This window comes from Meles meles, chromosome 4, assembly GCF_922984935.1.
Source record: "Meles meles chromosome 4, mMelMel3.1 paternal haplotype, whole genome shotgun sequence".
NCBI lineage: Eukaryota > Metazoa > Chordata > Mammalia > Carnivora > Mustelidae > Meles > Meles meles.
The window spans coordinates 112,166,362-112,238,450 of NC_060069.1; positions in this window are offsets into that span (position 1 = coordinate 112,166,362).

A 72,089-nucleotide genomic window follows, 5' to 3' on the forward strand; every position below is an offset into this window, starting at 1 on the left:
TATTAAATATATTTTATATATAATATTTAATTATAAATCAAATATATATTAAATATATGTGTATATTAAATATATATTAATATGAATAGCCATATCTTGGCTATTAGAAACAGTGCTGGAATAAATATATGCGTGTGTATATCTTTTCGAATTAATGCTTTCTTTTTCTTCAAATAAACACCTAGATATGGAATTCCTGGATTAAATGGTAGTTTAATTTTTAATTTCTTCAGGAACCTCCATAATGTTTTCCATAGTGACTGCACCATTTCATATTCCCATGAGTATTGCATGAGATGTCCCTTTACTTCATATCCTCACCAACACTTATTTCTTACCTAGCCATTCTGACAGGTGTGAGGTCATAGGTTATTGTGGTTTTGATTTGCATTTTCCTGATCATTAGTGATACGGAACATCTTTTCATGTGCGTTTGGTCATATTAATGTCTTCTTTGGAAAAATATTTATTCAGTCCTTCTATTTTTAAATTGGATTTTTTTTTTTTTTTGGTCTGTTGAGTTGTATGAATTCTTTTTTTTTTTTTTTATTTATGACAGAGAGAGATCACAGGCAGAGAGGCAGGCAGAGAGAGTGAGAGGGAAGCAGGCTCCCTGCCAAGCAGAGAGCCCGACGCGGGACTCGATCCCAGGACCCTGAGATCACGACCCGAGCCGAAGTGGAGTTGTATGAATTCTTTACATATTTTTTATATTAACCTCTTACAGGATATATCATTTGCCAATATCTTCTCCCATTTGGTAGGGTTCATTTTCATTTTGTTGATTTCCTTCACTGTGTAATGGCTTTTTTAGTTTAATATAGTCGCATGTGTTTAATTTTTTGCTTTTGTTGCCCTGCCCGAGGAGACAGACCAATGATTTAAAAAAAAAAAAGAAAGAAAAAAGTTATCACAACATCAAAGAGTTAATTACTTTTGTTTTCTTTTAGAATTTTTATGTTTTCAGGTATTACATTTAAGTCTTTAATCTATTTTGAGTTTATTTTTGTATAAGGTGTAAGAATGAGATCTAGTTTCATTCTTTTGGATATGATTGTCCAATTTTCCCAAAACCAATTATTGAAGTGACTATTCTTTCCCCATTTATATTTGTGCCTCCTTCTTCATACATTAATTGAACATATAAGTGTGAGTTTATTTCTTGGTACTTCATTTTGTTTCATTGATCTATGTGTCTCTTTTTATGCTAATACTGCACAGTTTTGATTACTATAGTTTTGTAATATGGTTTAAAATCAGGGAGTATGGTATATCCAGCATTGTTCTTCTTTCTTAAGGTTGCTTTGGCTATCCAAGTCTGTCATAGTTCCATACAAATTTTAAGATTATTTTTTATTTATTAGGAAAATTTGGTATTTTTTTTAAAGACTTTATTTGTTTGATAGAGATCACAAGTAGGCAGAGAGGCAGGCAGAGAGAGAGAGGAAGGGAAGCAGGCTCACCGCTGAGTGGAGAGCCCGATGCGGGGCTCGATCCCAGGACTCGGAGATCATGACCTGAGCCGCAGGCAGAGGCTTTAACCCACTGAGCCACCCAGACACCCCGGAAAATTTGGTATTTTTATAGGGAGTATACTGAATCTGTAAATTGCTTTGGATAGTATGGGCATTTTTAACATTATTAATTCTTCTAATCCATGAGCATGATATGCATTTCCATTTATTTGTGTCTTCTTTAATTTCTTTCATCAAAATTTTATAGTTTTTAGAGTCTAGAGCTTTCATCTCTTGGTTGAATTCATTCCTTTGTATTTTTTTTTTCTTTTTGATGCATTGTAAATAGGGTTGTCTTAATTTCTCTTTCTGATAATTATTAATGTATAGAAACACAACAGATTTCTTTTTATTTTGTATCCGTAAATTTACTGAATTCATTTATTAGTTCTAATAGGTTTTTGATGGACTCTTTGCAGTTTTCCATATATAGTATCATATCATCTACAAATAATAATTTTTACTTCCTTCTTACCAATTTGGATTTTTTATTTCTTTTTCTTTTCTGATTGTTCTGGCTAGTACTTCCAATACTCTGTTTTGAGAGTGGGCATCTTCATCTCATCCCTAATCTTAGAGGAACGGATTTCAGTTTTTCACCATGAAGTATGATATTAGGTCTAAGTTTGTCACACATAGCCTTATTATGTTGAGCTATATTTCCTCTATACCCAATTGTTGAGAGCTTTTTTGTAAAATCAGGAATGGATGTTGAATTTTTGTCGTGTTTTTTCAGCATCTATTGAGATAATCATATGATTTTTATCCTTCATTTTGTTAATTTATTGTATTCTGTTGATTGATTTGCAGATAATGAACTATCCTTACATCCTTAAATGAAATCCACTTAATCATGGCATATGATTCTTTCAATGTATGAATGATTTCAGTTTTCTAATATTGTATTGAGGATTGATTCATTGATTTTTATCAGGGATATTGGCCTATTTCGTTTTTTTCTTTTCTTTCCTCTTTTTTTTGGGGGGGGTATCTCTGGTTTGTGTATCAAAGTAATTAATACTGGCTTTGTTGAATGAATTTGGAAGCTTTCCTATCTCTTCTAATTTTTTTTAAATATTTTATTTATTTATTTGACAGAGAGAGAGGTCACAAATAGGCAGAGAGGCAGGCAGAGAGAGAGAGGGAGAAACAGGCTCCTCACTGAGCAGAGAGCCTGATGCAGGGCTCGATCCCAGGACCCTGAGATCATGACTGAGCCGAAGGCAGAGGCTTAAACCACTGAGCCACCCAGGCGCCCCTCTCTTCTAATTTTTATAATAGATTGAGAATAGATATTAACTCTTCTTTAAATGACTGGAGTTAATTCTTTCAAACTCCAGTCATTTAAAGAAGAGTTAATATCTATCTGTCAGATAGCTGTGAAGCTATCTGATCCTGAACTTCTGTTTGTTTGGGAGTTTGTGTGTTTATTTGTTCTTTTAATTATTGATTTAATTTTGTTACTAGTAATTAGTCTGTTCATATCTTCCCGATTCAGTCTTAGAAGACTGTATATTTCTAGGAATTATCCATTCCTTCTAGGTGGTCCAAATTGTTATCTTTTAACTATTGTAGTCTTTTAGAATCCTTTGCATTTCTGTGATGTTAGTTCTAATTTCTCTTCTTTCAATTCAGATTTTATTTGCCCCCCGCCTCTTTTTTTCTTGATGAATTTGGCTAAAGGTTTATCAATTTTGTTAATTTTTTCAAAGAAACAGCTGTTAGTGTAATTGATATTTCATTTCTTTTTTTGTCTCCATTTTATTTCCACTCTCATCTTTATTATTTCCTTCCTTCTGCTAACTTTGGGTTTTGTTTTTTCCCTTTTTCTAGTCTAATTTCAGATGGAAGTTTAGGTTATTTGAGATTTTCTTGTTTCTTTTGTGGTTGGTCTGCATTGCTATATATTTCTCTCTCAGAACTGGTTTTGCAGCATTCCGTAAGTTTTGGAACAATCTCTTTCCATATTCACTTGTAATGAGTTAAATTTTAATTTTGCTTTAATTTATTTATTGATCCATCACCTGTTTAATAGCATGTTGTTTAGCATCTACATGTTTGTTTTTTCCAGTTTTTCTTGCAATTGATTTCTAGTTTCATGCCATTGTGGTCAGAAGTGATGTTTCATATTTCAATCTTCTTAAATTATTAAGATTTGGGGGGGGGGGCGCGTATATTCTAGCCTAGAAAAAAATTTTGATGTGCACTTGAAAAAAAGAGTGTTTCTGCTTTTTTTAGGATGGAATTTTTTATATATATCTATTAAGTCCATCTTTTCTAATGTGTCAGTTAAGGCCATTGTTTCTTATTGATTTTTATATCTAGGTAATCTATCCACTGATACCATTCAGGTTCAAAACTTACCTACTTTTATTGTATTATTGTCGTTTCTCCCTTTATTACATTAATATTTGTTTTAAATATTTAGGTCCTTCTGTGTTGGTGCATGTATATTTATAACTTTATAGTAATTTATACTTTACCAGGTAGCATTTTATTATTATTTTGTTATATACTTTTTCTTTCTTAGCACTTTTTAAAAATGTTTTATTTATTTATTTGTCTGAGAAAAAGAGAGAGAGAGAGCACAAGCAGGGGAAGCAGCAGGCAGAGAAGCAGGCTCCCCATTGAGCCTAGAACTGTGATCATGACCTGAGCCAAAGGCAGACGCTTAACCAACTGAGCCACCTAGGTGTCCCAAGCACTTTTAATATATCATCCCATTCTCTTTTGGCCTGCAAAGTTTCTATTGAAAAATTAACTAATAGCTTTACAGGGTTTCCCTTGTACATAAATAGTTGTTTTTCTCTTGTTTCTTTTAAAATTGTCTCTCTTGGGGCGCCTGGGTGGCTCAGTGTGTTAAAGCCTCTGCCTTCAGCTCAGGTCATGATCCCAGGGTCCTGGGATCGAGCCCCGCATTGGGCTCTTGACTCAGCGGGGAGCCTGCTTCCTCCTCCTCTCTCTCTGCCTGCCTTTCTGCCTGCTTGTGATCTCTATCTGTCAAATAAACAAAACATTTTCTTTAAGATTTTATTTATTTATTTGACAGAGAGAGAGATCACAAGCAGGCAGAGAGGCAGGCAGAGAGAGAGAGAGAGGAGGAAGCAGGCTCCCTGCTGAGCAGAGAGCCCTATGCGGGGCTTGATCCCAGGACCCTGGGATCATGACCTGAGCCGAAGGTAGAGACTTTAACCTACTGAGCCACCCAGCTGCCCCTAAATAAATAAAATCTTTTAAAAAATTATCTGTCTTTATTTTTTTTTCATTTTATTTATTTTTTCAGTGTAACAGTATTCATTCTTTTTGCACAACACCCAGTGCTCCATGCAAAACGTGCCCTCCCCATTACCCACCACCTGTTCCCCCAACCTCCCACCCCTGACCCTTCAAAACCCTCAGGTTGCCCCAACCTCCCACCCCTGACCCTTCAAAACCCTCAGGTTGTTTTTCAGAGTACATAGTCTCTTATGGTTCGCCTCCCCTCCCCAATGTCCATAGCCCGCTCCCCTCTCCCAATCCCACCTCCCCCCAGCAACCCCCAGTTTGTTTTGTGAGATTAAGAGTCATTTATGGTTTGTCTCCCTCCCAATCCCATCTTGTTTCATTTACTCTTCTCCTATCCCCCTACCCCCCCATGTTGCTTCTCCATGTCCTCATATCAGGGAGATCATATGATAGTAGTCTTTCTCCGATTGACTTATTTCACTATCATGCTTAGTGAAATATGTCTTTATTTTTTGATATTTTAATTAAAATGTATCTTGGTGTAGACATCTGTGGGTTCATCTTGTCTGGGAATTTCTATTTTCCTGAGCATGGATGTTTGTTTCTTTACCCAGGTCAGAGATGTATTCAGCTTCAAATCAGTTTTATGCCCCCTCCTCTCTCTCCTTTTGGGATCCCTAAAACAAGAACGTCCGTACACTTGATGTATCAGAGGTCCTTTAAGCTATTTCCATTCGTGAAGTTCTTTTTTTCATTTTGCTGTTCAGTTCGATTTCTACTACACTGTTTTCCAGATCATTATTCCATTTTTTGCATCATTTCATTTCATTAGTATATTTTTTACTTTAGTTATTGTATTCTTCAACTCCTGTTTGAAATTCTCAGTGTTCATGCATTCTGGTCCCAAATTTAGTGAGATCTTTATAACCATTCTTTATGGAGTAGATTGTTTTTCAGCATTTCATTTAGCTTTTTCTTCTGAGGTTTTGTCTTTTCTTTTGGAACATATTTTTTGGTCTCCTGACTCTCTGCGTTTGTTTTTATGTATTAAGTAGATTAGTTATGTCTCTTGGTCATGAAGGAATGGCCTTATGTAGAAGATGTTCTGAGAGGTCCAGAGGTATAATAAAAATCCTCTTATCACCAGAACAATGTGCTCCAAGGGGTGACCCCTTTGTGGGCTGTGTGCACTTTCCTATTTTGGCTGGGTTACAAGTGCTGTGGGTACACTGGTGGGTGGAGACTGACTCTGATGCAACTTGTTGTGAGGCATAACCAGACTGCTGCTGGTGGGCAGAGATATCACTTCTTCATGGGGGGATCATTTTGGGGGTTGTTGAGGCTGCTTACTCAGTGTGGTAGGATGAGAACAGCTCTGGAGGGACACTTGATGGGGTGAGTATGTTGGGGAGAATGGGCCTGCAGGGGAGACTGAGCCAAGATAAGAGTGCTAACATGATAGATGGAGAATATGAAAGATGATAGTTGTGTAGAAGGAAGGTTTAAAAAAAAAATGGGACTCACCGTTGCTTCCTTTCCAAGAGGAAATTCCTACAGATTCCTGCTGCTTCAGCACATGCCCTAAAATTAGTCAATAAATGTCATGATTTTCAAACTACTGCCTCTGTGCAGGATCTCAAAGTGAATGACTTTGTGTTTGAATCCTTTAAAAATAGATTCTCAGTTTTCTATAGTCCTCTGCTTCTTCCAGATTTAATCCCTGCTATTTTTTAAAACTAGACATTATATGGGCTTGTTTTTCCAATGCAGGTGCCAGAGGCTGGAGTTTTCAATATAGGGCTTTAATTTGTCTCCTCAGGGAGGACTTCCACAGTTCTTATATCTCTCCCACTTTTGGGTTTCTGCACTGCACTGGGGTTGTGTGTCCCAACTAGACCCCATCTCTGCCTCTCCTGTCCAAACCAATGTGTTTTTTCTTTATTTCTTTAGTTGTGGAAGAACTAATCTGCTAATACATAAGTCATTCTCAGAATTATAGTATATGTAGTTGTAGTTTTGGTTTTTTAGTGGGAAGTGAGCTCAGTTTTTCAGGATCTACTCTGCCATCTTGAACCCCTTCTTTCAGCTGTTACTGCTTTAAACATATTGTCTGTCACTTCCTCTTTCTCTCCTTCTGAAATTTCTATAATGTGAATATTGTCTTTTTATTGTGTCCCATAATACCCATAGGTTTTCTTCATTATTTATTTACCTCCTCTGGCTAAGCAATTTCTAATATCCTGTTCTCCAGGCTGCTGGTTCTTTCTTCTCCATGGTTAATTCTACTTTTGAAACTCTTTATTGAATTACTTAGATCTGTTATTATATTCTCAACTCTAGGATTTTGGTTTCTGATAGTTGTTATTTACTTGTTGAATTTCTCATTTTGTTATTGTTTTCCCAATTTTAATTGTCTGTGTTTTCTTGTAGTTCATAAACTTCCTTCAGTGGATTATTCTGAATTTTTTTCCTGATGGCCATAGATCTCCATTTTTTTAGGGTCAGTTATTGGGGTTTATTAGTGTCATTGGTACTATCAAATGTGCATGATCTTTTCATGATCTTTGATTCCTTATATTGATATCTATTCATTTGAGCAGTTGAGTCCCTCTTCCAGTCTTCACAGGTTTGCTTTGGCAATGACAGTTTCTCACAAATCAGCTCAGTTTAGGTTTCTGGGTGTGTCTGCTGGTAATGTCCTTGGGTAGGTTGAATCTTTTTTTGACAAGGCAATAGTTTGAGTTCTAAAGACTAGGGATGGTGTTGTGAACAGTTGGACAGAACTGTTGCCTTGGTTCCCTACCTATCTGAGGCCATATGATGGACTCTGTGGTTGTATGTATTCTCTAGTTAGGTTTACTAGATGGTTGGGACTGGGTACTATATTCAGTAGGAGATGGGCCTACGAATTTGCTTCCCTGCCCTGTCAGAGCATCAAGACAGGACCCTGGGTCTGTATATAGCTCATTGTTTGGAGAACTGAATCAGGTCTAAGTGCACACTGAATTCTTTGGCTAGGTGAGGTCACTGGTTTTGCTTTGCAGATGATGGAAGCCACTGTATGGAGCAGTGTTGAATGGGCTATGAAGCTTCCCATGTGCTCTGGTTAGGTTCTCTATTCAGACAGGGAATATGGCAGATCTGTATCCCACTGAGTTCCCTGGATAGAATACACCCTGAGATGGTTCTGCAGATAAGCAAAAGCCCCAGTTGGGATTACTGCTTCGGTACTGCAAGTACTTGGCCTGCCAAGATTTATGTGCTGATCATTGAAAGCCTCTCCCCTTTCAGATACAGCCAAATTCCCAGCGATTGAGCCTTGCAGATTCTCCTGCAATCCCTGTGATAATGAGATCAAAGTAGGGTCTCCTACAAAGCAACCTACAATGCTGGGGGGCTCTTTGCCCTGGAACCTCTCTACATAGTGCTGGGCTGGCATGGTAGGGGGACAATGTGGTCAAATATAACTGCTTTTCTTACCCTTCTAATACATTGTCTTGGTCTCTCTTGTGTAGGGCTGGGGTGGGATGGGTGCTTCAACCTCACCTCATGTTCTAGGATTTTCTCAGCAGTGTATTATTCTTGAATAGCTGTTAGTTGTTTCTATTGTGCTGGGGAGCAAAGTCAAGATTAATCATGTCACCGTTTTAGTGGCATTTCTCCCTTCAGGAAAGCTATTTACAAGTCTGTGAATATAAGGGAACAGTAAAGCAAAATGATTCTTATTTATATATGTGCAAATCATATCCTATCCTGTAAAAGTTTATTGACTTCCCTCCATCTCCCCCAATCTCTCTCTGCTACCCTGGGGGGGGGGGAATAAGTTGGGCTTTATGCCCACTTATTTTAATATTCTTAATGTATAAATGTGTATGTTTTGGAGATTCTTTTTTGGATTATATAGCAATGAAGACCCCAAATGAGAAAAAAAATTGAGATTATTTATTTAAAGTTTGCTATATTATGGTAGGCAGCCTCCATGACTTGCTTTTGGTAGATTAAAAGGCAGGGAGGGGATTTAGGAAGCTTTGTATTGAAAAAAAGGATCGACTTCAGACATGCTTTTTTTTTTTAATGAATGCATTAATGACTCTTAATCTCACAAAACAAACTGGGGGTTGCTGGGGGGAGGTGGGATTGGGAGAGAGGGAGGGGGCTATGGACATTGGGGAGGGTAAGTGCTATCGTGAGTGCTGTGAAGTGTGTAAACCTGGCGATTCACAGACTTGTACCCCTGGGGATAAAAATACATTATATGTTTATTAAAAAAAAAAATGGAAGGGGAGGCATTTTCTTATATGTAAATTAACCTCAAATGTTTATTTTTTAAAATTTTATTTATTTGTTTAACAGAGAGAGATCACAAGTAGGCAGAGAAGCAGGTAGAGAGAGAGGGGGAAGTAGGTTCCCTGCTGATCAGGGAGCCTGGTGCGGGGCTCGATCCCAGGACCCTGAGATCATGACCTGAGCCAAAAGCAGAGGCTTTAACCCATTGAGCCACCCAGGTGCCCCTCAAAATGTTTATTTTAAAAAATTATTTAAAAATTATTAAAAAAATTTAATCACTATTTCAGTGATTAAAACGATTTTAATTATTTAAATAGAGGGTTTCTTTCCCATTTTATTTTATTTCTTTTCAGTGTTCCAAAATTCATTGTTTATGTACCACACCCAGTGCTCCATGCAATATGTGCCCTCCATATTACCCACCACCAGTCTCACCTAATCCCCTACACTTCTCTCCTCCAAAACCCTAAGATAGTTTCTCAGAGTCCACAGTCTCTCATGATTTGTCTCCCTCTCTGAATTCCCCCAACTCATTTCTCCTCTCCATCTCCCACTGTCTCCATGTTATTTCTTGTGCTCCACAGTAAGGGAAACCATGTGATACTTGACTCCCTGCTTGACTTATTTCATTCAGCATAATCTCTTCCAGACCTGTCCATGTTGATACATGGGTATTCTTCCTTTCTGATGGAGGCATAATACTCCATTGTATATATGGACCATATCTTCTTTATCCATTTGTCCATTGAAGGGCATCTTGGTTCTTTCCACAGTTTGGCAACTATGGCCATTGCTGCTATCAACATTGGGGTACAGGTGGCCCTTCTTTTTGTTACATCTGTAAATACCTGGTAGTGCAATTGCAGGGTCATAGGGAAGCTCTATTTTTAATATTTTAAGTAATCTCCACACTGTTTTCCAAAGTGGCTGCACTAACTTGCATTCCCACCAACAGTGTAAGAGTGTTCCCCTTTCTCCACAACCTCTCTAACACTTGTTGTTTACTGTCTTGTTAATTTTGGCCATTCTGACTGGTGTAAAGTGGTATCTCAATGAGGTTTTGATTTGAATCTCCCTGATGGCTAATGATGATGAACATTTTTTCCTCTGTCTTTTAGCCATTTGTATGTTTTCTTTGAAGAAGTGTCTGTTCATGTCTTCTGCCCATTTTTTGACATGATTATCTGTTTTGTGTGTGTTGAGTTTGAGGTGTTCTTTATAGATCTTGGATATCAGCCCTTTGTCTGTAGTATCACTGTGAATATCTTCTCCCATTCCATGGGTTGCCTCTTTGTTTTGTTGATTGTTTCCTTTGCTGTGCAGAAGCTTTTGATCTTCAGATGAAGTCCCAGAAGTTCATATTCGCCTTTGTTTTCTTTGCCTTTGGAGACATATCTTGAAAGAACTTGCTGTGGCTGATGTTGAAGAGGTTACTGCCTATGTTCTTCTCTAGGATTTTGATAGATTCCTGCCTCACGTTGAGGTCTTTTATCCATTTAGAATTTATCTTTGTGTATGGTGTAAGAGAATGGTCGAATTTCATTCTTCTACATGTAGCTGTCCAATTTTCCCAGCACCATTTATTGAAGGGACTGTCTTTTCCCCACCATATATTTTTTCCTGCTTTGTCGAAGACTACTTGACCATAGAGTTGAGGGTCCATGTCTGGGCTCTCTACTCTGTTCCACTGGTCTATGTGTCTGTTTTTATGACAGTACCATGCTGTCTTGGTGATCACAGCTTTGTAGTAAAGCTTGAAATCAGGAAATATGATGCCCCCAGTTTTGCTTTTCTTTTTCAACATTTCCTTAGCAATATGGGGTCTCTTCTGGTTCCATACAAATTTTAGGATTGTTTGTTGTAGCTCTTTCAAAAATGCCGGTGGAATTTTGTTCAGGATGGCATTGAAAGCATAGATTGCTCTAGGCATTATAGACATTTTAACAATGTTTATTCTTCAGATCCATGAGCAAGGAATGGCATTCCATCTTTTTGTGTCTTCTTCAATTTCTTTCATGAGTGTTCTATAGTTTCTTGAGTATAGATCCTTTATCTCTTTGGTTAGGTTTATTCCCAGGTGTCCTATGGTTCCTGGTGTTATAGTAAATGGAATCAATTCTCTAACTTCCTTTTCTATATTTTCATTGTTAGTGTGTAAGAAAGCAACTGATTTCTCTACATTGATTTTGTATCCTGCCACATTACTGAATTGCTGTATGAGTTCTAGTAGTTTGGGGGAGGAGTCTTTTGGGTTTTCCATATAAAGTATGATGTCATTTGCAAAGAGAGTTTGACTTCTTCATTGCCAATTTGGATACATTTTATTTCTTTTTGTTGTCTGATTGTTGTTGCTAGGACTTCTAGTACTCTGTTGAATAAGAGTGGCAATACTGGGCATCCTTATCATGTTCCTAATCTCAAAGTGAAGGCTGTCATCTTTCTCCATTGAGGATGATATTCATTGTGGGATTTTTTATAGATAGATTTTATGAAGTTGAGGAATGTTCCCTCTACCTCTATACTTTGAAGCGTTTTAATCAGGAACAGATGCTGTATCTTGTCAAATGCTTTTTCTGCATCAATTGAGAGGACCATGTGGTTCTTCTTTCTTCTCTTACTGATTTGTTCTATCACATTGATTGATTTGCAAATGTTGAACCATCCTTGAAACACAGGGATGAATCCCACCTGGTCATGGTGAATAATCTTTTTAATGTGCTTTTGGATCCTATCTGCTAGGATCTTATTGAGAATCTTAGCATCCATATTCATCAGGGATATTGGTCTGAAATTCTCCTTTTTGGTGGGGTCTTTACCTGGTTTGGGGATCAGGGTAATGCTGGCTTCATAGAAAGAATCTGAAACTTTTCCTTCTATTTCTATTTTTTGAAAAGCTTCAGGAAAATAAGTATTATTTCTTCTTTGAGTATTTAGTAGAATTCTCCAGGGAGTCCATCAGATCCTGGACTCTTGTTTTTTGGGAAGTTTTTGATCACTGCTTCAATCTTGTTACTAAATATTGGTCTATTCATGTTGTCAGTTTTTCCCTGATTCAGTTTTGGAAGTTTATAGGTTTCCAGGAATGCATTCCTTTCATCTAGGTTGCTTAATTTATTGGCATATAACTGTTGATAATAATTTCTGATGATTTTTTCTATTTCCTTGGTGTTAGTTGTGATCTCTCCTTTTTCATTCATAATTTTATTAATTTGGGTCCTCTCTCTTTTCTTTTGGATTAGTTTGGCCAATGGCTTATTGATCTTATTGATTCTTTCAAAAAACCATCTTCTAGTTTCACTAATGTGTTCTGCTATATCTCTAGTTTGTATCTCATTGATCTTTGCTCTAATCTTGATTATTTCCCTTCTTGTGTGTGGAGTAGGCTTAATTTGTTGTTGATTCTCCAGCTCTTTAAGGTGTAAAGAGAGCTGGTGTATTCTGGATTTTTCAGTTTTTTTGAGGGAGGCTTGCATGGCTATGTATTAACGCCTCTGTTGTACCCCATAGGTTTTGGACTGAAATGTCTTCATTCTCATTGGTTTCCATGAATTGTTTAAGTTCTTCTTTAATTTCCTGGTTGATCCAAACATTATTAAGCAAGGTGATCTTTAGCTTCCAAGTGTTTGAATTCCTTCCAAACTTTTTCTTGTGGTTGAATTCCAGTTTTAAATCATCGTAGTCTGAGAATATGCAGAGAATAATCTCAATCTTTTGGTATTGGTTGAGCCCTGATTTGTGACCCAGTATATGGTCGATTCTGGAGAATGTTCCATGTGCACTTGAGAAGAATGAGTATTCTGTTGTTTTAGAGTGGAATGTTCTGTATATTTCTATGAGGACCATCTGGTCCAGTGTGTCATTCAATGCTCTTGGTTTTTTATTGATTTTCTGCTTGGATGATCTGTATATTACTGAGAGTGGTGTGTTCAGATCCTCTACTCATATCAATATGACTCTTCATCTTGATTAACAGTTGTCTGTAGTTATGTCTGTAGTTGACATAAATAGTTACAATTGTTAGATCTTCTTGGTAGATAGACCCTTTTAAGAATGATGTAGTGTCCTTCTTTATCTCTGAATACAGTCTTTAGTTTAAAATTTAATTTATCTGATATGAGAATTGCTACCCTAGCTTTCTTGTGAGGCCCATTAGCATGAAATATGCTTCTCCATCCCTTTACTTTCAGTCTGGACATATCTTTAGGTTCAAAATGGGTCCCTTGTAGACAACATATAGACGGGTCCTGTCATTTTATCCAATCTGCAACCTGTGCCATTTTATGGGAGCATTTAGGACATTCACATTGAGAATGATTATTGAAAGATATGTTTTTATTGACATCATGTTGGCTGTGAAGTCCTTGTTTCTATAGATTGTACATTTCTGTTCTATGACACTCTTCGATTCTTTCTTCATGTATAGAATCCCCCTTTATATTTCTTCTAGTGCTGGCTTGGTGGTCACATACTCTTTTAAACCTTGCCAGTCTTGGAAGCTCTTTATCTCTCCATCCATTTTGAATGTCAGCCTTGTTGGAAAAAGTATTCCTGGCTGTATGTTCTTCTCATTCAGTGCCCTGAATATGTCTTGCCAGTCCTTTCTGGCTTTCCAGGTTTCCGTGGACAGGTCTGATCTTATTCTAATGGACCTCCCTCTCTACATAAGGAATTCCTTCCCCTTAGCTCCCCTCAAGGGCTTCTGTCTTAAATTATGATTCAACAGTGCCACAATCAGGTGTCTCAAGGTATTTCTAGATTCTATGATCTTGGGGGGTGATCTTTCTGCCTCTAGGACCTGAGCACTCGTTCCGTTCCCCAGGCTGAGGAAATTCTCATGGAGAATTTGTTCAACTACATCTTCTACTCTTCTTTCTTTCTCCTCCCCCTCAGGGATCCTGATAATTCTGATGTTGGAATGTTTCATGGTTTCATTTACTTCCCTAATTCTGTTTTCATGGCTTCTAAGCTGTTTGTTCCAGGCTTCCTCCTGAGCCTTTTTCTCTAACAGTTTATCCTCTAGATCACTAATTATATCTTCTGCCTCGGTTACCCTAGCTGTTAGACAGTTTAGATTAGATTGAATCTCACTGATAGCATTTTAAACTTCTTCCTGGGCGGCTTTCACTTCTGCCCTCATTGATTCTATGTTGTAATTAATGGTTTTCTCCAACCTAGCCATTGCTTGGATAATTGTTACCCTGAATTCTCTTTCTGACACACTGTTTACGTCCATATCCAATAGCATATATATGCTATTCAATAGCATATCCAATAGCACAGTCTCTGGATTTTTCCTCTGTTGGGCATTCCTCTTCCTAGTCATTTTGGTGAGAGGTGGTTGAGGGGATATGTAGCTGAATATATCAGCCATGATCTGGGAAAGGTGTACCCTGGAACACTTCTGAGCAATCGGAAGTCCCAGAAAAAGAAAGAAAAATGAAAGAGAGAGAGAGAAAGAGAGAGACAGAAAACAAGAGAGAGAGAGAAGACCCAGCCATAATGGGTCCCAAAGGTAAGATTTATAAGGTATACAAAGAAAAAAAAAAAAGACAAACAAAAACACTGACAAAAGTAAATGACAAGAAAAAGAAAGAACCCAGGCAAAATGAACCCCCAAGTGTAAGACTTATATACCAGGACAAAAACAGATACAAAGAAACACTGACAGAAGAAAAAGATGGGAGGGTGGCTATGTATGCTCAGTGTGGGCGAGGAGGGTTATTTTAATTCTTCCTGGGTGTATCTTGATATCTTTGTTAAAGGACTCAAATTTTCAGAGATAAAGGGAGGTTAAAACTGGTTTATATACAGGGGTAGTATTGATTAGGGGAAAAGGATTATCTTGAAGCTTATATCTATATGTATATTAAAAAAATAGAAACGAAAAAGAAAAACAGGTTTATGTATGGAAAAAAGTTTAAGTTAAAGGTTATTATGGACTATATTGTATAAAACCTCTATTTGTAATGGTAAGTAGGTTAAAAATGATTAAACAGAATAAGAATAGTGAGAATTAATTAAAAATAAAAGTTGTATATATGAAATATACAGGTTTAGGGCAATATGGGGAGCTTAATATATTATTTTCCCCTGATATTAGTGTTTTAAAAGTTTATGGGGACCCTGTGGTGGGTGTCCTCTTGTTCTTTGGCTGTGTTTCTGGGGGAGGGGCTGCTGCATTTTTTTTCAGTCAGTCTTGCTTGGGTTGAGTCCTTCTTCTCCCTATCAAGGGGCTGGGCTCTGTGGAAACTGGTTTTCCAGGCTTTTGTTTTCTGAAGGGTTTTTTTTTTCCTTTTTTTTTTCTTTTGCAGCTTTTTGTGGCTTTTTTGGGGATTAGAGGAAAGTAAAATGCACCCAGACCTCTGTCTCAGAGAGAAGCCTCAGTCTGCTCCCCTCTGTATGGTCCAGATTACACAGACCCCCATCTGCAAGTTCTGCTGAGCTGTGCAACTTACCACAGGCAGAACACATCTCCAGCCACCATCTCAGGGGTCCCCTTAATTGTCCTCTTGTCTCTGCATACACATACACACACACACACACACACACACACACACACACACACCGCCGTGCCAAAACTGTGAGCAATTTTGGTCCAGGGAGCCCGCTTCTGGTGATTGTCTTTGCCTGGACTACAGACCTCAGGTTGCAAGCTCAGGTCATTGCACTGAGGCTGGGAGAGTCCAGACCCTGGGCTTATCCTAGAGACCTCTGGCTAGCTCCAGGACAGAGCTTTCTCAGGGCCAGCAGGGGAGTGGATCAGTCCCTGGTCACACAGTGCACCAAAGTTCTAGGGAGCTTGGCTGGTGCTGTCATCAGACTCCCTCATGCGGGGGCAGGAGTGGTCACAATGCAAGCCACACAACCCTGGGAGCTCAGCCACACCTTCTCTGGCATGGGTGATCACCGGCGGTGGCTGTCCTGTGTCTGTGGGATTAGGCCCATGCCTGTGCCTGCCTGATTCCACCAGTTGCACCTTAAGATCTTTTGCTCATTTTGAATACTTTTAGCCAGACTCCAAGATAATGCTGGTTCCCAATCACAGGACACTCTTGTATTGGGGTATTGCTTTCCAATGGGTCACTTCTGGTGGCTCCCTCCCCCCTTCTGTTTATCCTCCAATATCAGTCTGATCTTTCCCAGTATACTTTACCTCTGGACTGGCATCTTCTGTGCCTGTAGAGATCCAAAAGTGTATAATCCTACAGCTCAGGCTGATTTCATGGGTGTTCAGAGTGTTCTGGTAGATAATTATCTCACTTTAGGGGGCCGGTTAAAATAGGGTCTCCTACTTCTCCGCCATCTTGCCCCTCCTGAAGACTTCAGATATGCCTTTAATGGAGGTTGTTAGCAGGGAGAAACTGGACATGGGCTAACTTAAATGTTGGCTTAAGATTAATTTGGATAGTATATTTGACCTTAGGTTGGCCCTGAATTAGAAGTGGGGGCAAATTTAGGAAAGTTAGGGCCACATGGGTGGCTCATTGTGTTAAGCTTCTGCTTTTGGATCAGGTCATGATCTCAGGGTCCTGGGATTGAGCCCCACATCGGGCTCTCTGCTCAGTGGGGAGCCTGCTTCCCCCCCCCCAGCCCCCACCTGCCTCTCTGCCTACTTGTGATCTCTGTCTGTCAAATAAATAAACAAAATCTTTAGAAAAAGATTTAGAGAAGTTAGCAGTCATTGACCAAGGCTTGACTGGTCTGAGACTTTGTGGTTGGACTTTCCAGGCTGGTCATGAGTGATGCTTCTATTCTCATATATGGTCAGCCATTGTTTGCATATTCAGTTTCTAGTATTGCCTTTTGGCAAAGACTTATTGCTGAAAGGGTAAGGTTGCCTTCCCACCCATCTTCCTAAGTAGCTTTTTTATGATCTTCAACCAGAAAATCTCATAGACTAGAAAAGGCATCAGAGATAATTTGCTCTGGAACCTCATCAGAAGTGACCTTATCAGCGCTAATGATGTTGGTCTGTTGCATTCTATTCATTCTTAAATACTTCACAGCTGCTCTCATTAGATAATCACCATGATTACACAACAACAAAAAGGTCAACCAGAACTTGCAGTACAGGATTGGGAGGGAATTGAATAATTCCCGTGTGGAAAAGATCTGCATACGTAACTTTCCCTGAATTAGTTAACTTCTCTCAAGTGACCCAATGTTATATATGATTTCTCCTAGGTTATCTTCTAGGGATTTCACAGTTTGTAATTTCAATTTATGTCTATGATCTATTTTAAATTTTTTTGTGTGTGAATTATGTAAGGTCTGTACCTAGATTCTCTCTCTCTCTCTTTTTTTTTTTTTTTTTTTTTGCATTGGATATCCAGTTTTTCCAGCTCTATTTATTGAAGAGACTTCCCCCCCCCCCTTATATTGCTTTTGCTTCTTTGTCAAAGATTGGCTGACTATATTCCGGGGCTTTCTATTCTGTTTCATTGATCTATTTGTCTATTCTTTCACCAATACCACACTGACTTGATTACCATAACTTCAGAGTAAGTTTTTACTTTGGGCAGCGTCATTCCTCCACCTTTGTTCTTCTTCAAAATTGTATGGGTAAGTCTTTTTCCTTTCCATATAAACTCTGTGATCAGTTTATTGATATCCATAAAATAAGTTTGAGATTTTGTTGGGATTGCATCAAATCTATATAAATCAAGATGGGAAGAACTGATATCTTATTCTTGAATCTTTCTATCCATGCCCATAGAATATTTCTCATTTACTTAGTTTTTCTTTGATTCCAATCGTCAGAGTTTTATAGTTTTCCTTATATAGATCTTCTTCATGTTTCCTTAGATTGATACCTAATATTTAATTCAGGGGAGGTGCTAATGTAAATTATATTATGTTTTTCATTTCAAATATCACTTGTTCATTACTGGTATATAGGAAGCAACTGACTTTTGTATATTAACTTTGTATCCTGAAACCTTTTTATAATTACTAATATGTTACAAGAGCTTTTTCATCAGTTCTCTTGGATTTTCTACAAAGATGATCATGTCTTCTTGGAACAAATAAAGTGTTATGTATTCCATAACAGCCTGTTTTCCAACCCACTTACTTTTTGTTTCCTTGTCTTACTGTATCAGCAGCAATAGGTTTTGATGGTTCCCATAAAGCTGAGTTAAAACCTAAATGTTTGTCCAGATCACTCATGTGCAAATAATAACACCTAGGAAAGAAGCTGTTGAAGAGTTTTCTTCTGTTGCAGAAGCTGTTTTTGTTGGGCTCTCAACGGATATATTTAGTGAGAACTTAGTCAACTCAAAAAGAGGATTCATAATCTTAGAAAAATTTTCACCCATTGTCTTCACTATCAATAAACATGTTAAATCTAAAAGTATACCTGATTTCATTTCAAGTTTATGGAGTCTTTAGTCTATCAAGAGAGTCTGTTTTTCACTCCTTGGATAAGTTATGCCATCATAATGAATTGTGTTTTAGAAAAATTATAATGTATCTTAGAATATTATCTCTTTCTGCTAATACAAAAACAAGTAAATGGAATCCTTTAACAGACTTACTTTTTCTCTGAACAAATTAGAGATCACTTAGATATTGTATCAAGACCAAATGAGAAGAAAAATTTATTTTTTTAAGTTTTTATTGAAGACTTGGGAAGAATAGGAATGGACTTCAATAAACCCTTGAGTATGATTGTCCAGGTATTCTGTTGTACCTCTCCAAAGGTATTGAGTGTTCTAATTCAGAGCACACTTAAAAGGATAGAAGGGAGAATCACTAAAGTGAAGTGTTTAGTCTATGTCAATGTGGTAAGTCAGAACCATCATATCTGAATCCCACTATGCATTGAGTTCCTCACTATTTACTCTCAGTTCAATACATTTTTATTATTGGTTACTGTTTGTTTGTGATTTGCTCCTATTGTTAATGGAATCAGGCCATTTTTTTAAATTACCAGAATGTATTATTTGTTTCAGGGATACAGGTCTGTGATTCATCAGTGTTACACAATTCATAGCACTAGCCAGAGCACATAGCCTCCCCAATGTCCATTACTCAGCCATCCCATCCCTCCCACCCCCCTCACCTCCAGCAACCCTCTGTTTCCTCTTAATCCTGGAATAAAAGGCTCTTATGGTTTGTCTCCTTCTCTGGTTTCATCTTGTTTCATTTTCCCCCTCCTCTCCCATATGATCCTCTGTCTTGTTTCTCAAATTCCTCATATCAGTGAGATTGTATGATAATTGTATTTTTCTGATTGACTTATTTTGCTCAATGTAATACCCTCTAGTTCCATCCACATTGTGGCAAATGGCAAGATTTCAGGGTTTTTGATGACTTCATAGTATTATATTTTATATATACATATATATACACACATACATATATATACACACACACACATACATATATGTAGATATGTATGTATATAGATCACGTTTTCTTTATCCATTTATCTGTTGATGGGCATCTAGGCTCTTTCCATAATTTGGCTATGGTGGACATTGCTGCTATAAAAATTCAGGTGCACATGACCCTTCAGACCACAATATTTGTATCTTTAGGGTAAATACCCAGTAATGCAAATCCTGGGTCATAGGGTAGCTCTATTTTCAACTTTTTGAGGAATATCCATACTGTTCTCCAGAGCAGCTGTACTAGCTTGCATTTCCACCAACAATTTAAGAGGGTTCCCCTCTCTCTGCATCCTTGCCAACACTTGTTTCTTGACTTGTTAATTTTAGCCATTCTGACTGGTGTGAGGTGTCTCACTCTGGTTTTGATTTGTAGTTCCCTGATGCCAAGTGATATTAAGTACTTTTTCATATGTCTATTGTCCATTTGGATTTCTCCTTTGCAAAAATTTCTATTTATGTCTTTTGCCCATTTCTTGATGGGATTATTTGTTCTTTGGGTGTTGAGTTTGATGAGTTCTTTATAGATTTTGGACACTAGCCTTTTATCCCCTTTATCTGATATGTCATTTGCAAATGTCTTCTCCCATTCTGTACATTTTTTTTTTCTGACTCTTTCCTTGGCTATGCAAAAGCTTTTGATCTTGATGAAGTCCCCATAGTTCATTTCTGCCCTTGCTTCCCTTGCCTTTGGCGATGTTTCTAGGAAGAAGTTGCTGTTGCTGAGCTCAAAGAGATTGCTGCCTGTTTTCCCATCAAGGATTTTGATGGATTCCTGTCTCACATGGGGGTATTTCATCAATTTTGAGTCTATTTTTGTGTGTGGTGTAAGGAAATGGTTCAGTGTCATTCTTCTGCATGTGGTTGTCCAATTTTCCCAAAACCATTTATTGAAGAGGCTGTCTTTTTTCCATTGGACATTCTTTCCTGCTTTGTCAAAGATTAGTTGACCATAGAGTTGAGGGTCTATTTCTGGGTTCACCATTCTGGTCCATTGATCTATGTGTCTGTTTTTGTGCCAGTACCATACTGTCTTGATGATGACAGCTTTGTAATTGAGCTTGAAGTCTGGAATTGTGATGCCACCAACTTTGGCTTTCTTTTTCAACATTACTCTGGCTATTTGAGGTCTTTTCTGGTTCCGTATAAATTTTAGGATTATTTGTTTCATTTCTTTGAAAAAAAGTTGATGGTATTTTGATAGGGATTGCATTAAATGTGTAGATTACTCTAGGTAGCATAGACATTTTCACAATATTTGTTCTTCCAATCCATGAGCATAGAACATTTTCCCATTTCTTTGTGTCTTCCTCAAGTTCTTTCATGAGTACTTCATGGTTTTCTGAGTAGATTCTTTGACTCTTTGGTTATATTTATTTCTAGGTGCCTAATGGTTTGGGTGCAATTGTATATGGTGCATTGATTTTTATATCCTGACACTCTACTGAATTCTTGCATGAGTTCTAGCAGTCTTGGGATGGACTCATTTGGGTTTTCCACATAAAGTATCATATCATCTGCAAAGAGTGAGAGCTTGACTTCTTCTTTGCCATTTGGATGCCTTTTATTTATTTTTGTTGTCTGATTGCTGAAACTAGGACTTCTAGTACTATGTTGAATAGCAGTGGTGATAGTGGACAGCCCTGCTGTGTACCTGACGTTAGGGAAAAGCTCTCAGTTTTTCCTCACTGAGAATGATAGTCACTGTGGGTTTTTCATAGATGGCTTTGATGATATTGAGGTATATATTTTCTATCCCTACACTATGAAGAGTTTTTTTTTTTTTTTATAAACATATAATGTATTTTTATCCCCAGGGGTACAGGTCTGTGAATCGCCAGGTTTACACACTTCACAGCACTCACGATAGCACATACCCTCCCCAATGTCCATAAGCCCCTCCCCCTCTCCCAACCCCACCTCCCCCCAGCAACCCCCAGTTTGTTTTGTGAGATTAAGAGTCATTTATGGTTTGTCTCCCTCCCAATCCCATCTTGTTTCATTTATTCTTCTTGATCGAGAAAGGATGCTGTTCTTTGTCAAATGCTTTTTCAGCATCTATTGAGAGGATCATATGGTTCTTGTTCTTTCTTTTATTAATGTATTGTATCACATTGATTGATTTTCAGATGTTAAACCAACTTTGCAGCTCAGGAATAAATTCCACTTGGTTGTGGTGAATAATCCTTTAAATGTATTGTTGGATCTTATTGGCTAGTATTTTGTTGAGAATTTTTGCATCTGTGTTCATCAAGAATATTGGTCTGTAATTCCCCCCCCTTTTTTTTAAAGATTTTATTTATGTATTTGACAGATAGAGATCACACGTAGGGAGAGAGGCAGGCAGAGAGAGAGAGAGAGAGGAGGAAGCAGGCTCCCTGCCAAGCAGAGAGCCCGATGCGGGGCTTGATTCCAGGACCCTGGGATCGTGACCTGAGCGAAAGGCAGAGGCTTTAATCCACTGAGCCACCCAGGCGCCCCTGTAATTCCCCTTTTTGATGGGGTCTTTGTTTTAGGATCAAAGTAATGCTGGCCTCATAAAATAAGTTTGGAAGTTTTCTTTCCATTTCTATTTTTGTGAACAGTTTCAGGAGAATAGGAATTCATTCTTCTTTAAATGTTTGGTTGAATTCCCCTGGGAAGCTGTCTGGCCCTGGGCTCTTGTTTTTTGGGAGATTTTTGATGATTGCTTCCATCTCCTTAGTAGTTATGGGTCTGTTCAGGTTTTCTTTCTTCGTGGTTCAGTTTTGGTAGTTCATACGTCTAATTTGTTGGCATATTTCTCATAATATGTTCTTATAATTGTATTTCTTTGGTGTTGCTTGTGATCACTCCTCTTTTATTCATGATTTTATTAATTTGGGTCCTTTCTTTTTTCTTTTGATAAGTCTGGCCAGGGGTTTATCAGTCTTATCAGTTCTTTCAACAAATGAGCTCCTAGTTTTGTTGATCTGTTCTATTGTTCTTTTGTTTCTAGTTCATTGATTTCTGCTCTAATCTTTACTACTTCTCTTTTCCTGCTGGGTTTAGGCTTTTGTTGCTGATCTTCCTCCAGCTCCTTTAGGTGTAGGGTTAGGTTGTGTATTTGATAATTTTCTTGTTTCTTTAGAAAGCCTTGCATTGCTATATACATTCCTCTCAGGACCACCTTTGTTGTGTCCCACAGATTTTGAACAGTTGTGTTTTCATTTTCATTTATTTCCATGAATTTTCTAAATTTTAATTCCATGGTTGACCCATTCATTCTTTAGTAGGATGCTCTTTAGCTCTTTAGCTCTTTCCAACTTTCCTCTTGTGGTTGAGTTCCAGTTTCAAGGCATTGTGATCTGAAAATATGCAGGGAATGATCCCAATCTTTTGGTACTGGTTAAGCCCTGAATTGTGACACATGATGTGATCTATTCTGGAGAATATTCTATGTGCACTAGAGAAGAATGTGTATTCTGTTGCTTTGGGATGGAATGTTCTGACTATATCTGTGATGTTCATCTGGGCCAGTGTGTCTGGTGAATAGAACAGAGCCACACACTTGATTTTGTTGTGTATTTTGGTCTGTTAAAAAATATGTACAAAAATAAGTGTAAACACAATGAAAGAATGGAATATGACTGTAACATTGAAAATTTTAAAAATTTTCAAAAAAGGAATTAATAGTTTGGTTGAAAAAAGCAAAAAAAATTGAAAAAAAAAAGAATATGTTCAGACTGGAGACTAGAACAAAGGCATATGCTATATTTAATGTGTATTTTGGTCTGTTAGAATAATCTGTACTCTAAAATTTTAAACAAAGAAATACTTATATGTATACAAAAAATAAATACAATGAAGGGATAGAATATGGCTCTAAAAATGAAAAGAAAGTTTTTAAAGAGGTATTGATAAGATGTTGGTAAAAATAGGAAAGAGGAATAATTAAGAAAATAGAAAAAGAAAAAACAAACAAAAATTAAAAAGAAATTAACTTCAAAAGATTAAAAGATTAAAGAATCATGGGAACAAAGCCATGAATCCTATGGGCTGTATTCCCCTAACCCTGGTGTTTTACGGTTCTCACTGATTGGTATACTTGGTCTTGGCTGAATGTTCTTGCTGATCTTCTGGGATTGCACTGCACATTGCAGTGATTATCAAATATCTTTACCTGAGGCAGAATGGCATTGCCCTTGCCTGGGGCCAGGCTAACTAGTCTCCCTGGGGTTTTTTCTCCATAGCTTTTGTTCCCTGAACATTTTTCTTACAGATTTGGAGGGCAAGAATGAAGATGGTGACTTCCTAATCTCTGGCCCTGGAGGAGCTGAGAGCTTGGGGGCCCCCTATTCAGTAAGCCCTCAGAGAAAAGCAATAACACCAGTCTCTGTGGTCTTTGGCCACACTCCATTCTCACCTGGCCTGTAACTGAGCATTTCTATCTCTGTCACATTGCCCTTTTTGGAGTCTCCAAACCCAGCAGATTCTCAGCACACTCCTGTGCTGCTTCTCCTGGTGCAGGAAGTGGGGAAGTCTCCCCAGATCTGCCACTTATCCTTGCTCAAAGAGTAGTGGCCCAACTTTGCCTCAGATCACCGTTTATGACAACCCCAAGCTGAGAACCCACTCCTCAGCTCCATCTTTGCAGCCAGCATTCCCCCACTCCCATCCCTAGGAACTCTGCCACACCTAGGAAGTCCCAGTATTTCTGTGACCCCAAATGTCCTGAGACCACACTATCCCAGCAAGGGCCCCACATGGTGTTTAGCCACTGGAGCAATGTCCCTCTGTGGAGCAGACTTTTAAAAGTGCTCCACTGCTCTCTCACTTGCCAATAGCCAGCTGTTGGAGGCTCCTTCCCCCTGCGGCCTGTCTTCCTGTATATTGCCTTGGATTCACTTCTCTATACATCCTACCTTCCAGAAAGTGGTCAATTTTCTGTTCATAGAATTGCTGCTATTCTTCTCTTCAGTCTCCTGTTGAGTTTGGAGGTGCTCAGAATGGTTTGATAACTATCTAACTGAATTCCTGGGACCAGAAGAAATTTAGGTCTCCTTCTCCTCTGCCATCTTACTCCTTTCCCAGACCATTCCTTTTATCCACTTTTACTCTCCTTTGTGTTTCTGTTTTCTGTTGTGTTGTCTAAAAGTATTGCCTGTCACAAAAACAAGAATCACAGGGTAGAATAGAGATATAGGTCCTATAAACCTGTTGAGTTTAAGGTTTTCACTGGACTAGCATCTGTTTGGACAAACTATGTTGTGGGTCACCAATAAAACAAAACAAGATTCTCCTTCCAGCTTCATTATTTAGTCCAAAGAGCTTGGTTTTGATAGGGAGAGAGAGAGAGTAATCTCTGGTTTCTCAATCACCAGGAGATACTCTCAGTCAATGCTTTCAGAGGTGACTGACCATCAGTTTGAGTGCCCACAGTGACACTGACCCAACAAGGCAGGAGCAATAGTCACAAGGGGTTTCTGTCAGAACTGTACCTGGTAAAATTCTGGACTCCATGTCAATGGGCAATACAGATCCTATCTTGGTGGAACCTCCAGGAAAACTGTGGGATAAACAAAAGCCAACCAAATTAGAACAGAGACTATTCAGATTTTATTAAGTCAAGGGAGTCAGTCACCATTGCTTACAACTGGCAAAGACTCAAAGGCAGGCATGTGAGTGGGAGAGCATTATAGTGAAAAGAAGGAAAGATTTCAGATATTTAGTATGCAGAAGCTGGAGGTGGGCTTACTAGAAGGGAAGGAGATACCTTAAATGATTAGCGTGGGGATTATATTTGGCTTTCTCCAACTGGTCATCAGTTGGAAGTAGAAGTAAAAAGTAGGGTAGGCATTGACAAATCCTGACCCTTCTGGGCTGACAGAGGTTGCCATTTGGCTTCTTGGACTGGTTGTTGTAGAAGTTTGCAGTCAGACTACAATGATTATGTATGATCTGGCTGTTGTCCATTTGTATAACCAGTCTTTCAACTAATTATAATCTCCAAGTATGTCTCTCATAACTCGAAATCTTCAACATGTTAGTTTTTGTATCTGTATGAGTCATTTTACTTTTTTGGATAATTATTTTTTAATAGTACACTTCTCAAAAAATCATTTCAGTGACTCCCCAGGCTCAGTCAGGATCTTCTACAATAAACACCCTATGTTTCTGCTTCAGGACTTAAAAATCTTTGATAGCTTTCCTGCCTATGGTGTAAAACTGAAACATGTTATCCTATTACACAAAGGTTTTCTGTGATTAGACTATTTCCTTTCTCTCCAGTATCATTTTTTGACACATACTCATAATTACTCACTCTATGACCAATTGCATTATTTGCCAATATTCTTGGAATGCTTGCTACCCCCAAAATATTTTGCATGCTCAAATATTCCTTTTTCCTAGAATGTAGTCCTCCTCCTCCTATACAGTCAATCCATCTTGCTTTAATTTTAAGAATAAAATTTTTCTGACTTCTACTGCCAGCTTGATTAACCATGTTCCAATTTGTATATTTCACATGTAAATACATCTGCAAAGACAATAAACAGTTCAGAGCAGGTGCTCTTTTTCATTTCTGCCTCTAATATCTCCTTAAAGGACCAAAGCCTGAGTCTTAGTAACTTATAGTGTGAGGCACAAGGTAGAAATTAATTGATTGCTGAAGAAACAAATGAAGGGAGAAACTCTTATTCTTAGGACCCCACATCATGGCAAGAATTAAATTAATTGGACAAATGTTTTTCTAAGTACTGGCTAGAAATAATTGCACTAATAAAATAGAGAATTTTGTTGAAAGAAAGGTGCTAGAGAACCAGAGAAAAAAGAATAATAAAGATTGAAAGGCGAGAGCGGAGTTTTGAATAGGAGAATGAAATGTTAAGATAAAAAGATGAAAGTAAAAAACAAAACAAAACAGGTGTCTTATACTTTACCATTTTAATAATATCCTAACCTTTTTATAGAATGAAAAAGAGATCTGGCTGTCTCTCCTATCATACTGGCTTGAGAACATTTCCTGTTCTGTATTCATATATCCTTCAAGATTGTTATCTCTGGGTCAAAATCTTTCAATAGAATTTATTTTATATTCCGTTTATAAGAATACTATCATTCAGTTTCATTTTGTTTCTGGAAGTATCCAGCCAAATGCCTCATATCAAACATTACCTCAATAATTCCCAAATTTCACCTTTTTCTATAACTGGATGAACTATTTGCATGGCTTGTTTGCTTCTAATTTTTTTGAACAGCTCTTCTGTGTTATATTAGGTGAGGTTTTTTGTTTGTTTGTTTAACCAGGAAAGCCATTCAGCAGTTAACAGAGCAGCCTTTTATTATTTACATATAGCCTTTAGTTCTGTGAATGGGTTTCTATCTTGTTAAAGGTACCGTATGAATCAGTATCTATTACTGATTATAAGGTTGCTTAGATGGGCTAGACAATGTTTAGAACTAGAGTTATGGTAAACATCCAATTTTAACATTCAATGAAATACTAATATTTTAACTGAAACTGATAAAGAAGTGGAATAATAGCTGTAAGTATCAGCATATAATTAGCAAAGTGTTTCATGAAGCAATAAATTTTATTATAGTTGTTAGCTTTTATATCAGTCTTCCTTATGAAAAATTTTACCATAAAGAGTTACAAAACAAGGGGCGCCTGGGTGGCTCAGTGGGTTAAAGCCTCTGCCTTCAGCTCAGGTCATGATCCCAGGGTCCTGGGAGCAAACCCCGCATCGGGCTCTCTGCTCTGCATGGAGCCTGCTTCCTCCTCACTCTCTGCCTGCCTCTCTGCCTAGTTGTGATTTCTCTCTGTTAAATAAATAAAATATTTAAAAAAAAAAAGAGTTACAAAACAAAACCTCTTTAATTTTGCCAGCTATTCCTTTTCATTTCATACAACCAACCTGAATTGTTGGTTCTTAGAGAAATATTTCAGATTCTTAGAAAAATGTTAAAGTTAAATATAGCATGTAAACATATAGACCAAACCACCAGATAGTGGTACATAGTGTAATAATGATCTCATTAGCAGGTCTGTTCAATATCTTGGTGAGTTAAATCTTTTTAGTTATAAGTATCAGAAACTAACTTGAAAGCTTAAAAGAAATAGTATGTTAATGGTTTAGGTACACCTCTTGAAATTCAGTGTCAGACATCCAGCCAGTCTTTAGGAAGAACTGAAATTTGCAAACTGAAAAGTCGTTAGGACCCTTGGAAATATACTCTCTACACTTCTCTACTCATTTCTGGATTTCTAGATCTATATAGATTGACTTCCTCTACTTGTAAACTATACAGCTAAATCTGGGTGCTAGTGAAATTCCAAATTTACATGCCATGGGCTCAGGTACATGAAAATGCTTGATGCTATCTTGGTAGTGCTTCAACCAGGAGGGCTTTGGATTGGAGAAGCATAATCCAGGTGCCTGTCTGGTCAAGTCAATTGTGACTGTTGGTTATGGTCATTGTGAACAAACAGGGGTGCTGGGAAACTGTTTTGGTACGTTGAAGGAGTGGTTAGAGAGACCAGTTAAGGAAAATATTGGAGACATGCAGACACTCCATAAAGTATGCAATAAATACACCGTCCCTTTCATGTAATTTCTGTACCTTTTCAACCTAAACACCTTCATGTTTTATTTTAGGTGTTTTAATATTAACAAGAAGAATGATAGAAGTGGACACATTTTATTCTTTTTTCCCCCTAACACTTCTATTTGGTTACATTATAATGTTGTGCTAAAAACTCTAGAGGATCCAAATATTGATATGATTTCATTGCTTCTTTTTAGTACATTATAGCTGCTTTAGAAATATACACAGGTAACATTCATTATAGAGGTATAAAAGTGTGCTAGGCCTCACAGAAAAGGAAAATGTACATTTAAGTTTGAAGGACTAGAACAATCCTTCAACTTCCCTTGCTCTTTACTCCTCGGTCCCCTCTTCGGGGGCTCTTGACCCCTTTTATCTCCCTCTCTCTCTTAAATAATGGAATTATTGAGCTGGGTGTGAGATGAAGATTTCTTCTATATCTTTAGGCTTTTTGTTCTGTAGATCACCACACTGGAAGCTTTATTTCCCACAGATGTTTCTCTGAGGAAATTCCTTGCACATCTAATTCCATCTTGGTGTCAACATCTGGAAGATCCCAAATGACACACGTACAGACCCAAAAAGACTTAGAGAGTGGCAACAATTTTCCCCTTTTCCTTTTGTATCTTTAGCAGTAAAGAAGGCAGTGTTTTGAGAGAAAGGCAGATTTGGAGAAAGAATCTGATCCAGATTTCACCTTGCTAGCTCCTTAGCAAATATTTGTCAAGCTCCTTTCACATGCCAGGCACATTTAGCATAATGGGGAAATACTGGGAACCAAACAGACAAGTCTCTTTTATCGAGCAAGTAAACAAATAACAAATTCAGGGACAGTAAATTTCAATAAACAAGACAAAAATAGGATAATGTGACAAAGAGTGGAGAAGTAGTTCATTAGATAGGGAGACCCTGAGAGAGACAATAATATTGGAGCTGAGACTAAGTGATAAGAAATTAACCAAGCAAAGAACTTTGAGAAGGCAGACAGAGGCTCTGAGATAGGATAAATCTGATAATTAAACTGGCCATGAGAGGTGCCTTGGTGGCTCAGTGGGCTAAGCCTCTGCCTTCAGCTCAGGTCATGATCTCAGGGTCCTGGGATTGAGCCCTGCATCAGGCTTTCTGCTCAGCGGGGAGCCTGCTTCCCCCTCTCTCTCTGCCTGCCTCTCTGCCTGCTTGTGATCTCTCTCTGTCAAATAAATAAAATCTTAAAAAAAAAAAAAAGCTGGGCATGAAGCTAGAACTTCTAAGGTAAAGTTGGAGAGGAGCAAGGTCCAGGTCATATAGGGCCCTGGGATGATCATGAGGCAAGAACAGTAAAGTGACTTGTTGACAAAGAAAAGAAAAAATATATATAAAAGGAAAATCCCTATCTAATATTAATACCATACTATACAATTGAGAATAAAAATAAAATCAAAACATAGTTCCTTTATTCTAGCAGCCTAAAGGTCTAATGGGAGACATATACACATACAAAAAAACTTTAATAAAATGTTTTCTGGGTAATGGAGATGTATTATACACAGATCTCTAGGATCTTCAAAAATGAATCCAAATAGTATTTACCCCTTATATATTTTGTGGTGTGTATCCACAATGCAGAAACTTGAGACATTATAAATTTTATTGAGGTTTAGGAGAGATAATTTCAGTGAATGTGAAATAGAATAGTGCAGATTTTTAAAAAATCTTCTCTTTGAAGGTAAGGGAGCACAGGCTAAAAGCTAAATGGCTATAGAGATCAGTCAAGAGTTTTGTAGACAGGAGTGATTTCCTTATTTATATATGCTGGAAAGAATTACCAGGGGCACCTGAGTGGCTCAGTGGGTTAACCCTCTGGTTTTGGCTTAGGTCATGATCTCAGGGTCCTGGGATCTAGCCCCAAATTGGGCTCCCTGTTCAGCGGGGCACCTGCTTCCACCTCTCTCTCTCTCTCTCTGCCTGCCTCTCTTCTTACTTGTGATCTGTGCCTGACAAATAAATAAAATCTTTTTAAAAAAGAATTAACAATAGAAAAAATGTTTGAAAAGTTGAGAGAAGACAATTCAAGGAATAGCATTTCTTTGAGGATAGATGAAGATGAAATTAGTATACATTAAAGCATACTATATATTAGTATACATTTAAGCATTTTCCTTGGGGTACCCCTTACTTTAACTGGAAGAGTGTGAAGATGATTAAGCATAACATTAGAAAGGAGAAAGGATGACAATATCTTACTGTTTGTGATGAAAGGGAAAGTTGAAAATAGAGATTAATTAGGGACAAAAAAAACAAAACCAAAACAAAACAAAAACAACTAAAGGTTAAGAGGGGGGCGCCTGGGTGGCTCAGTGGGTTAAGCCTCTGCCTTCGGCTCAGGTCATGATCTCAGGGTCTTGGGATCAAGCCCCACATCAGTCTCTCTGCTCAGCAGGGAGCCTGCTTCCCCCTCTCTCTCTACTTGCCTATCTACTTGTGATCTCTCTCTCTATATATCAAATAAATAAAATCTTTAAAAAAAAAAAGAGGGTAGATAGTAGATGATAAGGAAGGACCAGCATTCCAGAGAGAAAAATTATAACATGTACCAAAACTTCAACAAGTTCAGTATATCTGATATGTGGGCAAGGGGGTGGGGAATTAGAGTGAGTAGAAAAATAGGTCTTTTTGTGATGAGAGTCCTTTAAAAACCCTCTAATTCTTACTGTGAAGAAACAGCTTCCTTCACTTACAGATAAGCCCCATTTTAATGGTATGTTCTTTGTTCATGGTCTTTTTTTCACCCTATTTAATGATATCTAAGTGAAGACTCAGCTGTAGTTTTTGAGGACAAGAGACTCATGGAAAGTAGTGTCATGCTTGTTTTAAGCCCGCCAGGCCTTCTAAGTCTTAGCATTCCTCAGGTAGTTTTGGAGCGCTCTAATAACCTCATTTGTGAACTTTGACTCTCTCCATTTGGGCTTTGAGTAGATTTTGAGCATAGTGAAGAGAGGACTTCATAGAAGCTGCAACACATCTGTTTATTTTCTGATCCTACTGTTTCTGGGGCTTGATTTACACTTTGTTTTTAGCAAATTGCACAAATGCAAATCCTGAGTACTAATTCTGTCAAACTACTAGTCTAATGTGAGGTCAATATGTTAATGGGCCCACCCTCCCCTTCTTAACTGCTTTATCCCATGGCTTTTTACTTTGATAGGACAAAAGCACACCAGCTCTCCGTATTCCAGATTTGGCATATTTCTCAAGTGATAAATCTTTTCAAATTGTACAAGAAAAACATTTTCAATATAAAATGACATACACATCTTTCACTGAACTTTTCTTTTATGCTGCTAAAATGACTTAATACAGAAGCAGCTATTTAATTGAAAGATTTGTGGTCAAGTCTGTACCATAACTACAAATACAAAATCCATTTTACTCTTAATATTTTTACTTGCATTTGCTCCCCAAGAAATGGCATTTCATTGTAATAAAGCTTGGAGCTTATATTTTGATTCTGTACCTAGCCCTATGTCTTGCCATCTGCTGGCCAACAAAGTACTTAGTTGTGATTTCATACATGGTACCTACCCAACAACGTGTATTTAAGAGCAAACTCTTGTGAGTAAAGCATTTTACTATGCAGTTTGTCCAATGTATACCAAATTTGAAATTCCATTTTTTCCACCAGAGGAAAGAACATTTTACAAATAAATTGGTAACCCATAACCCCAATTTCCACTTGAAAATTATTAAGTATGATAGTATAGCATACTGTAGGAAGCAAGAAATTTATGATGTTAAGTGCACCTAGGAAATTGAAACAAGAATAAAAATATTCTGCTATAAAGTGTTATGTAAACAATCAATTGGATATGTCTCAAAGATGGTGGATAAATAGTTCAGACTCCAGGAATAAAACTCTGTATGTCAGATCAATTAACTAATATATAAGTAAATAAACACATAGCTCTAGAACATTTGCAGCCTTATTAACTGTTTTTTTATGAGTATGGTATCTAAATGGATCAGTGATATCATAATTTCATGTCATTGACAGTCTATTCTTAAAAAAATTTTTGTAAACCTAAAAAAAAAAATTTTGTGTGCTCTTCAAGATAATTATGAAAAACTATGTGCCCCTTACATATTAGTTTAGAATGTAAAATTTTATCATATTTAATTACAAATGATAGGTTTCTGTAGTACTGTAGATATTGATACCCTAAAATTTTCAACTTATTTTGTTAGAAAAATATTCAAATATATGCTAAACTCAAGAGAAGAGTATAGTAAATTATCCAGATTCAACAATTATTTGGATTTTACTTCATTTAACCCTATATTTCTCCTTTTTGAGCCATCATAAAATAAACACCAGAAATCATGCTCTATTTCAGTATGTGTTATAATATACACTTTTCTATTATAACCATTATTCTACCTGAAAAATTATTGGTAAGTCCTTGACAACACCTGATAATTTATAGTCAAATTTCCATTTCTCTAAATACGTTTTTGAAGTTATTTTATTCAAAACAAGATCCCCCTAGGATCACACATACTATTGGTGTTATAGCTCTTCAATCTTTTTAATTATAGATGTTCCTCTTTCTTTTTCATTCTTTATGCTACAAATTCTTCACAGAAATAGAATCAGTTACCCTCTAGAGTGATCCACATACTCAATTTGTCAGTTTGCTTCTTTGAAGTATTTTTTATCTTGTTCTTCTATTCCCTATATTACCTATGAATTTTAACATGATCTAGGCTAAAATTGGAGGAAAGTGTTCTGGCAAGCATACTGAAAAAGTTGTGTGAGGTTCTTTACATAGCATATTGTTGGAAGGACAAAGGTGATTTCACCCCTTTTAGAAATACAAAGATTTCATTTGGTTCAAATAATGACAGTTGGTCTTCTCCCCTATAAATCTGCTATCATTCTGTCCTTTCACAGTTTCACCCACTCATGATCCTTATCATTAAAAATTTGTGTGCACTACTGTAATATTAAACTGATTAAAACAAAAAAATTAAACTTTGATTAAAAACAATTATATAACAAAAACATAGCAAATGCACATCTTAAAGATTTGGAGGAGATGAGTTTTGGTGACTTGATTAAAGATACGGTGAAACTGTCAGTCTGCTTTGTTCAGTCTATTAATTCAAATGTTAATTGTATCCGGAAACACCTTAGTAGACACATCCAGAATAACGTTTATATAGCTGAGCACCACATGACCCAGTCAAGCTGGTGCATAAAATTAATTAACCTTCATAATCAAACATAAATTCTCTTGTGTTCTAGCAAGAAAAGACTGAGGAGGCGGGTGCATCCCCAAACAAAATAACAATAAGAAAAGCTGCTCTGTCCCCACCCTCTGTCCTTGGGTCCCTGTTCTATACCATGCCCTCCATGCAGCTGGTGCCCAGATGCTGCATGAGCATAGGAGGAACGACATCTCCTTATGCATGTTCTCAAAGATGACATGCGGGTCCTCTGATGGGTAGCGTAGGCAGTTGGGCGCCATCACCATAGCCACATTACTGACGTCCATCTTGGTGATGGTCATATTGGTGGATTTGATAGCAAAGTGGTTGTCACTTATTTCATTCTAAAATATGAAGAAGGTTTTGCTGTGAAATGAGTAAGCCTGATGATTCACAGACCTGTACCCCTGGGGCTAATAATACATTGTATATTAATAAAAAAACTAAAAAATAAATAAAATAAAATATGAAGGAGGATTTAACTCACTGAAAGTCCAACTGACCTTCTAAGAGAGAATAGAAGTGCTTGGGTTGAAGCATTTCAAGAGGGTTTTGTGGAAAAAGAGGCTTAAGCAAGCCTTGAAATGTGAGGATTGAATCAACAGACAAATACACTAATCCTGCTTACAATTGCATTGTGTCAGGATCAGATCACATGTTAATAAATGGCCTCAGCAAATACCACAATATACCGGTGAATGCTTTGTATTCCCAGTTCTCAGATTTGGTCTCTGAGAGAAAATTGGTTCAGATTTACTGTCATATCTTTTTCATCAATTGCCTTGAGTACCTTCAAAGAAATATACTATGGAAATACAAGTAATTTCTATTTTGCCTCCCTCATAAGTTTATCCATTTCTTTTTCTGTTCAGCTTGTCATTGGATATGCCAACCTAATGTTTAGTTTAAGTTCTTAATCTATGGCAAGATTTTTAAGAATAATACATTAGGTGAGACTCATCAGATTGTGAAATATTTTTTCCTTCCCTTTCCTTGACTTTCAGTCATATGAATCCATTAGGAGAATAATTTTCAGTAGAAAGTGGACTATCTGAGAACATACAATGTGTTGGCTATCTGACAAATGCTTGCATTATCTGTTTTAATATAGGTAAGAGGTCTTTATCTGAAAAAATGTACATCTCAGTTTCTCAAGGCCAAAGGAGAGATCATGACTTTTGTTAGAGTAAACATGTCAGGCGTCAAAAGTCATTAGTCATGTATGAAAGTCATAATAAATGCAAGTCTCTGTAGATGCTACCTTTCATTATATCAAACTACAGGTATACTTTTTATTGCACTTCACTTTACTGCATTTCACAGATACTGTGATTTTTAAAATCTGAAGGTTTATGGCAACCCTATGTTGAATAAGTCTATCAAGTACCATTTTTCAATAGCATTAGTTCACTTGTCTCTGTGTCACATCTTGATTATTCTCACAGTATTTCAAATATTTTCATGGTTATTGTACTGGTTATGGTGATCTATGATCTATTATTTTTGATGTTACTATTGTAATTTTTGGGGGACACTTATAAACCATCCCATATAGGATGGCAAACTTAATAAATGTTGTGTGCATTAGGCTGCTCCACTGACTGTCTGTCCTCTTGTCTTTCTTCCTTTCCTCAAGTCTTCCTATGTCTTGAGACATAACTATTGGAAATTAGGTCATGTCATAACCCTGCAATGACCTCTAAGTGTCTGAGTGAAAGAAGGAATTATATATCTCTTACTTTAAATCAAAATCTAGAAATGATAAAACCTAGTGAAGAAGGTATGTCTAAAACTGAGAAAGACCAAACATCCAGGTTGGGAGTGCAAAGGAAAAGTTCTTAAAGGCAATTAAAACTACTACTACAGTGAACACATGAGTGATAATAAAGTAAAATAGCCTTATTGATGATATGAAGAAAGTTACAGTGGTCTGGATAGAAAATCAAACCAACCATAACATTTGTTTAAGCCAAAGCCTTATTCAAAGCAAAGCCCTAACTCTCTTCTATTCTGTAAAGGCTGATAGAGGAAGCTGAAGAAAAGTTGGAAGCTAGCAGAAATTGGTTCATGAGGTTTAAGGAAAGAAGGAATCTCCATAACATAATTGTGCAAGTTATGGAAAAGATCTAGCTAAAGGAAGGTAGCTACACTAAACAATGGATTTTCAATGTAGACAAAATAGCCTTCTATTGGAAGAAGATGCCATCTAGGACTTTCACAGCTAGAGAGAAGTCAATGCCTGGCTTCAAAACTTCAAAGGACAGGCTGACTCTTGTTAGAGGGCTAATGCAGCTGACAAACTTAAGTGCAACCAGTATCATACCAAAAATCTTAGGTCCCTTAAGAATTATGCTGTATCTATTCTGTTAGTGTTCTAAAGATGCAACAAAGCCTGGATGACAGCACATCTGTTTACGTGGTTTACTTGAATATTTTAAGCCTACTGCTGAGACCTACTGCTCAGGGAAAAAAAAAAAAAAGGAATCCTTTCAAAATATTGTACTTTATCACTCAAGAGCTTTGAGGGAGATATACAATGGGGTAAATGCTATTTTTATGCCTCATAATACAACATCCATTTTGTAGTCCATGGATCAAGAGTAGCTTTGACTTCAAGTCTTGAGAAAAACAGTTCAGCAGGTTATGATTGCCCGATAGTGATTCCTCTGATGGATCAGGTCAAAGTCAACTGAAAATCTTCTGGAAAGAAATCACCATTCTAGATGCCATTAAAAACATATGTGATTCATGGGAAGAGGTCAAAATGTCAACATGAACAGGACTTTGGAAGAAGTTAATTCCAACCCTTATGGATGACTTTGAGGGGTTCAACATTTCAGTGGAGGAAGTCAGAGCAGAAGTGGTAGGGACCGCAAGACAACTAGAAGTGGAACCTGAAGATGTGACGGAATTGATGCAATCTCATGACAAAGTTTTCACATATGAAGAATTGTTTCTAATGGAAGAGCAAAGAAAGTGGTTTCTTGAGATGTAGATTGTTGAAATGACAAATAATTCAGAATAGTACATAAATTTAGTTGATAAAGCAGCTAGAGGGTTTGAGAGATGGACTTGAAATTTCAAAAATATTCTGTTCTAAAATGCTTTCAAACAGCATCACATGCTACAAGAAATCATTTGTCAAAGACTCTATCCATGGGGCAAAATTCATTGTAGTCTTTAAGAAATTGCCACAGCCACCCCAGCTCTCAGCAACCACCATCCTGATCAGTTAGCAGCCATCCATCAAGGCAAAACCCTCTACCAGCAAATTTTCAGATGCTGAAAGTTCAGATGATATCATTTTTTTAGCATTAAAGTATCTTTCAAAGGATGTATAGTTTTTGAACATAGTACTATTACACACAGTAGACTATAGTATAGTATGAACACAACATTTATATACACTAGGAAACCAAAAATGTCATTTGATTCACTTTATTGTGATACTAATTTTATTGTAGTGATCTGGAACTAAGCCCACGATATCTCCAAGGTATGCCTTTATTTAATAAATATCAATGAATCTCTATATCATTCCTATAATTTAATGCATATAATGATTTTGCCAGTTTTAAAGAATAGAATAATCACAAAAGAGAATTAATACTTAGTTTTTAATAATAAAGCTTATGGAAAGAAGTCTCTTTTATAACCAACTGTAAATTAGTTTTTTTGGTTTTTAGTTGTTTTAATTATTTTTGCTTTTGAAATCTAAGCAATCACATTTACAAGGATTTGTATTAAAAATTGAAAAAAATATTGAGCTCATATAAACCAATTTAATAATGTGCAAATATCCTATGCAAAATAAATGAACAATATTTGCTTTGGTGTATATTACTAAGAAAAAATGCTAGAAATAAATTAAAAATTCAGTTTTAGGTTTCCTTTTCTAACACTCAGAAAACAGATTGAATAAAAAAGTTTGAAGGCAGAAGCTTTTGATCTTGGTGAGGTCCCAAAAGTTCATTTTCGCTTTTGTTTCCTTGGCCTTTGGAGACATATCTTGAAAGAAGTTGCTGTGGTTGATATCGAAGAGGTTACTGCCAATGTTCTCCTCTAGGATTCTGATGGATTCCTGTCACACGTTGAGGTCTTTTATCCATTTCGAGTTGATCTTTGTGTACGGTGTAAGAGAATGGTTGAGTTTCATTCTTCTACATATCGCTGTCCAGTTTTCCCAGCACCATTTATTGAAGGGACTGTCTTTTTTCCACTGTATATTTTTTCCTGTTTTGTCGAAGATTATTTGACCATAGAGTTGAGGGTCCATATCTGGGCTCTCTCTTCTGTTCCACTGGTCTATTTGTCTATTTTTATGCCAGTAGCATGCTGTCTTGGTGATCACAGCTTTGTAGTAAAGCTTGAAATCAGGTAACGTGATGCCGCCAGTTTTATTTTTGTTTTTCAATATTTCCTTAGTAATTTGGGGTCTCTTCTGATTCCATACAAATTTTAGGATTATTTGCTCCAGCTCTTTGAAAAATACCGGTGGAATTTTAATTGGAATGGAATTAAAAAATAGATTGCTCTAGGCAGTATAGACATTTTAATAATGTTTATTCTTCCAATCCAAGAGCATGGAATGGTCTTCCATCTTTTTGTGTCTTCTTCAATTTCTTTCATGAGTGTTCTGTAGTTCCGTGAGTACAGATCCTTTACCTCTTTGGTTAGGTTTATTCCCAGGTACCTTATGGTTCTTGGTGCTATAGTAAATGGAATCAATTCTCTAATTTCCCTTTCTGTATTTTCACTGTTAGTGTATAAGAAAGGCACTGATTTGTATCCTGCCCTTGTATTTGTATCAAAGCCTTGACTTTGTATCCTGCCACTGAATTGCTGTATGAGTTCTAGTAGTTTGGGGGTGGAGTCTTTTGAGTTTTCCATATAAAGAATCATGTCATCTATGAAGAGAGAGAGTTTGACTTCTTCACTGCCAATTTGGATACCTTTTATTTCTCTTTGTTGTCGGATTGTTGTTGCTAGGACTCCTAATACTATGTTGAAAAAGAGTGGTGAGAGTGGGCATCCTTGTCGTGTTCCTGATCTCAACGGGAAGGCTGCAAGCTTTTTCCCATTGAGGATGATATTTGCTGTGGGTCTTTCATAGATAGATTTTATGAAGTTCAGGAATGTTCCCTCTATCCATATACTTTGAAGCGTTTTCATCAGGAACGGATGCTGGATTTTGTCAAATGCTTTTTCTGCATCAATTGAGAGGACCATGTGGTTCTTCTCTCTTCTCTTATTGATTTGTTCTATCACATTGATTGATTTGCGAATGTTGCACAGCAAAGGAAACAGTCAACAAAACAAAGAGGCAACCCACGGAATAGGAGAAGATATTTGCAAATGACAGTATAGACAAAAGGTTGATATCCAGTATCTATAAAGAACTCCTCAAACTCAACACACACAAAACAGATAATCATATCAAAAAATGGGCAGAAGATATGAACAGACACTTCTCCAATGAAGACATACAAATGGCTATCAGACACATGAAAAAATGTTCATCATCACTAGCCATCAGGGAGATTCAAATTAAAACCATATTGAGATAACATCTTACACCAGTTAGAATGGCCAAAATTAGCAAGACAGGAAACAACATGTGTTGGAGAGGATGTGGAGAAAGGGGAACCCTCTTACACTGTTGGTGGGAATGCAAGTTGGTGAAGCCGCTTTGGAGAAGAGTGTGGAGATTCCTCAAGAAATTGAAAATAGAGCTTCCCTATGACCCTGCAATTGCACTGCTGGGTATTTACCCCAAAGATACAGATGTAGTGAAAAGAAGGGCCATCTGTACCCCAATGTTTATAGCAGCAATGGCCACGGTCGCCAAACTGTGAAAAGAACCAAGATGCCTTTCAATGGACGAATGGATAAGGAAGATGTGGTCCATATACACTTTGGAGTATTATACCTCCATCAGAAAGGATGAATATCCAACCTTTGTAGCAACATGGATGGGACTGGAAGAGATTATACTGAGTGAAATAAGTCAAGAAGAGAGAGTCAATTATCTTATGGTTTTAATTATTTGTGGAGCATAACAAATAACATGGAGGACATGGGGAGATGGAGATGAGAAGGGAGTTGAGGGAAATTGGTAGGGGAGGTGAACCATGAAAGACTATGGACTCTGAAAAACAACCTGAGGGTCTTGAAGGGGCAGGGGGTGGGAGGTTGGGGGAGCCAGATGGTGGGTATTAGGGAGCGCACGTATTGCATGGAGCACTGGGTATGGTGCAAAAACAATGAATACTGTTATGCTGAAAAGAAATTTAAAAAAAATAAAAGTTTGAAAAAAAAAAAAGTTTGAAGGAAGATTTTAATAACTCACCAACCTAGCTTTTGATAAACTCAGTAGAAATATCCACAAACTGTCTAGGTTACCCCTACTGAGGTTTCACTTTCTCAGGAAATAATTTTGAAAAAGAAATCATAGGTTTTGGTTTCAACTTGTCATGGCCTCCCTCCATGAATGTTGAGCAGAACTAACAAGGCACAGCTATAACTAACTGAAAATATGGTACTAATTGGTCATCTCTATACTTGGCTCAGTGGTTCCCAACTAGTAGAATAAATAAATACAGATGTTTTGGTAAGTAGTTCCTGGAGCCTATAGTTTTCTTTAGTCATTTTGGTCATCTTGGTTTGCTGTTTGTGAATCATACTGCAGAGAGAACAGACTTTGGGTGAAATCAGACTGTATTCAAATCCCAAATTGTTCAGTTTTTGCATTGCCTTATCTGGGGAAAATTACCTAACCTTTATTCACCTCAGTTTACTTTATTCTAATTATGCATGTTAGTTAAGGCCTGAGCACATTGTTCAAAATTCATGCTGCACTGTGCCCCTTAACCACCCCTTCTTTCACACACTTTTTATACTTCATAATAATAATAAATATAAAAAATAGTCATAATATAAAGAGCCATTTTCTTTTATATTCTTATATTTTTCTTCAAAATGGTTTATGTTTGTGTGCCCATTTTGATTACTTAATGCATTTCATTTATTGTTCAATTATTTCAAAACATTTATTGGTCACCTACTATGTGCCAGATAGCGCCAAATGCTGAGGACCCAAGAGGAACAAGTTATAATTTCTGCTCTCAGCAGTTTACAGTCTCTTAGGAAAGAGTAGAAGAAAAAGGATTATAATAGATACATAATCAGAGTTTTTAGGAAAGAACTAAGTGAAAGACTAATTGTACTAAAGTATCTGTTTACATTTTTTTTAAATGTTTGAAGGAGGCCTTGGAGACTGAATAATGTTTCTCAAATAGAAAAACCAAGAAAGACAGAAAAAGAAAATGTTAAGCACAATGAACAATTTATACAAAGACACAAATATGTGAAATTTTAGCATATCAATCCTAACAACCATACTCCCCAATTAACTGTAAATCTATTGCTACCTACCAGTGTTCTTGGTTTCTTAATACAGTCTCTGTGTATGACTTATAATCCTATCATTTTATGTAGGTATCAATGTTGATTTTGAATCTAGAGAAAAATGGTATCTGAAAGAATACCCCAGTTAACTTAATTACGTCTCATCTCTATCTTTAAATTTTAAGTTGATAATATATTTTTTCATAAAGTACAGTCATATTACATTGGAAAGCTTCCTTCTCATAGACACGCAGTTGTTACATCATTAGTCTCTTATTTTTGTCCACAGTTATTTTATGAACAAGCTATCAAATATTCTTGTTCTTTTTTACTCTAAAATAAATCCTTGAGATCTTTCCATGACAATACAAAACGTTATGTTTCTAATTACTATAATTTATTTAAATAGTCTTTTAACAATAAACATGCAGAAATGAATATCTTTTTACATGCTATTTTACTCATGTGTGAAATGTCTCAATATGTTAAATCTAAAATAAAATTTGGGGATCAAAGAACAGATAAAATTATGTTCAACATTGCCCAACTAATTTTCATATTAGCTATATTGCCCATGGTACCCATATTGAAACCAGTAATATACAAAGGTGTCTGTTTTCCCATAGCCTGGGCAACAATGTGAGTTACTTCTCATATATTTTATAGGTTATTTTATAATCTGGTATACCTAGATAGATGGAAAATGCTTTGTTCTTTATTAAGATCTCATATACATATATATGGTATTCAGTATAATTTTATGTTTTTTATCTGTAGGAATAAGCAAAGTTTTATTACTTTAAGAATTTTTTTTTATGGTATGCTTGTTCTCAAATGTTCCCCCTTCTTCCCTTTTTATGTTTTGATCCTGTTCTAATGCAATTATAGGTATTTGTCACATATTAAAATCAAATATATTTAATACACAAGGCAAGTATCTTAACTATATTTAAAAGGTCCATTTTTCTTCTACGATTACTAGAGTATTTTACAGTCAATACAGATTTTCCTTGATACCATACCCACACTCATAATTCCCAAATGTGAATTTCTAATAGTAAGTAAATGGAAAAGCAATAAAAGATGGTGGATATACTTAAACTCAAACTTGAAATTAGTGCTATTAATTTTTTATTGCTGAAAAAAATTAATGAGTGTCTGCTTCAATGTAATGAATTTCATATATATGGATTTCAATTTTATTTTCAGGGGGCATTTTAATGAGAGATGTAAGCGAATCGGGAAAAATATTAGTTATTACCATTTGAAGTACGTCATTTGCAGGGTTTTTTGGAGGGAGTGGTCAATAAAGAGGTTGATCTGTTGATCATTTTCTGTAGAATATTCTGTGAAAAACATCTTTAGATGATTTTTGAAGAGGACATACCATTCAGGCAAAAGAGCTTCTGCTATTTTTTAGAATATTTTTCTCTACCAGAAACTGTGACCATAATGGGCAAAATGCATGGTAGCACTATTATAGCAGAATGAAAGATGGCCTTATAAAGTCAATATTGTATAGAAAGGATCCAAAGTAACTATATTAAGTAATATGATGGTGTGTGAGTATTCCTTCCTTATCAAGTTTCACTGACATGAATAGTGCAGCCATCTTATTCATTTCCATTTATCTTTACTTATTTAATTTGAAATGTAAATACTCCACATAACCAATTTTACTGCATAATTTAAAATGTTTTAATAATGTACTGAAAACTAAAATGTGTTTAACAATTTATTTTTAAAATACTCTAAATTGATAACGTGCAGAAGCCAGCAAGTTTTAAGGTGATATGGCATGCTACCATTTAAAAATAATACATTCTCTATGCTGTGTATTTTGTTAAGTAAATCAAGGTTTTTTACATAGTACTAATGACTCACCCTGAGCATACTGTGAAAGTTCAATCATTAAACTGTTCATTACCAGATGCCAAGAAGAAGTAGAAGCTTACCCTGCTGGAGCTCCAATGCTTGGCCAAAGCAGATTCCAAAAACAGTGAGAAATTAAAAGCTTTGCTGATTGGATTACTAAAACACATAATAGTCAAAATGAAGTTCAAAATGCAATTATTTCAGAAATCTGTAGTTTTCCTGGATACAAAACTGAGAAAAATAAAATTCTTTAGAATATTAGGTCATTAAAAGTCCATTCTTTCAAATATACATATATAATACCACAATTCTTACCATTTTTATATTTGCTTTGAATCTTTTCAAAAATAAATATTTAATTGTTTTGTTTTAAAGCATTAAGTTTGGTGTGCTTTCATTGGTAACACAAAAGAGATGGGACCAAAAAAAAGAGTGACAAGTATCCATTTCCTATGTTTATACATGGGTAAGACAGCTCTAGTAACATAAGTAATTATATTCATTACTCATGTGACTCTTAGAAAAGCATATATTTTACCATATTTCTGTATGGACTAATTTTGGAAACTCAGAAAAAGCAACCTAAACAGCCAGAGCTCTTTGGTATACCTACAAAGTTGAGGGACCATTTTTGTACATTGCCAAAATAATGGCAGTGTTCTCTGCTGTGAGTTCTGGGTAGACCTCACAGGTTCAGATTTTTGCTCTGTTCTTTATAGAATAATAATCCTGTGTGTGTGTGTGTGTGTGTGTGTGTGTGTGTTTCCCCTGGATAGCCTCACCTTCCACTTATCTCCACCAAATCCATTCCTGGACCAGGTAAGAGGCTACTAAGTAATAGAAAATGAGTATATGATTATTATGATATAAATACTCTGTTCTTTTGTTGTACTATTAGTATTATTCACATACTAACTCTATGAATTAAAAACATTTTCACCTGCCTCTTTTACAGTTAAGAAAATTGAGATGTAGAGAGAAGAAGTTATCCTGCTCAGATTAGCCAGTTTTTAAAATTCAGGGCAGAAATTGAAACCCAAAGTCTATGAGATGTCAGAGTCCTGGCTTTTAGCCTGTTTTTCTCCCTTACACAACAGATTCTAAACATCTATATTAATGACTAAGCATGTCTTCAAAGGTAAAATAACCATGTTTGGTACTTGGATTCTGCAATTTGGGTCTTTTCAAAAAATATAAATTAGTAGACTCGGTCAGATAAAACCCATTGATATACCATTGACAACTCCATGTGAAGACTTTTGAAAGTATTATGTAAAACTGTGATAGACTTCCTAAAAATAAACCTCCAGAGACCATTTGAAAATCAAACGACTTCAGATTTGTCATGCACGGGTGTCTTTCACAAAGATGGTCTTCACCCCAAAAGTCAAACTACCATACAAACCAAAATATACTTAAATTCAAGTTTCATTTTCTTTGCTTCTAACTTTGTACCAGACAATACTTACTGCCAAAAATTAAACTTGAGATATTACAATGGTAATAAAAATGTCATGTAGGATTTCTGCTTATGTACTTTTAATGATATTAAAAGTGAGTTGTAAACTGGACTGCATAAAAGAAAAATGTGGATGGCTATTGATCTTCAGATGAGAAGATTTTACCACTGTTGTGGTAGAGAGGCTTGCCACAGGCATGTAGTAACAATGTAGACAGCGAACTAATATCTAAACTTAAAGATGAAGTGGCCTATTTTTAGACAATTAGAGGGTTGAAATACTAAGTGTTTTCTCATCTTAGAATTCATAGAATAGTATTGTAAAGGGACATTTCAAATGATTAAGTAAATCTTTGACCTTGAAATTTGGGTCAAATTTATGAGAAATAGAGGAAAATGGTTGAATAAGTATCTGAGCAATTTACACAACATGGTGAAATATGATAGAGACCACAATGCCTAAACCTATGCTTTCCTCAACTGTCATAGGGAGAAAAGAAATTGAATTGATCTCCTTTATACCTATGTGGATACAATCCAAGATGTCCTGGTCAATCTCATCTAGGCCACAAAAGCATTATAGTGGATATATAGCAAAGTTCCCAAAAATAATTTTACCCTGAAGGTGGTAAAAATAATGTTTTTTTAATGTGGATTATGTGCTCCTACATTTTTTTTATCATTTCACTGTGTATAAGTCATCATGATTTTTATATCTCATTCTAAGAATATGCAACAGAAAAACATGTGTACAAAAATAAATATATCTAGTTCTGAAAGAAGAGGTTAAATGTGCATTCCCAGCAAGTAGAGTAAATCCCAAACAACTTTCATGTGAATAATAGTATGCTATTGTTTAGAGGGCCTGAATGTTGCCAGTGGTTGCAGATCTAATATCTTCCATGATGGAGAGGAAAAGGTTTTTGCATCAGAGGCCATTCATTCTTGCGATACTGTGATGTTTATGTAAATTTTACTTTTTTAAGGTCAGGAAGTACACTATCTGTGACTACACTTAGGTATTCTTTTAGTATTTCCTGGTCACTAAATGACTATTCATTTAGCTAAAATTTCAAATTGTGTAAAAATATATCCCATAGTGCCTGATTTTAATGCTGTACCTTAGAACAAATTTTGCCATTACGTATGTCAATTCTAAATTTGGTTCCTTTGCTATTTCACTGTGAAATAAACTCCCATGATAACTCAACATTCTAAAGTTATCTTTGAATTACATGTTCCTATTTTAATCGTTTGGATTTTACTATAAACATTATCATAACAAATGTGTTTAGTAATATTTATATTTATGGTATTGCTATACATTCTCCCCAGTTATCAACAGAGAAAAGAGACTTACTGCTCCTGTTCTCAGGCCCTCTGAATCATGTTGGAGTTCTGGAAATTCTCTCTCTGGCTCCATATTTAGGATCAAGGGAGAACATATTCTCAACTCCTCCTCACTCTTTAGTTCCCATTCTCCATTCCTTCTAAGTCCCAGAAAAGATTCCTCTCTCGTCCTCCCTGAAGAACAGCAACACATTTGTGAGGCAACAGCTTCCACATACCTTTATTTCAGTTACCAAGAAAAACTTCATCCTTTCCTTGCATTAATGCTTCCAATACACCTGCACTAGTTCGGCCGATACACATATACTGACACCATTTTTCAATTCTTAGAGTCAGTCTCTTCTCAGAAGCACATATAATGCAAACCTGATCTAGCAAAGCCCCTATCCAGGCCTTATTCTCTTGTATCTATAAGCATGACCCAGGGAAAATCACATAAACTCTTTGAGCCACATTTACCCTCTACAAAACAATGGGATTTTTACAGATTATTACACTTAATGTTACATGAGCATTAAGTGGTCGGCTGGGCATAGGTGACAGATCACTGTTTGATATTTGATATGACTTAACCTTTTGAATTTATTTGTGGAATAGTGATTATATTTAAAGAGGGTATAAAGATAACATGTGACATGAAAATAGCCTCCCTTCTCAGTTAGTTAAATATAAAAGTAACATTTGGTCTTTTATTAAGCAGATAAACCAGGAAATGTTTTGATGAGAGAAAATGAAATGAAAATTAAGTAGCATTTGCCAATGATAAATGTTAGTATAATAGGAAAGATGTTTTTCTATCTAATCATTGTGTTATAAATCCTCTAGTATAAAATTCAGAAAAATCTCTCTACTTGATGCCCTTCCTTAGTAGCTGACCTACTGCACCAAAAATTCAAGTCATGCTAGAGAAGTAGTTCTCAAATCCCATGTATAGGTTTGTTACAACACTTGGAACATTAACTTATAAGAGATTTCTGACTAATCTATAGACCTAAGGAAAGAGCACCACTGTAAGTGGCAACATTTTATAATTTGATAAATACTTCACATGTTCTGTCAGAGATTGTGGTAAAAAGCCCAACTCAGGTCTCACTATTCTAGAAGATATTTTCTATTGTCCTAATCTTTAAAGAATTAGTCCTATTGCATAGCCTATAAATTACCACATATAAAAGACAAATAGAAATTTTGATAATTTCAACGAATGTAAATCCAGATTTAAAAAAAAAAAGACTCTTCACTGTGTAATTGAAGTTAAGTAAGAGAGTAGAACTTAAAAGTCTTCACACACACACAAAAGAAAATAAAAAAGGAGGCAAATAAATATGTTAGGTAATAGATGTGTTAACTCCTTGGGGGAAATATTTTACAATATATATTTACATCAAATCCTCATGATGTACACCTTAAATATCTTAAATTTTATTTAATTATATCTCAATATAGCTGCAAAAAAATATGGCTCTTATGATGCAATATTATCATCACTAAGGTTTCCAAATACACTTACTGCATACTTGAGAGAATTAAGGAAGTGTAACTCTCTGTTCTTCTGTTTTAGGAAATTAAGAAAATAGGTTTCAAATTAATCTCATTTGCAAAAACATATCACTGACTATATTTACAATACTATTGAAATAGGCCTCTTTGTCTTAATTTTTTAATGTTAGATAAATAGAATTTTTAAATAATTTTTTATATATTATTCATCACTAATTTTTTTAACGATTTTTATTTATTTATTTGACACAGAGAGAAAGATCACAAGTAGGCAGAGAGAAGGGGAAGCAGACTCCCTGCTGAGCAGAGAGCCTGAGGCGGGGCTCAATCCCAGGACCCTGAGATTGTGACCTGAGCCAAAGGCAGAGGCTTAACACACTAAGCCACGCAGGTGCCCTCATGACTAATTTTTTAAAAAGGATTTTTTTTTTTTTTTTTTTTTTTTTTTTTTTTTTTTTTTACTCTCAGGGGTAAAAAATTATTCTCAGGGATGATGTACATCAAAGGGAATATATTTTCAGTTATAAGAAGAATAATTTCTGAGGATCCAATGTATAGCATGGTGACTATTGTTAATACAATATTGTATACTTGAACTATGTTGATAAAACAATATAGTAAACTTGAACTAAGCTTATTGAAAGCATTAAACTGTTTAGAAAATTCTAAGACTCTCTTACTTGGTTTCTAAGTCATATTTTCAAATAGTCTTGAATTAGCAGTTGTTATAACTGATTTTCTTATTATGCATAGTTCATGCCACAATGCCAAAGTTTCATTGTTGTTGATAATTATCTCCATAACAGTAAAATCATATGAATAAGAATTACAGCTCAAATTTAGACATATAAATGCTATTAATGGTATATGATCTAAGAATCTTAGTTTGGGTTGAGATACCCATCTTTGAAAACTAAAATCTATAATCAGTATACTGTTTTATCTATAAACCAAACTCTCAAAATTTATTCACTTGTTTTAGCATGCAAACAACAGAAACAACAGCTTACATCATTATATTTTATATACATTATATACATTTGATCTAAGAATTAAATCTCAAAATAGAAATAAGTCCTGTACAGAGTTCTTCCTAAACACTTATCTCCAAAAATATCATTCAGTTTAATTGATATTAACAACTATGGAATAGATACTAACAACTATGAAGTAGATACTAAAACACTTTCACAGGAGACACCCAGAATTGGTAAAACAACAACAAGATTTATCTTAAGCTCCTAACAGCACCAGTGCAAATTATGTAAATGGAGAAAATCTGATTGAGGCCCAATCTGAGTTACTCCATAATAATGCCATTTAGATTACACTGTGTTCCTCTCCTAGTATAAAAATAAATCAGATAGGAATCCTAGGCTCAATCCCATTTTGCTATTTTGTTATTTCTTCTTTTCCCTAGGCTGTGTCATCTTGTGCTTATGACCCAGATTTATCTGGGCATGTGTTTAAAATTGATGGTATAAGCCTAATAGAAATCTATTTATGTGTTTGTGTCTGCTGGCTGGATAATCCACCCTGTCCATTACAAGAATATTAGTGCCCCAGTCTGAACTGAAGCTACAAACAAAGTCAGTTGTTTAAAGGGTGAGTGATTCTGAGTTATTTAATGGGGAATATATTAAATTATTCAAATCCATTTTCATCCCTACTCCCTAGTTTCATATTCAAGTCCAAGGGAGGAAAAAAAATCGTTAGTAAAAATGAAAACGTTACTTCCAAGAGGTATAGGTAATGCTACTATTTGACCCTTATCCTAGAATGTATATAGAGGCAGGAACACTTGTTTGCCACAGTGAGATAAAGAGCTAAGAAAAAGCTTGGCCATAACAAGAATTCTTAGTCATCTGCTATCACAGCACCAATTAGCGCCAGCTCTTGCCATGCCTAAAGACCAGTGGTGACCACAAATCAGAGAAAAGGTACATGAAGCAAGAAAGCACTCGCCAAAGAAGCTCAAAGGCCCTGGAGAAACTAGATATAGTAAGGAAGTACATGTGAATCTCCTCTGAGTACTTCCACAAATACTTATGATGAGTAGAGGAAATACAGTTATGAAGGTGCCATATTAATTGTTCCCATTTATATCTATAATCCAGTATGGTCTGGTAACATTGGGCCTCACTTATAGCTATTTATGTACTTGACCCCATCCCATCTTAACAGGCTCTTTGCTTCTCACATCAATTCTAAGAGACAGGTATTGGGTTAATTTTAAAGTCTTTTTGAAACTCCAAAAACCACCCCTCAGTGAGTGGTAGAACTAATATTATAAACAAGAATTTAGTCCCTTCAGAATCTGTATTATTTCTTCTACACTGATGCTTACAGAATGGCTAAATTAAGAGCAGCAATTGGCCTTTTGGAAACATCCTTTGAAATTGTATCAGGATGTTCTCTTCTCTAACTACATTTTATTTTGTATAAAAACATTACTTAAATTGGACGATTTCCTTACGCCACACATGAAAATAGACTCAAAATTGATGAAGGACCTCAATGTGAGAAAGGAATCCATCAAAATCCTTGAGGAGAACACAGGTAGCAACCTCTTCGACCTCAGCCACAACAACGTCTTCCTAGGAACATCGCCAAAGGCAAGGGAAGCAAGGGCAAAAGTGAACTATTGGGATCTCATCACGATCAAAAGCTTTTGCACAGCAAAGGAAACAGTTAACAAAACCAAAAGACAACTGACAGAATGGGAGAAGATATTTGCAAATGACATATCAGATAAAGGGCTAGTGTCCAAAATCTATAAAGAACTTAGCAAACTCAACACCCAAAGAACAAATAATCCAATCAAGAAATGAGCAGAATACATGAACGGACATTTCTGCAAAGAAGACATCCAGATGGCCAACAGACACATGAAAATGTGCTCCACATCACTCGGCATCAGGGAAATACAAATCAAAACAACAATGAGATACCACCTCACACCAGTCAGAATGGCTAAAATTAACAAGTCAGGAAATGACAGATGCTGGCAAGGATGCGGAGAAAGGGGAACCCTCCTCCACTGTTGGTGGGAATGAAAGCTGGTGCAACCACTCTGGAAAAGAACATGGAGGTTCCTCAAAATGTTGAAAATAGAACTACCCTATGACCCAGCAATTGCACTACTGGGTATTTACCCTAAAGATACAAACATAGTGATCTGAAGGGGCACGTGCACCCGAATGTTTATAGCAGCAATGTCTACAATAGCCAAACTATGGAAAGAACCTAGATGTCCATCAACAGATGAATGGATAAAGAAGATGTGGTATAGATACACAATAGAATACTATACAGCCATCAAAAAAAATGAAATCTTGCCATTTGCGATGACATGGATGGAACTAGAGGGATCATGCTTAGTGAAATAAGTCAATCGGAGAAAGACAACTATCATATGATCTCCTTGATATGAGGACATGGAGATGCAACATGGGGGGTTAGGGGGATAGGAGAAGAATAAATGAAACAAGATGGGATTGGGAGGGAGACAAACCATAAGTGACTCTTTATCTCACAAAACAAACTGAGGGTTGCTGGGGGGAGGGGGGATGGGAGAGGGGGGTGGGCTTATGGACATTTGGGAGGGTATGTGCTATGGTGAGTGCTATGAAGTGTGTAAACCTGGCGATTCACAGACTTGTGCCCCTGGGGATAAAAATACTTTATATGTTTATAAAAAAATAAAAAATAAATAAATAATTTTTAAAGATTACTTAATACAAACAAGACTGTTCTCATCTTTTTCTTTTTCTGTTCAACCTTGTTTGCCAGTGTGACAGCACAGAAAAAAATATGTTAAAGACAAAATGATTAGAAAGGAGGAAATAAATTGGACATTATTTTCAAATGATAAAAATATCTACATATAAAAGATTTTTAAATTACATAAAATGTGTTAAGCAAGTGCTAAATAAAGATCAATATACAAAGTTCAATTGTACTTGCCTGTGTACCAGCAAACATTAAAATTCCATAAAAACATTTAAAATAGTATCAAAATAAGAAAAATGTATAACAAAACAAAAAAGGCCATGTACCATCTACATCCAGAAAATCATGAAACATTACTTCACATCAATAAAGAAGAACTAAATTAGTACAGACCTATCTCATGGGCTTTAGTAAGAAGACTTCATAACAATAAGATGTCAGTTCTTCCCAAATAGATATAGGTATGCATTGAAACTTCAGTCAGAATCTTAATAGAATTCTAATAATTGAACAGTTTTTCTATGTATATATAGAAAAGCAAAGTACCATTCCTGAAGAATAGAGGATTCACTAGCCTTACTTTATGTGAAGATGATTAAAAATGATATGAGATAAGATTAATGGTATTGGTATATGGTAGACTATCGATGAATGAAATAGAACAGCCTAAGTAATGGAAGCATGTGTGTGTTTTAGTATCTCATGAAGACAGAATGGAAAATCAGAGGGGAAAAAGTGCCAGAAAGAAATACTTTTTCACATGATAAAAAAAAAAAAAAGACAAAACAAAACATGATTGGGAAGAGTGAAGAATGAGAAACATGACCAACTCCACTAATGGTGGTAGAACACAGATTAAGAATTTCAATGTGAAAACCTAACTTGAGATTAAGAGTCATTTATGGTTTGACTACCTCCCAATCCCATCTTGTTTCATTTATTCTTCTCCTATCCCCCTAACCCCCCATGTTGCTACTCCATGTCCTCATATCAGGGAGATCATATGATAGTTGTCTTTCTCCGATTGACTTATTTCACTGGGGGTTGCTGGGGGGAGGTGGGATTGGGAGAGGGGGAGAGGGCTATGGACATTGGGGAGGGTATGTGCTATGGTGAGTGCTGTGAAGTGTGTAAACCTGGCGATTCACAGACCTGTACCCCTGGGGATAAAAATACATTATATGTTTATTAAAAAAATTTGGAAGGGGAGGTGAACCATAAGAGACTATGGACTCTGAAAAACAACCTGAGGGTTTTGAAGGGTCAGGGGTGGAAAGTTGGGGGAACAGGTGGTGGGTAATAGGGAGGGCACGTTTTGCATGGAGCACTGGGTGTTGTGCAAAAACAATGAATACTGTTACGCTGAAAAAATAAATAAAATGGAAAAAAAAATAGAACTACCCTATGATTCAGCAGTTGCATTACTAGATATTTATCCAAAGATACAAAAACACTGATTCAGAAGGGCACATGCACCCCAATGTTTATGGCAGCATTATTAACAATAGCCAAATGAGGGAAAGAGCCAAATGTCCATCGACTAATGAATGGATACAGAAGTTGTGGTTGTCCCAGTTTGCATTGCCACCAACAGTGCAGGAGGGTTTCCCTTTCTCCACATCCTCCCCAACCCCTGTTGTTTCTTGTGTTGTTGATTTTAGTCATTCTGAAAGGTGTGAGGTGGTATCTCACTGTAGTTTTGATTTGTGTTTCCTTGATGAGTAATGTGGAGCATCTTATCATGTATCTGTTGGCTATCTGGATGTTTTCTTTGGAAAAATGTCTATTCAAGTCTTCCGCCCATTTCAGTTGGATTATTTGGTTTTGGGGTATTGAGTTTATAAGTTCTTTTATATATTGGATACTAAACCTTCATCATGCTGTTTACAAATATCTTCTCCCATTTCCATAGGTTGCCTTTTAGTTTTAACTGTCAATTATACTACTAGGTATTTACCCAAAAAATATAAAAATACTAATTCAAAAGTATATATGTGCCCCTATATTTATTGCAGCATTATTTATAATAGCAAAAATATGGAAGCAGTCAAAGGATCCATTTACAGATGGATAAAGAAGAGGGGACATACACCCACACACATACACACACACCCACACACAGGAATACTACTCAGCCATTTTTACTCAAAAAGAATAAATCTTGCTATTTGCAATGACAGGAATGGAGCTAAGTTAAATAAGTCAGAGAAAGACAAATATCATATGATTTTACTCATATGTGGAATTTAGGAAACAATAAGCAAATGGAAAAACAGAGAGAGGTGAACAAAGAAGCACACACACACATATATGTGTTTGTGTATATATATATATATATATTTTTTTTTTTTGATAGAGTGTGTGAGAGAGCACAAATAGGAGTGGGAAAGGGAGAAGCAGGATTCCCACTGAGTAGGGAGCTTGATGTATGACTTGATCCCAGGACCCTGATCATAACCTGAGTCAGAGGCAGATGATTAACCAACTGAGCCACCCCCAGGTGTCCCAAGGAACATATTTCTAACTATAGAAAACAAACTGATGGTTACCAGAGGGAAGATCGGTAGGGAATATTAAGTTATGTACTTGTCATGATGAACACAGGGTGTTTTCTGGAATTGTTGAATCACTATTGTACACCTGAAACTAATATTACCCTATATACTAACTAACTGGAATTTAAATTTTAAAAAAAGGAAAGGAAAGGAAAAGAAAAGAAAGGAGAGGAGAGGAGGAAGGAAGAAAAAAGAAATATAAAAATGCAAAAAAAAAGTATTCAAAAATGTTACTAGTTAACAAAATATATTAAATAATAATTTTTCATTGAGTATGCCACTCCAGTTAGTGGTATAATAACACATACATACAATTTTAATTTTTTTTTCAGTATTAGTATCATAGTAGATACCATAAAAAGTTTAAATTTAAAATAAATAAGGTATTTCCTTTTACTCCTTTAAGGGGCATCCAGTTCAACTAAAATACCATCAGCTAGTTGAATTCAGTTTTTACTTAGTGTGACCATTGAAATTGACATACGCCTTCCAGGCAATAAGTGCTCCACAAGAGATTGTACCAATTTGTTGCACATCTGCAGTATGTGCAAGAGAGAAGTGGAACTCAAATATAAGATTTCCAAGCCATTGATTAAATATTAAAATTAACCCATTTTATGAAGGTTTTTTAGTACCTTTTAAATGCATAACATTGAGCAAGATATAATCTAGATTTCAGTGAAAGTTATGATAATATTTGTACCTTAAAGAAATTTATAACTATTCTGGAAAAAAAAATACTGAAGTGGGATAACCAAAAAAAGAGAAACCATTCCTTGTACAGAATACAAAGTTCTGCAATTAATTAATATCTATTGGATTAAAGCATGCCTGTATGCCCGAGTATTGTCAGGGAAATGGAAGGCAAAGGAAAAAGGTACTTAACTTATACAAGGACAGAGTACTAATAAAGTTAACATTTGGCTTACAGTCCTCTGTCAGTCCTCAGAAGTCACACTCCAGGGGGTAAAAGAAGGATCAAGCACCAGGGAAAAGGATAAACATCCAGCATCACAAAGAATATCAGCTCAGAATTCTCCACAATAAAGCAAACTTTCTTAAAGGAGAACATGGTCAGTTGGTGAATTGGGAAAACAAACCAAAAAAAAAAAAAAATCAACAAATCAGCTCCTCAAAAGCATGCCCACCTGATTTGAATCTGCATGGGGACAGAGAAGAAGGGAAAATAAAACAGAAAAGGAAAAAGTGTGCCCTAATCATAAACTAGAAATCACACATATTTGTGTCATGAAATCATACCAGTCATTGCCTTAAAATTTGAAGACGAGGGGCGTCTTGGTGGCTCAGTGGGTTAAAACCTCTGCCTTTCGCTCAGTTCATGATCCTAGGGTCCTGGGATGGAGCCCCCCATTGGGCTCTCTGCTCAGCGGGGAGCCTGCTTTCCCCCTCTCTCTGCCTGCCTCTCTGCCTACTTGTGATCTCTGTCAAATAAATAAATAAAATCTTTAAAAAAAATATGAAGATAAAAATGTAATCTTGGGGTGATGGGCTGACTCAGTCAGTGGAACATGCAACTCTGGATCTTGAGGTTGTGAGTTTGAGCCTCACATTGGGTGTAGAGATTACTTAAAAACAAAATCCCCCCCAAAAAAAAAAAAAAGGAATCTAAGGCAGTGCCATATTGGTTTGCCTATAGGAATTTTGGAGAAAGCAAATATTAATGTTCTTTGAGGAAAACATTTTATTTTTTTAGAGATTTTTAGGAGAGCAGCAGGCAGAGGGAGGAGTAGATTCCTTGCTTAGCAGAAAGTCCAATGCTGGGCTTTGGACTGGGATCATGACCTGAGCTAAAGGCAGACACTTAACCAACTGAGCCACCCAGGCACCCCTGGAGGAAAAAACAATGTAAAGACTCAACTTCTCCTATTTATGAAATTCCATAAAGCAGCCCCCATTCAAAGTAATGAGACCTATCAAGGATCACGTAATCATGTAATCCCAACAGAAAAATCAAGCTAAAAAATAAGATTCCCAAAGGACTCAAGAGTCCCATGATAGACTCAACAAATATAAGTATATAAAAATAAATATATTTACATATAAGCAAAGAGATCTACTGAAGTTATGAACAAAATATTTAACTAAGTATTCCTGAAAATGTTAAAAAAAAATAGGACAAGTTAAACTTCAACAAATGGAAAATGGATTACTTATATTAATATCAAAATGAAAAGAGTTTAAATACCACTAATATTAAAATTTAAATTTTCATACTTCAAGTGAAAAGCAATTAAACATAGCTGCTGAAAGAATTAGTGAAGTGGAACATAGGTCTATAAAAAACTACTCAGAAAGACAAAGATAAAAAGTATTAAACATGGAGGATAGAGTGAGTAAGCCCAAATTCTAATTATATTTCAAGGAGCTGAGAATAGGAAGATTAGGGGAAAAGCCATATTCAGTGGAATAACATTAAGTAATAACCTAGATTTTCTGTAAAATCCCCTTCCTCAGATTCAGGAAACTTAAAGAATCCCAAGCAGAATTAATACAAAGAAAATCCACAAACATGTCATGGTAAAACAGCAAAGCAAAAAAGGAAAAAAGAAGGTTTTAAAAACAAAGAGCAAGATCAGTTGTCCTACAATGGAGTTAACAATCAAATAGTCTACTTCTCAATAGCAGAAAAAGAAAGCCAGAAGAGAATGAAACAGTATCTTCAGATTGATGAGAAAAAATATCTATCAAAGTATGATTGTGGTATTATTTTATTTTCTTCATTATCATTATTCTACTTTTAATTAAAATAGATTTAAATTTTGAATGTACTAAAAATGTTCCATCTTTTCCTTTATGATTTGAGTTTACAATCCTTTATCCTAAGTTCATGAAGAATAGTCTCCTTTATTTTCTTTTTCTTTAAAGATTTTATTTATTTATTTGACAGAGATCACAAGTAGGCAGAGAGGCAGGCACAGAGAGAGAGAGAGAGAGAGAGAGGAAGCAGGCCTCTGCGGCGCAGAGAGCCTGATGCGGGGCTTGATCCCAGGACCTTGGGACCATGACCTGAGCCAAAGGCAGAGGCCTCAACCCACAGAGCCACCCAGGCGCCCCACCTTTATTTTCTTTTAATAAGACTGTTGTTTTTTGTTTTTTGTTTTTTTTTTCCATTTTATTTATTTTTTCAGCGTAACAGTATTCATTCTTTTTGCACAACACCCAGTGCTCCATGCAAAACGTGCCCTCCCCATTACCCACCACCTGTTCCCCCAACCTCCCACCCCTGACCCTTCAAAACCCTCAGGTTGTTTTTCAGAGCCCTGATATGAGGACATGGAGAAGCAACATGGGGGAGGGGGTTGGGGGATAGGAGAAGAATAAATGAAACAAGATGGGATTGGGAGGGAGACAAACCATAAATGACTCTTAATCTCACAAAACAAACTGGGGGTTGCTGGAGGGAGGTGGGATTGGGAGAGGGGGAGCGGGCTATGGACATTGGGGAGGGGAGGCGAACCAATAAGACTGTTTTTAAGCCGTGAATTTAAAGAGGATTTTGCAACATACAACTGAGTAAAGAGTCCATTTGGAATATAAAATTAACTCCAAATTCATTACAAATAATGATTTGGAAATCAGTTTAAAAAAAAGGATTCAATAGAAAAGTGAGAGAAAAAAATATTTCACACAAGACTTCAAAATTAATGGTAATTATGTTTAAGCTGAGAAATAGACAATGATTTTTTTTTCTGTTCTTTAATGGCACATACAAATAGTTTTCTATGATGTACTTCACACAGAAAATATGGTAATAAATCATGTGAAATCACTATTAGGTAATGTATAATTAAATCTCTAGATAATTTCCATACAGATTTCAAGGAAGGAGAAATTACAATGAACCTGGAGGAGTTGTCACATGCATTTAGGAGCCAAGATTTGCTTTGTGACATTCCTAACAAGTGATATGAAGGAAGAAGAAAGGAAAAGATTCATAGGGAAAGATAATATACAGGGATGGCAAATGTTGGGCCATTCTAAGTAAACCAATGTATAGCTCTCGCACCTTTTTTTTTTTCTCCTGTTACCAAATAAGACTTTTTTAAGTTGTTCAGTTTGCCTCTTGAAATATATCAAATGACTCATTCCAGGTTTACCAAGAAAGTGCTGCCTTTAAATAGTTCCATCCTCGTATCCCAGAAACAATCATTCTTGCATGGCACAGTTACCTCATTTAGTGCCCTTGGGAACTTTTGCAGGTGGGCAATATTTCACGTGCAGTTTGGTTTGTATACTCTAAACATCACTGAACAAAAACAAATCCATTCAGAAAAATAGCACTAGAGGGATTGGAGATTGCTAAGGATAGAATCATTCTCAGAAATGAAGTGGCCCAAAGCTTTGCTTTCCCTTCAGAGTCCAGCAGGAAAGCAGTTTTACAAATGACATAAGGAGGGCACACACAAAGAAGCAGAGACAGAGGTCTACTGTGTGTATCTACACATATTTGAAAACTGATTAAACTGTGGCCATATTTTGTTTGACTATAATTTTCTAGAAAATAAATTGTTTTATATAGGTACTTACATATTGAAAAACAGGTACATGAAATCAACCATTTACGGGTCAATTTTACTTTTTAAAAATATAAGTTAAATTCTTAGCACTTAGATTGCCACAAAATCAATATAATTAGATTCTTCCTATAATCAAAATAACCAATGATTATTTCAGAGGTATATTCATACAACCCAAAAAAGAGTCACACAATTGACCTGGAGGGTTCTGGGATTGAGCCCGACGATGGTCTCCCTGCTCAGCGGGAAGCCTGCTTCCCCCTCTCCCGTGCTCCCTGCTTGTGCTCCCTTTCTCTTTGTGTGTCTCTCTCTGTCAAATAAACAAATGGAATCTTAAACAACAACAACAACAAAAACAAAACAAAGCAAAATAAAAATAAAACAAAACCAAAAATCAGAGGGTAATACTGCAGAACACCAGCTGCAATGAGAATAATACATGTGTGACTACTAAAGCTTTCTCCCAGCTAAGTGGGCAATTGAGGAATTTTCTCTGCCACAAAATAGTCTGTCCCAGAGACAGTACCTAAACCATGTCTCTGGCTTCCTCAAACCTCTTTCTGAAAAGGAGAAGTGTTTGTTTGTTTATTGTTTGTTTTTCCAAATGAAGGCTTGTCTTAGTAACCTGTTTTGTGATGAGGACTGACAATTGCTGTACAGTTGAGGTTTTTGGCCATATTGAAGCAGTTAGATTGGCTAGGTACTTAGATCGGAAAATTACATCTATCAAGCCAACCCAAAGGTCTGTTATGTAGTCTTGGACCTTGCTAAGAATACTAAAAGTAGGGAAAGTTTGAATCATTCAGAAAAATTTCAAATAGATCTGACAAAAATAGCTGAACCAAAAAAGCATTATTTGTAGAACTAGCATTTATTAAGTTAAAACCAGTTGACAAAGAAGGAATTCTGTAAAGACTCAAGAATTTGTTGCTTAATCTGATAAACCCTTCTAACTGGTTGATATATTTTATACATTTCAAATTTCATCACCGACTAGGGGAAATTATGCTGTATGAGCAAAAGAAAAAAAAATAGTTAATTTAGGACTTTATGGATGGATTTCAATTCTGGAATGGGAATACTGCAGTATCCACAACTAAGTAAAGATTTTGACGATGGGAAATATGCATTACGTTTGCTTTTGGAAGTGTCATAGGGTGCCTTCAGTTCTAATCCTAATCCTGGGGTCCTGAGATCAAGCCCTGCTTGTGGATCCCTGCTCAACAGAGAATCTGCTTATCCATCTCCCTCTGCTCCTCCCCCTCACCCCATCATTCTCTCTCTCTCTCAAATAAAGAAAATTTTTTAAAAAATTTATTACCATGGCCCTTAACACTCATTTTTATCCAATTCAAAGCTTTTTTTTTATAGGTTTAAGGTTACTGAAGAATGTGTACAAAGTAAAGACTTCATTCATAAAGTTTAGGTTTAATTAAATCAGTAGGTCTGTTTATATTAATAAAAAATTCTACCATTCTACCATTTGGAATTTGAAATTAAAATCTGGAAGTATTCATATGAAATTGTGTCTTGTATTTCTGAAAAATATATACCGTAATGATTGACCTAATTCCAAAACAATATCCTCACTCTGATTTCTTTTCATTCCTCAGGTATAGTGATCATGTTACATGTAACAATGTAACAATGAACAGTGCTCCCTGGAGGCCCAACTTATCTGCTGTTAAGAAAAAAAAAAACAAAAAATTCCCTGTTACACATGGTAATTTACAAAGAAGAAAAGGTTGGGATGCCTGGGTGGTTCAGTCAGTTAAGTGTCTGTCTTGGGCTCAGGTCATGATCCCAGGGTCCGGGGTCAGTCCTACATGGAGGAGTGGGGAGTACTGTTCAGTGGGGAACCTTCTTCTCCCTCTCCCAATGCCCCTCCCCTTGCTTGTGCTCATGCTCTCTCTCTGACAAATAAATAAATAAGATCCTTTAAAAAATAAAAAATAAACAGATAAAAAGGAAAGGAAATGCCTGTGAAGGATTTTTAATATATTATTAATATCATGGATTTGTCTCACTACTCTCTACTCACCTAAAACTGATTTTTAGAAGTTTTTCTGGAATGAGCACTTCCTCAGTGTAAGTGATGGTAATTATAATATGAATCATAATTCTTTTCTAGACAGAAACCTGATATGGCAGTTTTTAGCCCAGAATTACTTACCTGATTTATAGTATCTAGTTTATAGTGGATATAATGAAAAACTCTAAGGATACAATGAAGGTTTTGGTTTTTTTTTTTTAATAGTTTAAAAAAATCAATTTTACTCACAGGTTGTAATAAGACTCTGGAAGCTCGATAGTCAAATTCATTTCCTGACTGTTGCTTTATACTCCTGCTCTGCATGCACATAGGTTTATTATGGCACAGTTGTCAAAATTGCCATTTCTTGTGCTCTAATACACATTTGTCTGGAGTTCTTTTTTGTCTGTCTCTTTCTGTCTTTTTTCTGTTCGTGGTCACTACACAAACACACACCATCATACACACAGGCATGCAAATCTATCACAATTAAAATTTTATGGCTTTATTAAAGTAGATTATAAAAAGGAAGAAAGTTAAGTCAGATTGCGGTCTTATGAGCTTGTCCTGGTCCCCGAGGTACTGTTTTTATGTGGTGACTGAAGATACATTTATTACACTCTTTGCAATGTCTAAAATTTTAATTTTCCGCTATGAAGCATCTAAGGTCTGTCTGGGATAGTCGGAAATGTGTTTCTAATTGCTTTTTCCATGCAAAAGAACTACAATAGATTAACAACAACAGGACTATTAATCATCCATCTAAGTGCAGCTTCTCTTCTGCATGCAATATTTATAAGTGTTTATATATTCCTGGCTAATGCTAACAATCAATGCCTACTTGATGAACCAACCTATACAGTTGTCAAATGCCTGAAAGTCACCAAGAGATTAAGTTTATTATTGGCTTCTGTTCCAGATTGTATTTGTGATTAAAAGAAGGAGAGAGAGAAAGAAAAGATATCTTTTTGAAGTCTCTATTAGGAAGGGGAAATTGTTCTAGCTGCATTTTTCTTGTAGATAGCAGAAGCTCTTCCATTACTATTTTCTTATATAAACTCTAATAACAAAATAGGAGGAGATGGTTTTCCTACCACTGAATTTGTGAAAGTCATTTGAATGTACAGTTTCTGTGATGCTGGAATGAAGAACAAAGTCCAATTACTTTAATAATTTAATTGGGAAATTTCAGAACTTGGAAGAGTTGAGTCCTCAATATTACAAATATGGTTTGGTTGCATGTTTTTTGTTATTTTTGTGATTTTATGATTTTTAGTAAGATAGGATACTATTTGCATGCCCAGAGTGATGTTCATTAACTGCACATCAGCCTATTTTTTTAAGTTTTAAAATTTTATTAGTTAAAATTACACAGAGTACTAATATATATATAGGTCTATAGACTAGTATGGTTTTAGTAACTATCGCCTCTTAATGTGAAGGTTTGTGTGGAATTAAGTTTGATTACTAAACTTAATTTTTGGCCTTAAACATTTCTCTACAGAATTCAAGCCTGAAGAATTTTGAAGTCTGTTTTTACTTATTTGATAATTTATAAATACACGCTATGTATATCATACCATACCAGATTCTATAAATGATGAAGACTCTGCTAATATCATTTCCCTCAAAGTTTGTTTTTAAAGCAGAAAAAAAAACCACTAAAAGACATTCATGGCAAATTCAATACCAATAAACAAGTGTGTTGTAATGTTATCATTAAGGAAGCACATTGGGAATTCAGGGGATAAATTCTGGGCAGCATAGTTAGAAGACAGCATCTCAGAGAGAGTGGGGCTTAATTGTGTCAGGAAGAGTAGCTGGAATTTGGTCAAAGAGAAGAGAGGAGCTCAAGTCAGAGGGAAACTATAAGCAAAGGTCAGAGGTGGAAATGATTTGTGTGTCTTGGTAGGCAGATCAAGGGAGTGAGAGAGAGGGGAGTGTTTCTGTTGGAATTGCTGAATAGCTGGAGAGATGTTTATGAAGGCAGTCACTGAGCAGATTGTATGTAGGGGACTGAATTTCAGACTCAGAGTCTATATTTTATCTTGTAATAGAAATCCATTTTAAAATGATCTGTAGGAGGTGACAGGTCAGAAGCAGAATTTTACAAACATTTATCTAAACACAGTTGCAGGTAATAAAAGAGTTGCCCTGCTAGGAGACAGATTAGACTATCATCTCAAGAGTTCCATTAAACCAGCCCTGTGCCAGGCCATGGAAGAGATAATCTGGTGAAGGCCTGGGGCTTTGTAAAGATTGGAGAATTTGCATTTTTGTTTTTTGTTTTTTTTTTCTTTATGGCTGGAATTTTTTTTTTTTTTTAATTTATTTTGGAGAATGAGAGAGTGAGTCTGAGATCGTGTGGGGCAGGGGCAGAGGGAGAGAGAATCTCAAGCAGATTCCATTCCCAGCAGTGGGGCTTGATCTCATGACCCTGAGATCATGACCTGAACTGAAGACCAAGAGTCAATGCTCAATGACTGAGCTACCCAGGTGCCCCTACAGCACATACTTCCAAGGAGTATGGTATAACCTGCCATCATTTCTTCTAATTTATACCTAATCCCAACTTGTCTGTATTCTCTAAATGGTAACTGTCCAGAATAGTAACATTTAAATACTACTAATAAAATGCACACAACTATAAGTTATATATGCCTAATATACATATGTACTCATAATTTTGTGTGTGTGTGTGAAAAAGCACACAGAAGAGTTATTTGGGATATGTTTCTTGAGATATTTTGTTTCCTCAAGTCATCTGAAAACACCATATCACGGGCCATTATTTACATGTATTATAAAAACTAGACTCAGCCTAAACTTTCAGGAGGGGGAATCTGGTCCCACGCTGAGAAGACATTCCAAAATTCATCCTCGCATGTGAAATTCAGAACATTTGTCACAATTTTTCAAAGTGGCATATCCTCTAGCAGTAGGCTGTATATACTAAGAAAATCCCTTGGTATTTTTCAGTAAAAGAGGCTCCTCCAGTATTTATACATCTGTTCTCAATATTGTAGCCAGGTATGTACCCTTTCTGGTGGATAATGGAAGTTAATTAAACCTAGCACATGTTTTATTTACAATATTTTAGCACTAGAGTTTAACACAATTCTGCCAGTATTTTTTCTTCAAAAATATTTACATTTTCCATTTTAGTGGGTTGCTTGAACATTAAAATCAGACTTGAATTCTTTAATTAAAGTGTAATGGCATTACCACAGAAAGCTCTTGTTGCTCAGATGAAATATAAAGCATGTGAGGGAAATAAAAATGTTCCAAGCTCTCAGAGGCAATTACACCCATTAGTTGCAGTTCTCCTTTAAGAGGGAGAGGATAATCCAATTGAATGACCATATGCACTATTTTATTAGGCTGATGCTTTGCATTTTAGCATAGCTGGCATTTATGAAAAGAACTCTTCACAGAAAGAATCTTTGAAATGGCCAAAACAGACCATTTATCAACCTGATCTGCTTCTTACTTTAAATCTTTGCATAATGTGGAAAGTCAGGAAGGTGACTGCTGAACACCGAACAATTTTTTAAAGCATAGATTTCTATCACATCCTCCTCAGTTGCACAGCTGAGATTGTCATCTGCATCAAATCATTTATCAGTAAACAAACTTTGGGGTAAGGTATGGTAAAGGCAATCAAATGTCAGGTCAAGAGGCTGATTTTGATAGAAATGATCTGTAAATTATTTTTTAAGAACTATGAAAGTTAGATATCCAAGGAAAACATAGTTATTTTAATTAATTTTGTGTATTGTAAGGTACTTGCGGTACCACCGATAACTGATTTCTCAACTTTCAACTATTTTCTACAATCACAATTTAGTATCATGATCTAATTGTGCACAATACATCCCTTAATCAATCAAACAGTGCTCTTCCCTTCTATAAACAATTTCAGGCAATTGTTTAAAGCCTTAGTTAGGGGCGCCTGGGTGGCTCAGTGGGTTAAAGCCTCTGTCTTTCACTCAGGGTCCTGGGATCAAGCCCCGCATGGGGCTCTCTGCTTGGCAGGGGGCCTGCTTCCTCCTCTCTCTCTGCCTGCCTCTCTCCCTACTTGTGATCGCTATCTGTCAAATAAATAAATAAAATCTTTAAAAAAAAAATAAAGCCTTAGTTAAAAAGGCTTAGTTAGCCTATTTAACTAAAGCTATTAATCCAACAAAGCTTCCCAGTGCTAAAAAGAAAAAAAAAATCCTAATCCCTAACTAGATGACAGAAAAGAAGATACTGAGTTTACCTCCTTCCATAGATATAGCAAGTCTACAACTACAAAAAGGGCAACTCTTTGAGGACAGCCTAAAGACTAGCAGAATAGCTCTTTCACAGCTAAAGAGAGAAATAAAAAGCCACAACAAGAACAGTAGGAGGGGTAGAGATGTGGTCTGTTTGGGACCCACACTCCTGGCATATATATCCTCCAAGGATAAGGGATATCACAGGCATAGAGGTCCTCCATAAGGACCAAGGACTTCAAACCCCTTATTGGGTACACTTGCCCTGCGGACAAGCACAGGGAAGATAAGCTTCCATAACATCTAGCTTTTAAAATCAGTCAGGCTTAATTCTAGGAAAGCCAGCAGGCTATAGGAAAAAGAGATTCTACTCTTTGTTAAGGGGCTCACACAAACTCACTTGCTCTAAAACTCAGCACAAAGGCAATAGTTTAAAAAATGTCTGGGCCATAGGTAGAAGAGATTTAATGATTAATTTTAGGATGTTGCCAGAGGAATAGAGATCTGTAAGAAATTTCTCCAGAACAGAAGCACCACCATTTTTATTGCCTTCCTTCTGACTACTTGACATAATGCCAGTAGGTGCCACTTCTGACACTCTCCATCTACCTTGCTGGAATCACTTACCCCACCTCAGTGTTCCTCTGTGGACATGCCTCTTCAGGCACTCCACTAAAGCAGCTCCTGCCCCTATAGGGCCTCTAGACAGCGTTGGCAAGGACCAACTTCTCCCACAAAGCACCTACTGCCCCACCACACCAAGTAGAAGGCCTCAGCCAAAACTGCTAGCCCTCCAAATTGCCTTCTGCCCTGGTGGCCATAACCAACATAAAATAGAGTTATATAGGTTGTTATATATGAATCCTCTGGTAACCACAAACCAAAAACCTATAATGGATTAACAGAAAATAAAAAGGTATCCAAACATAACACTAAATAAATTCATTAAATCACAAAGAAAGAAAACAAGAGAAGGATAAAGGAACAAGAAAAACTATAAAAGCAACCAAAAAAAAAATCAACAAAATGGAAATAAGTACATACCTATCAATAGTCATTTTAAAAGTAAATGTTCCAATCAAAAGACATAGAATGATTGAATGGATTTTTTTAAAAAGACCCAACTATATGCTGAATATAAGGGACTCACTACAAACCTAGACACATACAAGTAGAAACTAAAGGGATGAGAAAAAGTATTTCATGCAAATGGAAGTTAAAAAAAGAAAAGCTGTGGTAGTAAAATAATATTTATATCTGACAAAATCAACTTTAAAACAAAGACTAATAAGAGACAAAGAAGGTTATTACATAATGATAAAGGTATCAATCCAACAAGAGAATATAACAAGTATAAAAATCTATGCACCCAATACAGAAGCACTTAAATTTATAAAGCAAATATTAACGGGCACAAAGGGAGAAATTGACAGCAATACAATAATCTTAGGGCTTCTTAACACCTCACTTACCTCAATGGATAGATCATCCAGAGAGAAAATCATTAAGAAAGCAGTGGTCATAATTGACCTATTAGACTAGATGGACTTAATAAATATATACACAATGTTCTATTTAAAACAGCAGAATACACATACTTTTTAAATGTACATGGAACATTCTTCAAGACAGATCGCATGTTATGCCATAAAACAAGTCTCAATTATTTTAAGAGACTGAAATCATCTTAAGCATCTTTTCCAACTATAATGGTATGAAACTAGAAATCAATTAAAGGGAAAAAAAACTGGAAAAAAAAACAAAAACATATGAAGCTGAACAACATGCTGCTAAACAGCTGATGGGTCAACCAAGAAATTAACGTGGACATAAAAATACACAGAGACAAATTAAAATGAAAACACAATAGTCTAAAATCTTTGAGACACAGCAGAATCAGTTCTAAGAGGAAAATTTATAGTGACATAGGCCAACCTCAAGAAATAAGAAAAATCTCCAACAATCTAACCTTATACCTAAATTAGAAAAGAACAAAGCCTAACATTAGCAGAAAGAAGGAAATAATAAAGATCAGAGCAGAAATAAATGAAATAGAGACTAAAAATTAATGAAAACTGTTAATGAAAACATGAGTCAGTTTTTTGAAAACAACAAAATTGATAAAACTTTAGCTGCACTAATGAAGAGAAAAAGAGAGAGAACACAAATGAAATCAGAAATGAAGAGATGTAACAACCGACACAATAGAAAAATGAGGGATTTTAACAGAATAACATGAAAATTTATATGCTAGAAAATTGAACAACCTAAAAAAAATGGATACCTACAATAGTTAGAAACATACAATCTTTCAAAACTGAATCAAGAAGAAATAGAAAACCTGAACAGATCAATAACAAGTAAGGAAAGTCAATGAGTAATACAAAAAATTCCCAAAAAACAAAAGTCCACAACCAGAGGATTCACAGGTGAATTCTACCAAACTTTTAAAGAAGATTTAATAATTAGTCTCCTCAAACTTGGGGCTCCTGAGTGACTCAGTTGGTTAAGCATCTGAAGCATCTGCCTTCAGCCCAGGTCATGATCCCAGGGTCCTGGGAACATGCTTCTCCCTCTCCCTCTGACTAGCACTCCCCCCACTTATTCCCTCTCTCCCTCCCTCCCTTCTCTCTCTCTGCCAAATAAATAACATCTTTTTAAAAAAGTTTATTATCCTCAAACTCTTCCAAAATATGAAAGAGGAAAGAAAACTGCCAAACACTTTGTATAAAACCAGCTTCACCCTGATAACACAACCAGCCAAAGATACTACAAACAAAACAAACAAAAAAGCAAAATCACAAAAATATCCATCAATAACAAAAAACAGCAGCCTTCTATCCCTGATGAACACACACAAAAATCCTCAACAAAATATTAGAAAACTACATTCAACAATACATTAAGAGAATTATTCATCATGATTAATTGGAATTTATTCCTGCAATCCAAGGATAATTCCATATTTGCAAATCAAACAACATGGAACATCACATCAACAAAATGCAATATAAAAAAATCATATGAACTTCTCAATAGATGCAGAAAAGGCAGTTGACAAAATTCAACATCTGTTCATGATAAAACCCCTCAAATAAAATGAGTTTAGAGGAAATAATACCTCAAAATAATAAGGTCCATATACAAAAAAAAAAAAAACAAAAACAAAAACAAAACAAAACAAAACCCATAGCCAATATCTCAATAGTGAAAAACTGAGACCTTTTCTTCTAAGATCAGGAACAAGACTATGATAGCTCTCTCACCACTTTTATTCAACATAGTACTGGAAGTCCTAGCCACAGTAATCCAAAAAAAGAGAAATAAAACCCATCCAAGTTAGTAAGAAAGAAGTAATACTGCCACTATTTACAAATGACATGATATTATACATAGAAAAGCCTAAAGACGTCACCAAAAAACTATTAAAATAAATGAATTCAGTAAACTTGCAGGATACAAAATTAATACACAAAAATTGGTTATGTTTCTAAACAGTAATAACAAAGTGATAGAGAAATCTAAAAAAAAAAATTTCATTCATAATTATACCAGAAAGAATAAAACACCTAGGATTGCACTTAACCAAAGAGGAGAAATACTTATACTCTGAAAACTATAAAACACTGATGAAAAAAAATTGAAGATGACACAAAGAGATGGGAATATAGTCCATGCTCATGGATTAGGACAATACTGTTAAAATGTCCATACTAGGCAAAACAGTCTACAGATTCAATGTAATCACTATCAAAATGCCAGTAGTATTTTTCACAGAACTAGAAAAAATAATTCTAGGATTTGTATGGAACCACAAGAGACCCCAAATAGCCAAAGTAATCTTGAGAAAGAAGAATAAACCTGGAGGTATCACAATCCCAGTTCAAGATATATTACAAAGCTGCAGTAATCAAAATAATATTGTACTGGTACAAAAACAGACACATAGATAAATGGAACAGAATAGAGAGTCCAGAAATAAATCCAAACTTACATGGTCAATTAATCTATGACAAAGGAGGGAAGAATATGCAATGGGGAAAAGATGGTCTTCAACAAATGGCGTTGTGAAAACTGGACAGCTAAATGCAAAAGAATAGAACTGGACTACTTTCTTATTCCATATATAAAAATAAACTATATGAAGATGTGCAAAATGGGTGAAGGAGAGTGGGAGATACAGGCTTCCAGTTATATAATGGATAAGTCACAGGGATAAAAGGTACAGCTAGGGAATATAATCAATTTTATTATAAGATGTTATCTACACTGGTCATGAGCATGGCATAAGGTAAAAAACTTAATCACTGGGGCGCCTGGGTGGCTCAGTGGGTTAAAGCCTCTGCCTTCAGCTCAGGTCATGATCCCAGGGTCCTGGGATCGAGCCCCGCATCGGGTTCTCTGCTCAGCAGGGAGCCTGCTTCCTCCTCTCTCTCTCTGCCTGCCTCTCTGCCTACTTGTGATCTCTGTCAAATAAATAAATAAAATCTTAAAAAAAAAAAAAAACTTAATCACTATGTTGTACACCTGAAACCTACATAACATTGTGTATCAACTATACTTTAAAATGAGTATCTTATTTGGAATCTTTCTTTTTAAGTTTTAAAAGATTTTATTTATTTATTTTAGAGAAAGAGAGTATGTGTGTTCACCAGCATGAGCAGAGGAAGGATCAGAAGAAGACGGACAAGCAGAGTCCCTGCTGAGCACAGAGCCCAATTAGGAGCTTGATCTCACCACCCTGAGATCATGACTTGAGCAAAAATCAAGAGTTGAGCACTTAACCAATTGAGCCAACCAGATATCCCTTTTATGTTTTTATTCAAGTTCCAGTTAGTTAACATACAATGTAAATATTGTTTCAGATGTATACTATAGTGATTCAACACTTCCATATGTTTTCCTGTTCTCATCACAAGTCACCTCCTTAATCCCCATCACCTATTTCACCCATGCCCCCACCCACCTCTCCTCTGGTAACCATCAGTTTGTTCTCTCTAATTACGAGTCTATTTCCTCATTTGTTTCTCTCTCTCTTTTCTCTTTGTTAATTTGTTTTGTTTCTGTTTCTTTTTTTAAGAGAGAGAAAGAGAGAGATAGAGAGATCATGTGCACACAAGGGAGTGAGAGGGAGAGAGAGAATCTTTTTTTTTTTTTTTCTTTCAAATTTTGTTTATCTACATGAGAGAGAGAGAGAGCATAAGCAGGGATAAGGGGCAGAGAGAGGGGGAGAAGAAGATTCCCCACCAAGCAGAGCCCGATGTGGAACTCAATCCCAGGACACTGGGATCATGACCTGAGCTGAAGGCAGATGTTTAACCAACCTGCCACCCAGGTGCCCCAGGAAGAGAGAATCTTTTTTTTTTTTTTTTTAAAGATTTTATTCATTTATTTGACAGAGAGAGATCACAAGTAGGCAGAGAGGCAGGCAGAGAGAGAGGGGGAAGCAGGCTCCCCGCTGAGCAGAGAGCCCGATATGGAGCTCTATGCCAGGACCCTGGGATCATGACCCGAGCCGAAAGCAGAGGCCTTAACCCACTGAGCCATCCAGGCGCCCAGGAAGAGAGAATCTTAAGCAGGTTCCATGCCCAGCATGGAGTCTGACACTGGGCTCAATATCATGACCCTGAAATCATGACCTGAACCAAAATCAAGAGTCAGCCACTAAAATAACTGAGCCAACCAAGTGCTCCATTTGTTTTATTAATTGGGAGGTTTTAAAATAAAAATCAGACTCTAAACATCCTAAAATGTATTTTTTTAATTTTAAATTTTTAAAAAATTTTTTATTTATCATCATAATTTAAAATTTTTTCACAAATTTTGGGTTTGGTGAAATATTGTACAAAAATATTATTATGGCTAGTTGTCCCTTTGGCCTCTCCAGTAGTGGAACAAATACTTCTTAGTTTGTATTTAGTTGCTTTCCTTCCCTATGAGTCTGTTTCTCTTACCTGTGCACAACAAAGTCAAGGTGACACCTTACTCTTTTTGTGACAGGCTGAAAGTATCTGGCCAAATGAGGAACGCCTTAATGGTTTTTCACAAAGCAGGGTCCTAGTTCTTACTACCAACTTTTCACTATGTCCAAAAATTGTCTTCTCAAGACTTATGAAGGTAGTTTTTGTTTCATTTTGTTTTTGTTGCTATGGTAGTCCTCTTCTATCATTTAAACTTATGAAGGACTATAGAGAAGTATTTGTATCAACCCAACACAAATCTGGTCTGAAATGAAAACAAACTACTAGATTAAATTAGAAGTTAGAAGTTAAAATTAGAAAAATATAATTAGGAAAGAGTAACATCAAAAATAATTTTAAAAAATCAATATAAAATATATTGAGATGTTCTGCGTGACAAAAGACTTACTTAAAATGACAAAACCCACTGACTTTTTAATTCACTGCATTCAGCATACTACTTCATTGTATATTACCCCATTTAGCCATTTCCAAACCAACCTATCCTATAATATATACAGCCTTAGCAGCTGTTCCTAGTAAGAAATGCTGTGTCATAGAAAACTATAGAAAATAGACATTTTCAAACTCATAGTAACATTACAAATATAAGTTATATCCCACTGATAAAATCCAGAATAAAACTGATTAAAAGGGATTTGTAGTAAGGAGGTAGTTATATTTTTTATTAAAATAGTAATATTATTTGTTATTGGAAGTAGAAGTAGAAAAGATATATAATGCAATTTCATTTTCTAAGGTTTCTCTATTTTACAAATGTTTAGATTATGACAATTGTTATAAGTATCCAGTAATGACTACATTTGAGTAAACATAAGTATTTGTGGGTTATGATCAATAAACTAAATCAAAGATTGCTCCAGTTTAAATATTCAAAGAATATCTCTATGTTTACAGATAGTTCTGTTCCTTTCGTCTAGAAATTCAAATGATTTGAAAGATTGTAAATTAAACAAAACAAAAGGAGCAATAATCTAAGAAAGTCACCTACCAAATAAATTTAATAGGGTGGATTTTCGGGTCATGGTCTCGGGGTCCTGGGATCGAGCCCCGCATCGGGCTCTCTGCTCCGCGGGAAGCCTGCTTCCCCCTCTCTCTCTGTCTGCTGCTCTACTTGTGATCTCTCTCTCTCTGTGTGTTAGATAAATAAATAAAATATTTTTAAAAAAAGTGTAAAACAAAGAAACAAAAATTTAAAAAAATAAATTTGATTCAACTAGATATAAACTATACTACATGTGTTTATGGATATTTACAGATAAGGCTAAATTATAGACCTTTTAATCCTCTGAACCCATGTAGGAAAGATAAAGTAAGAATAAGTTTTTTTTCTAAGTAATTTTTAAATTGCAAAATCATCCTAGAAATGCTAAGCTACTCATAAAATCAGACACCTCTTAATGAAGCAGTTTCATAAATGGACAGCATGAAAGATATCCCAAAAAAAAGAATTGTTACTGTTTTTACTGATTTTCTAGTACAAACAAAAAGCATAGCCAAAATACTGAAAGGGCCCAGATGAACAGATAAAGATATATATATATATGGCACACACACACATATATATGTGACATACATATCGCATATAGATATATATTACATCCATTTTAAATATATAAATAAAACATTTATCTAAATTTTATATTTAGATAAAATATATATAAATAAAAACTACATTTTATATAATAAAATAATAAAAAATAAAAAATAAAAATAAAATAAATAAATAACAAATATCTATAATGGAACATTACTCAGCCATGATAAAGAATGAAATCTTGGGGCACCTGGGTGGCTCAGTGGGTTAAGCCGCTGCCTTCGGCTCGGGTCATGATCTCAGGGTCCTGGGATCGAGCCCCGCATCGGGCTCTCTGCTCAGCGGGGAGCCTGTTTCCCTCTCTCTCTGCCTGCCTCTTGTCTACTTGTGATCTCTCACTCTGTCAAATAAATAAATAAATAAATAAGGATGAAATCTTGCCATTTGCAACAACATGGATGGGACTGGAGGGTATAATGCTATGTGAAATTAGTCAGTCAGAGAAAGGCAATTACCATATTATTTCACTCATATGTGCAATTTAAGAAACAAAACAGATGAACATGGGGATGAGAAGGAAAAATAAGATAAAAACTTAGGGAGGTGAATCATAAGACTCTTAACTGCAAAAAAAC